Below are 72,089 nucleotides of genomic sequence, written 5' to 3' on the forward strand. Positions count from 1 at the left end.
GGGTTAGGGGGAGTTAGTGTTAGGGTTTGGGTTAGGGGGAGTTAGTGTTAGGGTTAGGGTTGGGGGAGTTAGTGTTAGGGTTAGGGTTAGGGGGGGAGTTAGTGTTAGGGTTAGGGGGAGTTAGGGTTTGTGTTAGGGTTAGGGTTAGGGGGAAGTTAGGGTTAGTGTTAGGGTTTGGGTTAGGGGGAGTTAGGGTTAGTGTTAGGGTTTGGGTTAGGGGGAGTTAGGGTTTATGTTAGGGTTAGGGTTAGGGGAAGTTAGTGTTAGGGTTAGGGGAAGTTAGGGTTTGTGTTAGGGTTTGGGTTAGGGGGAGTTAGTGTTAGGGTTAGGGTTAGGGTTGGGGGAAGTTAGGGTTAGTGTTAGGGTTAGGGTTAGGGGGAGTTAGGGTTAGTGTTAGGGTTTGGGGGAGTTAGTGTTAGGGTTAGGGTTAGGGTTGGGGGAAGTTAGGGTTAGTGTTAGGGTTTGGGTTAGGGGAAGTTAGGGTTAGGGTTAGGGGGAGTTAGGGTTTGTGTTAGGGTTTGGGTTAGGGAGAGTTAGTGTTAGTGTTAGGGGGAGTTAGTGTTAGGGTTAGGGGGAGTTAGGGTTTGTGTTAGGGTTGGGGTTAGGGGGAGTTAGTGTTAGTGTTAGGGGGAGTTAGTGTTAGGGTTAGGGTTAGGGGGAGTTAGGGTTTGTGTTAGGGTTGGGGTTAGGGGGAGTTAGGGTTTGGGTTAGGGTTAGGGGAAGTTAGGATTAGTGGTAGGGTTAGGGTTAGGGGAAGTTAGGGTTAGTGTTAGGGTTAGGGTTAGGGGAAGTTAGGGTTTGTGTTAGGGTTTGGGTTAGGGGGAGTTAGTGTTAGGGTTAGGGTTAGGGGGAGTTAGGGTTTGTGTTAGGGTTGGGGTTAGGGGGAGTTAGGGTTTGGGTTAGGGTTAGGGTTAGGGGGGAGTTAGGGTTAGTGGTAGGGTTAGGGTTAGGGGGAGTTAGGGTTTGTGTTAGGGGGAGTTAGTGTTAGGGTTAGGGTTACTATCATACTATCTGTATGATGAAATAGTGGTATTTTTTTTTTTTTAATGAAGTACCGTCCTATCCAAAACTATTGGAACAGCAAGGCCGAGTCATTATTATGTGCTCTGCACCAAAGACATTTGAGTTTGCGATCAGAAGATGGAGATGAGACGAGAGTTTAGGTTTAGATTCCAGCTTTTATTTCTTGGTATTTACATCTAGACGTGTTAAACAACATAAAACATAGAAGCTTTCGTATCAGACTGTCCAATTTTTAGGCGAGCAAAAGTATAGGAACAGATAAGTCTTGAAGTAAATGAAAGTAAATAACACTTTATATTTGGACACGTATCTCTTACTTGCAATAACTGCATCAATCCTGCGACGATGGATGACTTCATGACTTCACCAAACTGTTGGTTTTCTTCTTTTGTGAAGCTTTTCCAGGTTTTTCCCGCAGCCGCTTTCGGTTGTTGTTTGTTTCAGGGGGGTTTCTCCCTTCAGTCTCCTCTTCAGGAGATGTTCTACATTCTTTAACACGTCTACATATAGATACCAGGACATAAAAGCTGAACTCTCTTCTTCTTCTCCTTCATCTTTTGACCTCAAACTCAAACGTCGTCCGTCTACAACAAAAACAAACGAATTGGCCTCGCCGTTCCGATATTTTCGGAGGGGACTCTATAAAAAGTGGCAGAAGTAGGCATAGACCTCTGAAATGCCCAGGATTTTCAAATTATCTGGATAATTTAACATAAACGTCAGGATTATTCTATAGAGTCGTCTCTCTTTTAAGATATGAAGTTAATTATTCTATAACGTTGAATATTAGCTCTATTAAGGTTTAAAATAAATTTAAAAAATAATAAAAAAAAGATTTCCAGGTTAATCTAGATAATGTAATATAAAAGTCAGGATTATAGTGTGGCTTTTCTGAGTTATTCGGATAATTCAAGGATTATTCTGCAGGGCTGTTTGTTCGCTCGTTAAAGTGAAACTTTACGAAAGAAAGCAGGGTTGCTCAGTTATCCAGATCACGTCAGATCAATCGTGTAAGAGTTATTCCGTTCGAGTTGTTTGCAAACGGTTTCTCGGTTAGTCCGAGAGTTTAAGATAAAAGTCCAGATGTGTGAAAGACAGCAGGGTTTCTCCAGTTCACCAGATCATTTAAGAAGATAAACAAAGTCATCGTTATTCCACCGAGTTGTCCATTAGTGCCACTAAAAGTCATTTGGGAACGATGTGTAATTTAAGCTTGTATTATTCTACAGAGGGCTTCTCAGTTCGCCAGAGCGTTTATAAGTTTAAAAAGATCATTTTTCGAGGGTCATCTCCGATTTTGTAAAACATTTCTCAGATCATTTAAACTCAATGCCGGGATTATTCTATACAGGTGTCTCTTACCTGACTTGTAAAGGAAGAATAAAAGAAAGAAAGAAAGAAAGCTCAGCGTTATTTTACAGGGTTCAGCTCGTCTCGCGACAGCAGGATTCTCAGGTATCCGGATCATTCAAGCTGAAATTCTGGACTATTCTATATAGAGTTGCCTCTTAGTTCTACTAAGTGCCAAAATAAAAAATATCTGAGAGCTATCCGGATCATTTAATTCGGGATTATTCTGCAGGGTCGTCTCTTTGCTCTACTGAACTTAAAAGATTAACGTAAAAGATTTCCCAGTTATCCGGATCGTCTAAGATAAAAGTCAGGATTATTCCTGCGTTGTCTGTTAACTCGTCGAGACTTCGGGAAAGACGGCAGGATTCTGCGTTTTCTGGATCATTTAATCCAAAAGTCAGGATTGTTCTATAAAGTTCTCTTCTTCACACACATCATACATGCAGTTAAATCCGAGGAATAACCCGATTACGATATCGGAACATCTTATAACCTGCAAATTCAACTTTAATTACAGAAGAAAAAAGGAAATAAATTGCTAGGTATATTCTCGAGTCGGATATTTTCTCCTCAGGGTATCTGTGTTCAAACCGTTCACGGGAATATCGATCATTCTCTGTCTTTACACGTCGCTCAGGGAGAGGAGAGTACCAACACGCTAAAAATATTCACATTCATTCGACCGAAGACAAATCTGGATCGGGATATGAAATCATTTCGAACCTGATGGAGAACACTGGGGCGGTCTGTCCTGGCTAGCGGAGACGGAGATGAACAGAGACATCAGGGACTGTGGATTTAGACGTCATTTAAAAGCCAGGCATCATCATCAAGGCCATTTTTAATTATTCTACAGACACGTGTCTCTGAGCGGTGTTTCCCGGAGCGGTGTTTGTGAGTTAGCGGGATGGTTTTAATCAGGATTATCGCACAGGGAGTGTCGCTGACTCTCATCTTTAAGTCCTCATGATGTCTGTTTAGGGCGTGTGTTTCAGACAAAACCTGCTCCGATGCCGAGGCGTGTTAAAGTCTTCTTAATTAAAAGGGCGGTGTGCTTTCACACAGCCACGAGGGGAGCAGATGGAGTGTGTGACACTGTGTGTGTGTGTGTGTGTGTGTGTGTGTGTGTGTGTGTGTGTAAGGGGGAGCTGAAAAATAATTACTGGACAATCATCATCATACACACAATAAGGAGCTGTGTATCCCGACTGGGAGCTCCGTAAACAAACACGATTCCTCAATAAAGCATAAGGAACAGAGGATCTCATAGAGAAGGGGTGTGTGTGTGTGTGTGTGTGTGTGTGTGTGTGTGTGTGTGTGTTTTAGTCATCACTTTTTCTCTGGCTTCAATCCCATGTTCACACACAAAGTCTCATTTTCTGATCATTAGCTTAAAAACAGTGGCAGGTGCGAAGCCTTTTCAGGTTAAATAATTGGAGAAAAGTAAACAATATATATATATAGACAAACAAACAAACAAACAAATAAATAATTGAGAATTTTATGCAGATGAACCACATGAACAGTGATTTCCATTCAGTACCAAATAGATTTTAAAAGATCCGGTTAAGTCTCATTTATTTACTTCCTGTTTAAGCACCTGTAAACTCAAGACTTCCTGTTAGTAACTGTTTAGTAACTAACGATCCCTGGCTTCCTGTTTTAATAGCACATTACAACTTCCTGTTTTACTTCCTGGCAATTCAAGACTTCCTGGTTCAATGTCTTGTTAGTCATTACATTTCCTGTTTCAGGACTTCCTATTCTTAAAAACTGATTATATAAGACTTCCTGTTTCAGCGACTGTCTCTCCGAGACTTCCTGTTTCAGCATCTGTCTCTCCGAGACTTCCCGATTCAGCGACTGCCTCTCCAAAACTTCCTCTTTCAGTGTCTGTCTTTCCGAGACTTCCTGTTTCAGCGTCTCTCTTTCCAACACTTCCTGTTTCAGCGTCAGTCTCTCCAAGACTTCCTGATTCAGTGTCTGTCTCTCCAAGACTTCCTGTTTCAGCGACTGTCTCTCCGAGACTTCCTGATTCAGTGTCTGTCTCTCCGAGACTTCCTGTTTCAGCGACTGTCTCTCCGAGACTTCCTGTTTCAGCGACTGTCTTTCCGAGACTTCCTGTTTCAGCGACAGTCTCTCCAACACTTCCTGCATTGATGTCTCATTACATATTAAACTTCCTGTTTCAAAACCAGGAAACATCACATACTTCCTGTTTCCACACCTTTAATTCCAGGACTTCCTGTTTCACTGTCTCATTACATATTACATTTCCTGTTTCAGCACCTGGCATTATGGGTGTTCTGTACCTTTTAGTGTGCATCACTTGAAATCTAATCATATGCAGTGCATTGTGGGATATCATGGAGAACCTCAGATACTCTTCAAGACTTCCTGTTGCAATGCTTCACACACACACACACACACACACACACACAGACACTACTTAACATTTCACTCCGAAACATCTGCACAGACATCTGTACAGAGCTCATTAGCAGCATTCAGCACTCCGCTGCACGCTAAACACTTCTCTCTTCCGTGATTTCGCACACTTGCCCGTTTTCGGTCCGAGTCACCGAGTGCACTGGAGAACACGCAGGTCCTCGCTCTCGCTCTCGCTCCTTTGGCCCTGAGCTTTGTTCGAAAGCATCCATTTCCTCCCTGGTTCGAAACGCAGGGACGTATTTACTTCAACACTGCCCCCAAGTGGCCGAAATCCTGTCTGCCCTCGCTAATTAAATATTCAGAGCAGATTTCGAGGGCGTAAAAAACAATGATGAGGGAGGAACCGTGGAGGAGAAGCATGAGGGAGAAACCGCTAAACTCTAATCTGTGATATTAAGAGTCAGAGTGCAGGAGAAACATACAGATATGAGTTTTGTGTGTGTGTGTGTGTGTGTGTGTGAGAGAGAGAGAGAGAGAGACATAAAGAAGCAAAACCTCAGGAGTAATAACACAGGAGGTATTTCCATCATGTGCTAGCAGTTAGCTGCTAACCTCGACCCCGGAGTCAGAGATAAGAGCTTGTTATTCCAGACTGCGCCGGGTCTCACCCACCGAGGATTTACACCGTTTCTGTTATGTGTCCTCCTCTCTCTCTCTCTCTCTCTCTCTCTCTCTCCCTCTCTATCACTCTCTCTCTCTCTATCACTCTCTCTCTCTCTCTCGATCACTCTCTCTCTCTCGATCACTCTCTCTCTCTATCACTCTCTCTCTCTCTCTCGATCACTCTCTCTCTCTCTCTCTCCCTCTCTATCACTCTCTCTCCCTCTCTATCACTCTCTCTCTCTCTCTATCACTCTCTCTCTCTCTCTCTCTCTCGATCACTCTCTCTCTATCACTCTCTCTCTCTCTATCGATCACTCTCTCTCTCTCTCTCGATCACTCTCTCTCTCTCTCTCTCTCTCGATCACTCTCTCTCTATCACTCTCTCTCTCTCTATCGATCACTCTCTCTCTCTCTATCACTCTCTCTCTCTCTCTCGATCACTCTCTCTCTCTCTCTCTCTCGATCACTCTCTCTCTATCACTCTCTCTCTCTCTATCGATCACTCTCTCTCTCTCTATCACTCTCTCTCTCTCTCTCGATCACTCTCTCTCTCTCTCTCTCTCTCTATCGATCACTCTCTCTCTCTCTATCACTCTCTCTCTCTCTCTCGATCACTCTCTCTCTCTCTCTCTCTCTATCGATCACTCTCTCTCTCTCTATCACTCTCTCTCTCTCTCTCTCTCTCGATCACTCTCTCTCTATCACTCTCTCTCTCTCTATCGATCACTCTCTCTCTCTCTATCACTCTCTCTCTCTCTCTCTATCACTCTCTCTCTCTCTCTCTCTCTCTCGATCACTCTCTCTCTCTCTATCACTCTCTCTCTCTCTATCGATCACTCTCTCTCTCTCTATCACTCTCTCTCTCTCTCTCGATCACTCTCTCTCTCTCTCTCTCTCTCTCGATCACTCTCTCTCTCTCTCTATCACTCTCTCTCTCTCTCTCTCTCTCGATCACTCTCTCTCTCTCTCTATCACTCTCTCTCTCTCTCTATCACTCTCTCTCTCTCTCTCTCTCTCAATCACTCTCTCTCTATCACTCTCTCTCTCTCTCTCGATCACTCTCTCTCTCTCTCTTGATCACTCTCTCTCTCTCTCTCTCTATCACTCTCTCACTCTCTCTCTCCCTCTCTATCACTCTCTCTCTCTCTCTCTCTCTCTCTCACACACATACACACTGCAAGCAAATACTTCGTTAATGTGCGTTTATCACTAATAATAAAATACAGTGTGACGGTTAATAACACGAGGATTAACACTAGTTTACGTTACGTTTCGCGACACGCAGCGGATTCTTTTCCAAAAGCGTTTCGTTCCTCTTTTCCCACCACTGCAAAAAAATGAATAAATTACATCCATCCATTTTCTGTACCGCTTATCCTACTGGCTCGCGGGGAACCTGGAGTCTATCCCAGGGAGCGTGGGGCACAAGGCAGAGTACACGCTGGACGGGGTGCCAATACATTACAGGGCACAATCACATACACTCACACACCCATTCATACACTACAGACACTACAGACATGCTAATCAGACTACCATGCATGTCTGTGGACTCTCCCTCTCTATCACTCTCTCTCTCGCTCTCTCTCTCTTTCTCCCTCTCTCTCTCTCTCTCTCTCTCTCTGTGTCTCTAACTATCGCTCTCTCCCTCTCTCTCTCTCTCTCTCTTCCTCTCTATCACTCTCTCTCTCCCTTCCTCTCTCTCTCCCTCTCTATCACTCTCCACCTCTCCCTTCCTCTCTCTCTCCCCCTTCCTATCACTCTCTCTCTCCCTCCCTCTCTTTCACTCTCTCTCTCTCTCTCTCTCTCTCTCTCTCTCTCTGTGTGTGTGTGTGTGTGTGTGTGTGTGTGTCTCTAACTATCGCTCTCTCCCTCTCTCTTTCTTTCTCCCTCTCTATCACTCTCCACCACTCTCTCCCTCTCACTCCCTCTCTCCCTTCCTCTCTCTCTCCCCCTTCCTATCACTCTCTCTCTCCCTCTGTCTCTATCACTCTCTCTCTCTCTCTTCCTCCCTCCCTTCCTCTCTCTCTCCCTTCCTCACACACACAGGGCAGCGGCGGGAATCGAACCCTGGAGGCGTGAGGCGAACGTGCTAACCACTAAGCCCCCGTGCGCCCGTAAAGAATTACATTATACTTTTTATCCATTTCTAGCTACACGGGTAATTGTTAAAGCATGATATCTAAAAAAATAAAATAAATTAAAGTAAGTTTGCGCTGGATGGTGTTATTCTGTGTGCTGCTGAATAATGGGAGCGGAATTAAATTAAACCTGGGATTAAGGTCATAATCACACCCAGGACTAATCCGTCTGTGCAGGAGTTCATGGAGGGTTTTGTGATTTTTGCTGCCAAAAATGCTTGATTTTTAGTTTGTTTGTTTGGTTTTTTTTTTCCTTCAAATCTTAGAGAAGCAGTTTGCGGAGTATTTTCTGCTTTTTGCGGAAAACTAGTCGAATTAGCAAAATCACAATCGCACAAAATAGCTTTGTTCGTCTTTTACAGTGAGGTTTGTTTGTAAATGAGACCTTTTAACTGTGTGTAGTGGGTGATGAGGCAGAGTGTGTGTGTGTGTGTGTGTGTGTGTGTGTGTGTGTGTGTGTGTGTGTGTAAGTGGCAGCACTGGGTGGTCGGTGTGGTGCAGTGACATGCCAGGCTCTGATGGGCCGCTGCAGCCTGTGCGAGACTTTAATAATTCAGCAGGTGCAATATGTTCAGGCTCAGAACCTTCTCTGAAAAGCAGCCTCTGTGTGTGTGTGTGTGTGTGTGTGTGTGTGTGTGTGTGTTAAATGTAGGCAGAAACGTGGACACACTTCCTCCACTTTCTCCTCATCCACATCTCGACCCCATGCAGTGACTGAGTGCTGGGGGTTTTTTTTTACTCCTCCCTCTCCCAGAGTTCAGGGGACGTTTTATTATATTTTTCTTTTCCTTTGGGCTCCTCAGCGAGGCCCTGTCACCATGGCAACAGAGTGCGACATCGTGCTGCTTTTTCACCTTTGCTGTCTCGCCTCACGCAGCGTTTTCCTCCCTCACAGAACCAACGCAGGACCGAGCACAGACGCGTACGAAATACAGATGTCTGGTTTCACACGGCTGAGGAAGTGACCTTGATGTAGAGAGAGAGAGAGAGAGAGAGAGACAGACAGACAGACAGACAGACAGACAGACAGACAGACAGAGAGACAGAGAAGAGGGAGAGAAAGAGAGACAGACAGAGAGAGAGAGAGAGAGAAAAGAGGAGGGAGAGAGAGAGGCAGAGAGAGAGAGAGAGGGAGGGAGGGAGGGAGGGAGAGAGATAGGAAGAGACAGAGAGAGAGAAAAGAGGAAGGAGAGTGAGAGGGGGAAAGAGAGAGAGAAAGTAAGAGAGGAAGGGAGGGAGAGAGTGATAGGAAGAGACCGAGAGACGGACAGAGAGAGAGAAAAGAGGAAGGAGAGTGAGAGGGGGAAAGAGAGAGAGAAAGTAAGAGAGGAAGGGAGGGAGAGAGTGATAGGAAGAGACCGAGAGACGGACAGAGAGAGAGAAAAGAGGAAGGAGAGTGAGAGGGGGAAAGAGAGAGAGAAAGTAAGAGAGGAAGGGAGGGAGAGAGTGATAGGAAGAGACCGAGAGACGGACAGAGAGAGAGAAAAGAGGAAGGAGAGCGAGAGGGGGAAAGAGAGAGAGAAAGTAAGAGAGGAAGGGAGGGAGAGAGTGATAGGAAGAGACCGAGAGACGGACAGAGAGAGAGAAAAGAGGAGGGAGAGCGAGAGGGGGAAAGAGAGAGGGAACGTAAGAGTGAAAGGGAGGGAGAGAGTGATAGGAAGAGACCGAGAGACAGACAGAGAGAGAGAGAGAAAAGAGGAGGGAGAGCGAGAGGGGGAAAGAGAGAGGGAACGTAAGAGTGAAAGGGAGGGAGAGAGTGATAGGAAGAGACCGAGAGACGGACAGAGAGAGAGAAAAAGGGAGAGAGGGAGAGAGAGAGAGATAAAGGGCGGGAGAGAGAGGGAGAGAGTGATAGGAAGAGACAGAGAGAGACAGAGAGTGAGATCTCAGTACAATGACTGACTAATAATAAACATTTAATATTGTTATCATGGCTTACTATTTCTCTCACTCTATCTATCTACTCATCCATCCACCTATAAATGGATGGGTCTCTCTGTGGAGGACCTATGGAAGTTTTCCATCCATCCATCCATCCTTCTATCTATCTTAGTTACAGTTATATTGCGCTTTTCTAGACACTCAAAGCACTTTACATTGTATTGGGGGGGGGGGGTTGGGGGGAGGGATCTCCTCAACCCCCACTAGTGTGTATCCTCCCCCAGGATGATGTGACGGCAGCCATAGTGCTCCAGAACTCCCACCACACACCAGCTGTTAGTGGAGAGGAGAAGGTGATGTAGCCCATTCAGAGATGGAGATTATTAGGGGAAGATAGAGAATGGTCAATGAGGGAATTTCACCAGGACCCCGGGGTTACACCCCTACTCTTTACCATAAGTGTCCGGGGAATTTTAACGACCACAGAGAGTCAGGACCTCGGTTTAACGTCTCATCCGAAAGACAGTGCTGTTTTTACAGTATAGTGTCCCCGGCACTGTACTGGGGCATTAGAACTCCACACAGAACACAGGGTGAGCGCCCCCTGCTGGTCTCACTAATACCACCTCCAGCAGCAACTTTAGATTTCCCCAAGAGGTCTCCCATCCATGCACTGACCAGGCTCAACCCTGCACAGCATCAGTGGGAAACCAGGCGAGAACTGCAGGCTCTGATCCAGCAATAGATCCATTAATAGCTCCATCAATACATCCACCTACCTATCCATTCATCCCTCTATCCACACATCAATCTATCGAACACATTTCATCCAGAACATAAAACATAGATTGAACACTAAATAAATAAAGAAGTGAGAGTTTTGTGCTGAAGCGACTGAACTCCAGCACTGGTGTGTAGAAGTGTGTGACATGTAGCAGAGGTGTGTGTGTAACAGAGCTGTGTGTGTGTGTGTGTGTGTGTGTGTGTACGAGTGTGTGGAGCTGCAGGGGGTCAAATATCACAACTGACAGGATGTGGAAGCTGTTCAGAGGAAATGAACGAGGTGTAAAGGCCGGACGTGGACACGCAGGTTGTCGTGTAAGGAATAACACTCTGTGTGTTGAGCTGCTGTTGTGAAATAATCAGCAGTGGAGTGGAGTGATGGAGCGGAGTGATTCGTTTCCTCAAAGAAGCGTCTGTCCTGAAGATGCTGGTCCGGAAAGCTTAAAGCGTTACCTCTGACTGTTACCGAGCGTGTTGCGTTAAATACGTTTCTTCTTTCTTGTTTAATCTCTGAGCGAGCTGTTGCTATAGAAACGATAACGCATCACTAGCTATAGAACGAGCGCATTAATATAAAGCTGCGCTACAGTCGGGGCTGCTGTTATAGAAAACTAATCAACGCCTTCTGACCAATCAGAATCCAGAACTCGACAGTTATCGCATTTAGAAAAGGAGATGCAAACTGATATCACAGACATGTTAAATGCCGTCTTCTCTTTGTTGCGAGGGTGTACAAACTTTTGCTCTACCCATCCATCGCCGATCGGTTTTTCTTCTTCTTCTTCTCGTCTCTGCTCTGTATCCATTTGCTTTTTTTATTTGCTCTCAATTTCGGCACTTTCCCGTGTTCAGCTGTTGGAAAATTGCAATTTATGAAAGCGTCCACATGTCCGCGCCTTTTCAGACGCCTTCCCCTCGTGAATTTAGCTCCGAACAGAAACTTTCGTGGCGCTCGTCTGAATCGGCTGAGGTTCCTGCAGATGCTATCACTCCCCCGTCATTCCGGATTGATGGACGCGGATGAAAAATGCCCTCTGGAGACAAACGGGTTGGGCTCGGCTTTCGGCGCAGAGGCATATCATCCCACCCGCGTCAATCCTCGAGACGACGACTTCAGCGCCGCGTGTCACCATTGATCATCCCATAAGTCACCTGCGCTAAAGAGACTGAATAGAGAGACGAGGGGAAGTGGGCCATCAAACGTCCCGTTAATCCAGCCGGGCCATGGCAATCCCACAACCGCCGAAAAGTGATGGACAAGTTTATTATACCGGCAGGGAGACGCAGGGAGACGCGGGTCCTCAGAGGGGTGCGCTGTGAAGTCGCATGGAAGCGTAGGGAACGAAGGAAAGAAGGGAGAACGCAGTGACACGGTTGACATCGATTGTTCGAGGTTGGTTTAGCAAAAAGGAGAAAAATCACGAAGCTGAAAAGAATGACAGGGACTCCGAGGGGTTATAAAGCCTTCTGGCTCCTGAGTAATGGAGTGTGTTTGTAAAATGTGAAACAGTGTTACACACAGACGTCAAGTTTAACTGCCCTTGAAGCTGCAAATAATAACAGCCATCATAAAATACCATAAAGGAACATTATTAATAATTACAGTAGTAGTATAGTTGCTGCTGTTATTATTATTATTATTATTATTATTATTAATAGTATTGCGTATATAAATAAACTCACCATGTCTAGAATGTTCATGTTTATACGAGCTGATTTTCAGAACTTCCTACATAGGTTCATCAGAAGGTCCATCGTTAGAGGAGCTTCATCGTATAATCCAGCAAACGCTGTCAGAAAGGTCTGTTACAGAATCCAGCCCGGAGTTTATCGGGATAAAGTTGGACAATAAACTTGTTTTAATATTCAAATATGCGTAATTAAGCGCCAGTATTAATGGCCTTGGGACTGCGATTACCACATGCAGTTCTACACTCAGGTCTCCTTTAGTGAACAGTGGACTAGTTCAACATACAGACTTCATATTAAACCTTAATGAACTTTCCTTTACTTTCACACTATCCGTCGTTCCCCAGATGAGGACGGGTTCCCTTCTGAGTCCGGTTCCTCTCGAGGTTTCTTCCTCGTATCATCTCAGGGAGTTTTTCCTCACCACCGTCACCACCGGCTCGCTCAACAGAGATAAATTCACACCCTTAAAATCTCCATCCTGTGTTTATATGTTTCTGTAAAGCTGCTCTGAGACGACGTCCGCTGTTAAACGCGCTACACGAATAAAACTGAACTGAATTGAATTGAATTATTAAGGCAGATTAAAAGCTGTGAGACGAGTTAGTTAAAAGAAAAAAGATTTTAAATGGGACGTGAACTTAAAGTGAAAGAGTGCTGAAGATCTGCCCTGAGACTTTCATTAGACGTGAGTTTGGAGTTAATGGGATTCTGTCATTTTCTCGGAACAGAGGAAACGTGTTGAGATTTTTATCTGCAACACACACACACACACACACACACACACACACAGTTACAGATATAAGAAAAAAATCCACAGAAATCCTTTAATCATCATTGTGACCACGCTTATTATTATTATATTATCGCTCTGTAATTGTAGCACAAACAGTTATGAAACATTCACTCCTAACAAAACACCCCGAACTGTCACCTCGCAGCCGGGGATCGGCGCTAATCTGGGTTTAATCGTCACTGCACTACTTTAACACACTTTACCCGGGTGTATCGGTGTCCTAGAGACGTCTTCCCGTCTTCATCGCTATGCTAAGCGTATACGCGCAACGCTGACGCGCCATAATTCAGCCCGAAGTCCCATTTTGGGTCTGCGTTTTGTAGGAATACATTTCTGTCAGCCGGGATGAAGCGAGCGCCGCTGTTAGCATTCATTAAAGCTCACGGCCCCTGCGGACTAGCGCTGGATGTGCGCTCTGGCATGGAGCCCGTCGATCTGACAGGTCATTATGGCGTCTCAAGCTGGGAGAGACTGTAGGAGAGGCTGCTAGCGCTCCACGCTCTCCCTCTCACCCCTCACTTCCAGACAGCTGTGAGGAGCTTCATCGACTCCGTCACACCTGGAGGAAAGACGTCTGCACCTCCTACAACACCTTCACCGTCTCCGTCTCCAACGACGACGCCTGCTCTCAATAATGAGCTCGGGTACTTCTTAATAAACACGGAGTGCGGTGGAGTTTAAGCAAAGACAGCCAGCGGGATAAGCAAACTGCTTCTGAAGCTAAAGGATCAAGAATATAGATTATACAGATACTACAATAACTCCGTCTTTAGCAGCACTGTAGTAGCTGAGCTTTTTTTTAAAAAGGAATGTCGATTTTCCAGTCACGAGCTGCATTTTATTTGAAAATATCCAGCGTGTACGGTGTACGTGTCGCGCTACACGGCTACTTTCTCCCGTTTCACATTAATCGAACAAAAACGTAAACCGCCGTATCCGTCTGGAAACGAGTTCAGCACTTCTAATCCGTGTAGATCACGCGCAGGACAGACTGTTGAAAGTCCACGGCCATGCTCCTAAACGATTAGAACTGGGAAAGACTCACACAGCAACGTATACATGGTGTTTATTTTTTTCTTAACTATGAAAAATAATTTACGATTGTCGCATTGATTTATTTTAAATAACAGACGCGTCCATCCAGATAGTCAGGTCGTTACGCCAAGGTTTGTGACGTAACAAAGCAAAGATGACACGCATTATTATTATTATTATTATTATTATTATTATTATTATTATTATTATTCATATAGCAGCAAACAGCTAAATAAACTGAATCGAGAGAAGTGGAATGAGCGCTCTCCGTATCTGTTTTTTTTTTTTTTTTAACAATTGTTGTTATATATTTAAGTCGTATCTTAAATACAAAGAGTAGGGGATTCGGGAAAAGCAGTATATCTTCATTAGGGCTAACGCCGCACTAATCATGAACGTTTTTTTTAGCCGCTCAATAAAAAGGAAACATTGTAGTTGCTTTTGTTTCAGTGAAAATAAACGCAGCTTCAGTACAGCTAGCTAGCACTTCTTAGTAGCTTAGTAGACGCCCGTTTCTGCCTCGGAGGGGAAAAAAGATTAAACGTTTATCTCGCAATTCTGATCTTCTTTTTCCTCGCAATTTAGTCATCCGCATGACGCAGTATCTGAAATGCGCGCGCTAGTGTCTGGTTTTCCTTGTCTTGACTAGCTGATGGGTGTTGTTCTTTCCGTATATCGCCTATCCGTAGCGAACGATTGATGATTTGTCGGTGCATTCTGTGTAACTCAATCAACGTCAAGCGGACGTCTAAATTATTGGGGGGGGGGCCCTGAATTGTGAGATTTAAACTCGTAATTAAGAGAAATAAAGTCAGAATTGTGCGGTATGAGCTCACAGTTGTGAGAAGAAGAAAAAAACGTGTCAGAATCGCGAGATGTTACCTCAAAATTGCGGGAAATAAAGTCGCAATTACCATTTTAAAGCGGGAACAGGCTTCCGTAGTAGCTATAGCTAGCTATAGCCAAACGGTAGCTTGGCGGTACCTGAGCTATTTTTAAATCATAAGCAGCTTGTAGCTCGAAACGTTACGACCGTAACGTAGCTTCCCTGATCGCCGACCTCCTGATGATGAACGCTGCGACACGCGGCTGATCGATCGTTTTATTCCTTGCTTCATTTACATGCTTAATTGCGTGCTCTTACTTTATTGTGTTATTTATTTTACGAGGTAGTGTTTATAGTGTTTCTCATTCTGGAGTTAACCTCGGGGTTCTGCTTGAAATATTCGTGCCTTTTTTACTATAGAACGAGCTAATGTTCTTCTATACTAAATGGTATTTAAAAATGCTATACTGTGTGTACGTACAGGACCCCCCCCCCACACCCCCACACCCCCACACCCCACCTCCCCATAAAGATATTTTAGAAGGTTATATATTTGTGCACTGATGTTGAAACATTTTGCATATACATATATACACACATTATATATATATACACATACATATACACATACACACATTATATATATATACACATACATATACACATACACACATTATATATATATATATATATATATATATATATATATATATACATACATATACACATACACACATTATATATTATATATATATATATATATATATATATATATATATATATATATACACACATACATATACATATACACACATTATATATATATATATATATATATATATATATATATATATATATATACATATACATATACACATACATTATATATACACATACATTATATATATATATATATATATATATATATATATATATATATATATAAAGATGGTATTGATTTGTTGTGGTGTTTAAACAATGCTCGCTAATGCAACTCCAAGTGTAACCGATGACGAAGGAAAAGCTATTATTTCTCAATATCTCAAAACAAATTGTAATTACACTTGGGAAGGACGAGGGGGCACCAGGTGGAGCCGTTCAAATTGATCAGCGGTGTTTCGCTTGACCCTTCATAAACAGCTGAGATTATTACGAGATTATTATTATTATATGAGCGTGTGGGGGTTGGGTGGGGGTTGGGTGGGGGGAGGGGGGCAGGGAGTTTGATTGGCAGAGCTTGTCGAAATGGGTTTCGGCTCTCCAGAAAATGAAAAGCGAGCTTAACCCCAAGCTGCCTTTAAAGTGGGACACACAGCCGGCCGGACTTTAATAATAAAACAGCGAGGACTGGGATTTATGAGCACGCTCTGGCAAGACAATACTGAAAGCGGGGATTAGTCATGACCTGACTGGCACTGGATAAAATGAACAGCTCACATCCGGCGCTAATTAGACGCCATGAGTCGCCTGCCAATCAGTTGGATGTATAAAAGGCCATTAAAGCAGCTCGGACGTGATAAAGCTACGCCGCGCACAAAGGGTCGAGATTTAAATGTCCACCGAGCGTAATATCGCAGCTTTACACGTCAGAACAGATCAGTGGTGTTTAACGTCATGTTTCGAGCATGTGAGTATAAACTCAAACGGTACTAATTGTTTACGTTTATAGGATTTCACCCTCCCGGCGTTGGCCCAGTGGTGTTGAGGGTAAAGTATTGATTTGCTGGTCAGCACAGGGAAATCCCACCATGCCTCTAAATAAACCTTCCGATAAGCAGAGCAGAGGCTGAACTTGTAAAGTCCCTGTAATGCCTCAGACACAAAACTCTCCAATTTTACAGTCGTTTAGGCCATTTTAGCGATATGGACAAATCGATGCCCCTACAGAAACTCCAAACCAGGGCGCACGGGTCGTGTTCAGAGCACTCTGGCGTGGAATATTAAACTCCAGAGAACCAGCGTGATGAATTTTAGACTCTTTCACGTCGATAAAAATTTCATCATAATTACTGACTGGCCGTCAGCCGTGTCGAGCGTCGGAGATCGCTACGAAGAGACGCGACGTGTCAAATCGATCTGCTTTTCGATTCACGTGTCAGCATTCAGCCCCGTCACAATTACCACATCAGCGGATCATGATTACCCGGGATTCATGTGTGGGGAAAGTTACAGAAGAATTCCATTTAAACGAAAGTGCAGGGTTTTAAAAACACAGACACAGCTGATAAGACAAACTCGTTTGATTAAGGTGAGTACTTTAACTGAAAGTGAAGAGATTTTTCGTTTTTCAGCATGGTCTCAGTGTAAGGTAATGGTTAAGGGGCGGAGTTAACTTTCACTCACTACTTACTTTAACAAGAGCCCAGGTGATGTTTTCCCAATCTTCATCTGTCCAGTTTGAGTGAAATTGCGTCCGCTCGATAGCCTCGGAATCCTGCTCTTGGCTGACGGGCGTGGAACCCCGCGTGATCTTCTGCTCTTCTAACCCATTCTCGGATGCTTTTCTGCTCACCACGGTTGTAAAGACCGATTATACGAGTCACTATACAGTATCCTTCCTGGCAGCTCGAACCAATCCGGCCATTTTCCTCCGATCTCTCTGATCAACGAGGCGTTTCCACCCACAGAACTGTCGCTCTGGCGATGTTTTTTGTTTTTCGCACCATTCTGTATAAACCCGAGAGACCGTCGTGTGTGAAGATCCCATGAGCTCGGCAGTTTCTGAAATACTCAAACAATCACCACCAACCGTCCGTCCACTGTCAACGTCACTGAGATGTTTCCTCATTCTGATGTTCCTCAATCTGTAGATTAACTGAAACCCTTGACCTGTATCTGGACGATTGCATGCCTTGTGCTGCTGCCACATGATTGGCTGATTGGATAACTGCATAAATGAGCAGGAGTACAGTCGCTCTGATTGAAGTGGCTGGTGCACAGTGAGCGTCGCTTGGGTCTGCTCGTATGGCAACTCTGGATAATTTAACAAGAAATAGCTAGGGCTTGATTCCTCAACATCTTTACCTCTTTTGACCCTTTACAGACCGAGCATCCAAATCTACGAAGAGCGTCGGACGACGTCTACTGTTAAGAGCGCCGCACAAATACATTTTAAAATGAAAACCACCCAGACGGCCCCACCGAGCCGAGCCGAGCCGTAACATCAACATTTATTGAATGCAGACCTACACTAGGAAAAGCTCCATGAGTTGCAATTCATACGGCATCACTGCTGCAGAATGCACACACACACACACACACACACACACACACACACACACACACACACTCAGGCCCCCTACACTCAGCATGTTGGATTGTCTAAAATGTCGGCACCCTCTTTATTACAGCGATGCTCCAGCGCCCTCCTGATGTTTCAGAAGTGAAACCGCTCCAGGCTTAAGCACCTGTTTGAGATGCAGCGCAGGATAAAAAAAGGCGTATTAGAAGCAAAGCAGCTCAGTGGGAGACGTTTCTTACACATTCTGCTCAGCGTGCAAACCCGCGGCCCTGAGAGATCCAAGCGGCGGATTTATATATTTCCCTTAGATCGCTTCCGACGCTTTTCTGCCCCCATAAATTGTGCACAGCAACACAAATACCACTGTGGGGAATAAGCAAGGTTACTGGATGTACGCTAGGGCCGAGATTTAGCTGGAGATCCTGACAGCACACCGAGAGGAATGAGACGCAGAGCACGGTGGCCGTCCTCCATCTCGTCTCGGCTAGAGTAAATCCGAAGCGGAAATGAAGCACGGGAGTCTTTTGTCCCCATTTGACTCGTCCCACAATAGTAAATCTATTCGGAAAAGAGCCTGCTAATAGAGGTAGATGAGCACGGTTTACAGGAACGTCCTAAAAGAAGCTGCCAATGGTTTTGTGTTTCTATCCCACTGCTCTACGGTACACTACAGTTCGATATAAGAAGAGAGACGTTAGCAGAAAGGCCGCAGGTAAACACACCTACTATACTGTATGTAGAATATATTCAACGACTTCACTTTTACCAAAACACGTCTGGTTCAGTGAGACGTCCAGAAGCTGCCGTGTTAGTTCATTAATCCTGCTTTACTTCTGTTTGGGGTTCTCAAGATCAAACCGCTTGCCATGACCAAACGGATTTATACAATACTGGTGTATATATAACATTAGTGTCCTAGATTACACCGCTGAATGATTTTAATAACCCTACTGCATCTATTCTGTTTGAGCTCTTTGAGATGACACAACCTCTCTATTGCATAACTTTACGCTAGTATTCTGGATAATATTACATTACTGCCCTGAATAACGTTATATTAATATCCTGAACAGTTTTACATTACTATCATGGATAACTTAATATAACTATCCTGGGTAACCTTATATCACTACCCCGAATAATCTTTACTATTCTGGGTAATCTTACGAGGATTAACGGTGGTTAGGGGTTAGAATGTTTGCCTCGCACCTCCAGAGTTGGGGACTCAAATCTAGCCTCCACCCTGTGTGGGCGGGGCTTGCATGTTCTCCCCCTGCTTTGGCGGTTTCCTCAGGGAACTCTGGTTTCCTCCCCCAGCCCAAAGACACGTGCTGTAGGCTGAGCAGCATTTCCAAATTGTCCATAGTCTAAATTGTGAGCGTGTGCGCGATTGTGCCCTGCAATGGATTGGCACACCGTCCGGGGCGCCCCCTGCCTCGTGTCCCGAGTCCCCTGGGACTCCAGACCCCATGTGTGGGATTAGCGGTACGGAAATCTAATGGATGAATGGATGGGTAATGTTACGTTACAATACTGAATCCATTTACATTTCTATACTCTGGATAACTTTACATTGCTGTAGGATTTTATCAACCCTACTATTTTGTTTTGAGGTTCAAGGTCACCCAGCTGATTTACCGAGTAAAACGTTACTATCCTGGACAACATTACATTCATGATCTCCCGGATGACGTCACATTACTGTCCTGATGATGAGAACATTTATTTCCTGGATAATTTTACCCAGAAGAAAATGTGAAGGGAAAGAATAACCTCATTTTTAAAATGTATTTGATTCCCCCCCCCTTTTTCAGAATTAGATACAGCATCTTAAACAATGGGGTGCCAGGCAATGACAAAGCAAACGCAATCTAAACAGAACGCTGCGATCAAACAGCTTGTGCTACACGTGGTAACAAGAAAACGGGCTAAAATGGCCGATTATCTGTTTATCCAGTACGAGCACGTTCGGGCAGCAGGAAAAGCTCATTACCCCGGTCGGAGCACCGAGCACGACCCACCCGCCAACTCTTATCAAAGACATTAAACATCAATTATTCAAATGAATGACTTCACTTCGCCTCTAAAATGTTATTCATTTGGACAACTTCATGAAAGTTGCAGGATTTGTACACATGAAATATGCATGGGAAAGCCATCAGGTGCTCCATAATGAATAAGCACACCTTGTTATTGACATGTTGACTCAGGAAGTGATTATACATGGTAGAACTCTTCAACAGGTCACTGGATGACTTTCATTAGCTACACTAAGTTTAAGGTGATACGAACATTTTTAATCTTCAGGAGAAAAGTAAGAACACGTTTGGGTAGAGGTGTATAGCCAATCATATTTCATCTAAACATGAAACGTTTACAGACGTTTTTATGTCCTAAGGGGGATTTATTGTTACTATGTAACTCATGTAAAGGATGTAAATTTACATTATATTACCATATAATGAATAACTTTACATAGTATCATGTATAACTTTACAATATCATTGTTTATAACTGTGATGTATACAATTACGGTATTGAATATAGCATGCTAATTTTACAGAGTAGTAGCATCAGTGGGTCGTTTGATCCTAGTCAGGGTTGTATCTGTCCAAACTTTAGACCTGGATTGTGGTTAAATAATCGTACAGCCATTTTGAGATAAAGGCCTATTTCTTGAAAGACAAATGATCCAGTGATGCTGATGCTCATGAATTTACTGCCAAAACAAAAAGTTTAAGCAGAAGAAAATATTCCTTTGAAATGCTCCCTAATTAGTCATTTTCAATTAGAACAGAGGAAAAGCAGCCAACGAGTTCCCAGCATGCGAGGGCTGTTAGTAAAGCAGCCCAGGCTCCTCATGAAGCTGCTGAGGGACACAAAACTTCAAGACTACTTTGAAGAATCTAAAGATATAATGTGGACAAATATGAAATGTCCCGAATGGCCAATTATTCAAAATAGATAAGTAATGAAAGCTTTTGGAATCTAGTTAAACACTGTGCAGAGTGCATGTCTGAATCATCATCATCATCACCACCACCAGAATCATCACCACCACCACCATCATCATCACCACCAGCATCATCATCATCACCACCAGAATCATGACCACCTGCACCACCATCATCATCACCACCATCATCATCATTATCACCATCATCACCACCATCATCCATCATCATCATCATCACCAACGTCATCATCATCATCACCATCAACGTCATCATCATCAACGTCATCATCATCATCACCATCATCATCATCATCACTACCATCATCATCACCATCATCACCACCAGAATCATGACCACCTGCACCACCATCATCACCACCGTCATCAACATCATTATCACCATCATCACCACCATCATCACCATCATCATCACCACCATCATCATCACCATAATCACCACCATCATCATCAACATCATCATCATCACTACCATCATCATCACCATCATCATCATCATCACCACCAGAATCATGACCACCTGCACCACCATCATCACCACCGTCATCATCATCATCACCATCATCACCACCATCATCATCATCATCCATCATCATCATCACCAACGTCATCATCACCATCAACGTCATCATCATCACCACCATCATCACCACCATCATCATCATCATCATCACCACCAGAATCATTACGACCACCTGCACCTCTATCATCACCATCATCATCATCATCATCACCACCATCATCATCATCATCCATCATCATCATCACCAACGTCATCATCACCATCAACGTCATCATCATCACCACCATCATCATCATCACCACCAGAATCATTACGACCACCTGCACCTCTATCATCATCACCATCATCATCATCATCACCAGAATCATGACCACCTGCACCTCCATCACCACCACCACCATCATCACCACCATCATCACCACCAGAATCATTACGACCACCTGCACCTCCATCATCACCATCATCATCACCATAATCATCACCACCAGAATCATTACGACCACCTGCACCTCCATCATCACCATCATCATCACCATAATCATCACCACCAGAATCATTACGACCACCTGCACCTCCATCACCACCACCACCATCATCATCACCACCATCATCACCACCAGAATCATGACCACCTGCACCTCCATCATCATCACCATCATCACCACCATCATTATCATCACCACCAGAATCATTACGACCACCTGCACCTCCATCATCATCACCATCATCATCACCATAATCATCACAACCACCTGCACCATCATTATCATCACCACCATCTCAGCCATCAACACCTTCACCACCAAAGAAAAAACCAACTGAACAGAAAATACATTTAAAAATCAACAAAATATATTATTTGCCCAGGGCGCCAAAACTTTTGCTTATTTTTGGTGTATTTGTGGCGACACCCTGAGAGAATCCAGATGGACATGGTGAGAGCATGCACAGAAACTCCACACAGACAGTAAGTGGTAAATCTTTTTTTTTTAAGTTAATAGATATTTACTGGTTGCTACAAGAAAAATATTTCTGAGTGTCCAAAAAATATATATATATAAAAATTCCAAGCTTTCCATGATGGCTGTCGGAAATTTGTTAATAGAGCGGAATGTAGTGAAATTGGATGCGGAATCATTTATTCATGATATGTTAAAGGTTACAATATCCAGAAAATTCCCAATAAAACGTCGTGTCTTAATCTCACCATTTAATTCAGTAATTATTATCGTTTCCAGAGTGTGTGCTTTAACTGGTTTGTTATTATGTAATTGTTAGCTGTTTACAACAACATTAATGCTAACGTTAAGAACCCTGGAGTGTTCAGGAAACCACTCTGTGTTGATGTTATGGAGTCTCTTGGGCCATATGTGCTTACAGGTGTGTACGTGGACACCCAAGCCACGCCCATATCCATTAGCCAGGTCATGTAGCCTATGACTCTCCGACGAACGTTCCATTTCTTCAGCGCTGGGTCACGGAGAGCGACCGGCCGGCGGTTTCACACCTGCGGAAACGTTCATACAGTGAAGCAAACCTATTTACGCCTCTGTCCGATGACATTCCCGACCGCCGATTTGTCATTGTTGCTGAAATTATAGCTGATAAATGTCAGGGTAATTCTCAATATTTCCGCCGCCGCTGGTGCATTCGTCATCGTTGAAGTCGGCGGAGGAATAGGGCACAGATGGGAACTCCTCTCGGGTGGCAGTGAAGTATGAGCCGCGGGTCGAGAGCCGGTCCTCCACTGTGTCTGACGCACACGTGTGATGGATGACGACGTCTGCGCAGATCTTCACATGCAGGGAGAAAAACATGAGATAGGATTCATTTCCATAACGACGTGATGAGACCTTCGCTTTCCCAGACAGACAGACAGACAGACAGACAGATTGATTTCTGGTCACAGACAGACAGACAGACAGGTAGATTAGAAAGATATACAGGCAGACAAGCAGGTGGACAGGTAGATAGGCAGACAGATCTACAGACAGGTAATTTATACACAGACAGACAGGTAGATTAGACAGAGACAGAAAGGCAGATTGGATTAACAGACAGACGGGTAGATTAGATAGATATACAGAGAGAAGCAGATGGACAGGTAGCTAGACAGACAGATCTACAGACAGGAAGTTTATACACAGACAGACAGACAGGCAGACAAACTGACAGATTAGACAGGTAGATTAGACAGAAAGGCAGATTGGATGAACAGACAGACAGGTAGATTAGAAATATAGACAGACAGATCTACAAACAGGAAGTTTATACACAGACAGACAGACAGGCAGACAAACTGACAGATAGATAGATTAGACAGAAAGGCAGATTGGATGAACAGACAGACAGGTAGATTAGAAACATAGACAGACAGGTATTGTCAATGGACAGACAGAGACAGACACAGATTAGATGGATGGATGGACAGACAGACCGGTAGATCAGATGAACAGACAGACATGTATATTAAACAGACCGACAGGTCATTTAGATGGACATACAAAGCAGACATTAGACAGTAAGACAAAGACTGACATGTAGGCAGACAGATAGATTAGATGGATAGACAGACAGACAGGTAGATTGGATGGACAGAGACAGATTATATGGTCAGACAAACAGATTAGATGGATTGACAGACAGGGACATTAGATGAACAGACAAACTGGTAGATTAGAAGGATGGACAAACAGGTAGACTAAATGGATAGACAGACAGGTAGGCTATACAGACAGATGGCTAGATTAGACAGATTAGAAGAATAGACAGAGAGGTAGGTTACAGAGACCGACAGATTAGACAGATGGGTAAATTACAGGTAATGAACAGACAAACAGTTAGATTAGACAGACAGACATGCAGATTAGACAGGTAGGCATTGAAGTAAATTGGAAGAATAGACAGAGGGGTAGGTTATACGGATAGCCAGACAGGTAGATTAGATTGTTTTGTGTATGACATACATGTGATTGATGATGACGATGCTTCGCTACTGTTCCCACGGCAGTACACACGATGACGCACAACACACACACACACACACACACACACACACACACACACACACCGTCAGAACAATGAAGTGAGCAACGTGAGGAACAGCTCGTTTTTCCAGACAGCTCGTTTTCCTGAATGACTGTGACACCAGCGTTTAAGTGTTTTGTACCTTGACGTGGTTGCATCTGCTGATCACTTCCCCGAGTTCCTGTTCTGTCCCAGATCTGGAGCACAGCCAATAGCTGACAGGACTGGATGCTTTGGAAACCACAATCTGCTCGCTGGGAGGAGAAATCTGGTGGAGGAGAGCAATTATGTCTGTCAGGATGAGGGGCTAAAAATTCCCAGCTGACAATTAATAAATGATTTGTTGGAATTAAACTTTCCACCGTTCTCACAAGCTAATAAACGCTGAGGTTTAGCTACTCCTTGTTTTATAGCTATTACAGGCTAATTGCGTCCCGTTTAGGTCTAGCACTTACTAGTTTTGCTATAGAGGTCATGCAGAGGTCAAACCAAAGACACACAAAAACCCAACAGGAAAGCCAGTTCACTGAAGGGGAAAGGACGTGAAAAACACATTTGCTTCTGCTAGCACATCAGACTTCTAAGTGTGGACTGTGATCGGACCTGCCCAGGGTCACAGTATTTACGTCAGATTGGACTAGATTAGGAACAAGCTCTCAGGTGTAGGCATAGTGGCAAATAATAAAATAACCAGAATTAATAACAAATTTCCACAAATACAGGCTATAATAATAAAGAAAAGTCCTAGGGGTTACACTGATATATTACACAGATAAACAAACACAGACAGACGGACAGACAGATTAGATGGACAGGCACAAAGGTAGATCAGACAGGTAGATTAGACAGACAGACGTATATATTACACAGACAGAAAAGGTAGATTGTTAGATGGACAGAAATGAAGATTAGAGAGAAAGATTAGATTAGATTGGGAGACAGACTGGTAGATTGGACAGACATGTAGATTAAAATGTACAGACAAGGATTAGACTGACAGGTAAATTAGATAGACAGATGTGCCAATTAGAAGGACAGACAGGTGGATTAGACAGACAGACAGTTATGGCAAACAAAGAGTGGTGGATTACATGGGCAGGTAGATTAGACTGACAGACAGATGGGTAGATTAGATGGATAGAGTTAGATTGGACCAACAGACACGTATATTAAATGGACAGAAACATGGATTAGAGTGACAGGGAAATAAGGCAGACAGACTCACTTATATTAGATGGACAGTTAGATTGGACAGACAGGTAGATTAGATGGACAGTTAGATTGGACAGACAGGTAGATTAGATGGACAGACAAATTAAAAGGACAGGTAGATTAGATGGACAGAAAGATAAAACAGACATCAAACAGAGAGTTAGATTACATGGGCAGACAGAAGGACAGGTAGATTAGATACCTTGTGTATGACAAGGTTTATCAGAAATAAAATGTAATATTTTGTTCCACAAACACTGCGGCTTGGCTGGAAGACATTTTCTTTTAGCCTCTGTGATGGTGAGATCTGAGGTATGAACTGTGTAAAGGATAGCAGTGTTTATGAAGTACGCTCACGAACACAGCATGTTTTTATTCCTCCGAAAACCCTTCACACCAGACGGAGGGCCTTTCTCACCTCTCTGAGCTGGAGAAGCAGCAAGGGGTCCAAGCACCAACGAACCATGACCTCCCACAGAGGTGCAGCAGGGTCTCCTCAAGTCCAGATACTCTGCATGGCACTTTCTCTCTCTCTCTCTCTCTCTCTCTCTCTCTCTCTGTGTGTGTGTGTGTGTGTGTGTGTGTGTGTACACCATCTGTTGCAGAGTTGTTGAAAGCTGAAATGGCTGCCGAAAAGCTCACTTTCTAAATTTAGTCCCCATTAAAAACTCATCTCCATCAGTCCACGATCACAGACACAGAGAGAGAGAGAGAGAGAGAGAGAGCGAGAGAGAGAGAGAGAGAGAGAGAGAGAGAGAGACACACATCAGCATCACACCCCACATGCAATCTGACTCTCTACTATCAGATCCAAAGGAAACACAGTGTAAAATAATTCCGATGGGATTGATGGATGGATGAACAGACAGATAGCTAAACAAATAGAGAGAAAGGTAGATGGACCGACCGACAGACAGACAGAAAAGTAGATATGATGGACTGACCAGCAGATTAGGTTAAGCAGACAGACAGGTAGACAGCAAGGTAGATCAGATGGAAGGATAGAATGAACCAACACACAAAAGGTAGATTTGTTGAACTGACATTAGACAAACCAGGACAGATAAAAGTAGACAGACAGACCGCGGTAGATTAGACAGACGGGTAAAGACAGGCCAAAATTATGTAATAAATGTAAATAAAGATCGATAGGTAGATAAAAAGAATGGAAGATTTGATGAACAAACAGGCAGGTACACAGTGAAGCAGACAAGCAGATTAGACTGGCAGACAGAGAGACAGGTAGATTAGACAAAAATGCATGAACAATGTAAAGAATAGGCAGATTACACAAACATACAGAATGCAGATAGAGACCAGCAAAAACACTGATGGAGAGAGGCAGATAGAGATGCACAGACTGGTAGATTAGATAAACAGGCAGGCAGATTAGACATACATATGGGTAGATCAGACAGAGACAGGCAGGCAGATTAGACATACAGATGGGTAGATCAGACAGAGACAGGCAGGCAGATTAGACATACAGATGGGTAGAACAGACCGAGAGAGACAAGCAGGCAGATTAGACATACAGATAGATAGATCAGACAGAGACAGGCAGGCAGATGAGACATACAGATGGGTAGATCAGACAGAGACAGGCAGATGAGACATACAGATGGGTAGATCAGACAGAGACAGGCAGGCAGATTAGACATACAGATGGGTAGATCAGACAGAGACAGGCAGGCAGATAAGACATACAGATGGGTAGATTAGACATACAGGTGGTTTATACAGAGACAAAAAAACCCCAGACCAAGACAGAGGGTGACAGATTAGAATCTGTCTGTCGCTATCCAAATGAATTTAAAAACTGAATACTAAAACAGATGTAAATAAGATTGTAATTGTTACTAAAATACTTACAATATCTACAACATGCTGAAAAATGTACTGTGACATAACACAGTACTGCAGTATCGATATCGTCCAACCCCAACCTCACCCCAGCCCCTCCCCTATCTGAGTGTGTGTGTGTGAAAATCAAACACGATGTGACCCACAGCACCGTTGTGAAATACTTTCTTTATTTTCATCACGGTACACTAATGAAACAGTAATAACGACTGTACTGTGGCATGGACTCCGAGAGAGTGATGAACTTCTCGTGAGGATGCTGATGAGGTTCTTCACCTGGGAGCTGAAATCACAAGTGAGAGAGCGTGGAGCTCAAAACAACAAGGAACTTTCATCACTATCGCTAAATCATAACATTATATAATAACAATAACAACAATATTAATGTTTGAAGTCAGTCTGTGAAAGGATATGCAGGATTAAGGATACACACACTGTGCTGCAGAGCTGCGACTGACACGTCTTAACGTCACTTCAACATCTTCAACAAGGACAAACACGGATTTAACTCTCGGTTTATAAACACAACACTTCTATACATTCTGTTCAACTCATGACCTCGGTTTATTTAAATAAAAAAAAAAAAAAAAAAAAAGGTAAATTATTGGTCGTGTGTTCAAAAGATTCTGATCAGAGTAAAATTTTTGGGGTCACATGGAGGAAAAGCTTCCGGAAGTTTCCTGCTCTCTGCAGCTTTTGAGTTGGCCCCACCCTTTTTAAGCTCTCTCTACTTGGCCCCACCCATTTAACACTGCACCTGTCTCCATAGCCACACCCCACATCTCTCTGCAGACATTCATTTGGCAACACCCAATCAGTTATGTAGCTTTCCACTTGACTCGATTCCTACAATAGGCCTTACCCATCAGCTGTCTCTAGCAGACCACTTGGCCACACCCACTCACCTCTCTCTACGTGTCCACTTGGTCCCACCCCTTAGCCTCACGTAGCCAACTGCTTACCCCGACCCTCTCAGCTTACTGTAGCTATCCATCTGGCCCCACGTCTCAACTTTCTGTAGGTGTCCTCTTGGCCACGCTCCTTAAATTTCTGTAGGTGTCCTCTTGGCCTCTAGTTAACCCCACCCCCCCTCAGTTTTCTTTAAGTGTCCACTCAGCCTGACCTCTCATCTTTTCTAACTGTCCACTTGACTCCAACTGGCCACGCCTACTCAGCTCTCTACACCATTCACTTGGCCCCGCCTCCTGATTGTACATGTGCACCTACACAAGTATTAGCATTAATTTTTTTTACTGGACATATATTATTACTGGTATTACTTACCCGCTTAGTGTTTTTTGGATCCAGTCTTCGAAACCACCGTGTCCTGTTTAGGTTTCGCCGATCGAGCAAATTGCTGGAGTGTTTTAAGTTAAGTCTAAAACACAGAGCATGAACTCGTCCCTTCGATCAAAGAGCAAAATCTTACTGATTAAAATTTACTCCGCATGAAGACACGAGTGACATTCAATCCCCCCGCACACATTCCTTTAAAACACAACAAACTGCACCAGGCTTCAGAAAAATCACACGGTGCTGATCGACTGACATTTTCATCGCATGGAGAAAGTGGAAGTGAGCGACGTGATGTGAAGCGAGCGAGTGAAGGATACAACCACTAGGGGCTTGTCGTGTAGGACGTATCCGTTCGTGTCCCTCAAGGCCTTCTCTGCACTTTTCTCACTGGGGAGCCCGATGAAGGCTTGACCTTTCATTCTTCCCTCCTTCATTAAAACAATATCAAACCTACACACACACACACACACACACACACACACACACACACACACACAGTACAATGCAGCATTCATACATCAAAGTCTGACTTTCCAGAGCTGTGTTTATTAAAAATAATACAATATTTTACTCATTTAATCCCCATTACTCCAGAATACAATACACACGTGAGAAATCTACATCTCCCACCACTAGCTTGCTAGTACTTGTAGCAAAGCCTATGAACTAATGAAAACTATCTGTGAGAATGGATGGGACCGGTCGAGCCGTCTCTGGTACCGAGAGGGACCGGTCAAAGCCGTCTCTGGTACCGAGAGGGACCGGTCAAAGCCGTCTCTGGTACCGAGAAGGACCGGTCAAGCCGTCTCTGGTACCGAGAGGGACCGGTCAAAGCCGTCTCTGGTACCGAGAGGGACCGGTCAAAGCCGTCTCTGGTACCGAGAGGGACCGGTCAAGCGTCTCTGGTACCGAGAGGGACCGGTCAAGCCTCTCTGGTACTGAGAGGGACCGGTCAAAGCCGTCTCTGGTACCGAGAGGGACCGGTCAAGCCGTCTCTGGTACCGAGAGGGACCGGTCAAGCGTCTCTGGTACTGAGAGGGACCGGTCAAGTGTCTCTGGTACTGAGAGGGATTGGTAAAGTTTAGGGATGCACCGAACGTTTGGCAACCGAAATTATTTGGCCGAATAAGTGAAAAGGCAGAATAAATTTTATCGAACAATGATATTTTTGATGACGCGATCAAATAGCAGTGTAGAGTGACAGTCGGGACTGTACTTGATCCACGATATAAAGATCGTTACTTGGATGTGGGGGGAAAGCAGCACTCATGAGAAACGATCCAGGCCGAGTTGGATTTTGGAAAGCCGCTCGGTGATGGAGACGGTCAGGGGACGCATATCGCAGGACATGGGGGAGACGGAGCAAAGAGAAAAGGGGCCAGTACTACTCGCACAGCCTCCAAGAGAATAACCCAAATGCAAGACAGAGGACAAGCTCAATCGCCCAACAGTTAGATGTTATCTCTCAGAGGTCCCCATCCCCAGGAGAATTCAAGGCTGCTTTCCCCACCTGGCACGGATGGCACGCAGGTGGGCTACTTGTGGGGATGGGAAAGGAATTCATATTTACACCTTATAATAAGTTTCCATTTGTTAACATTAGTTAACTAAACTGATTACAGGCTATTCAAGAAGACGGCCAAATAAGAATATTTTTATTTTACTAATTTATTTATTTTAAGTTATATTATGCTTTGTTGCTATAATGTCTGCTGGAATGTTTTTTTTTTTTAAATCATTGTTAAATATATATTTTTAAAAATTGCAATTCTGGAATTGATTTTCTCTTTGAAAAGCAAGATAAAATAATAAAAAGTACATTTTGACTATTTAATTGATGCAATGGTGAAAAAAAATAGCAAAATAAATGGAAAAAAATGTGAAAAACTGTGTTCGGTATTCGGCCTTCGACCAAGTGTTTAAATATATTCAGTTTCAGCTTACAATTTTCATTCCGGTGCATCTCCAGTAACAGTTGTCTCTGGTAGTGAGAGGGACTGGTCAAGCGGTCTGTGGGAGTGGACGGGATCGGTCACGCGGTCTGTGGGAGTGGACGGGATCGGTCACGCGGTCTGTGGGAGTGGACGGGATCGGTCAAGCTGTCTGTGGGAGTGGACGGGATCGGTCAAGCTGTCTGTGGGAGTGGACGGGATCGGTCAAGCTGTCTGTGGGAGTGGACGGGATCGGTCAAGCTGTCTGTGGGAGTGGACGGGATCGGTCACGCGGTCTGTGGGAGTGGACGGGATCGGTCACGCGGTCTGTGGGAGTGGACGGGATCGGTCACGCGGTCTGTGGGAGTGGACGGGATCGGTCACGCGGTCTGTGGGAGTGGACGGGATCGGTCACGCGGTCTGTGGGAGTGGACGGGATCGGTCACGCGGTCTGTGGGAGTGGACGGGATCGGTCACGCGGTCTGTGGGAGTGGACGGGATTGGTCACGCGGTCTGTGGGAGTGGACGGGATTGGTAATGCGGTCTGTGGGAGTGGACGGGATTGGTCACGCGGTCTGTGGGAGTGGACAGGATTGGTCACGCGGTCTGTGGGAGCTCACCTGTTTCTCTCGTCCTCTGATGAGGTGTCGACGTACCTGCTGTAGATATACTTCAGGTCCTGAGGAAGAGAGAGAGAGAGAGAGAGAGAGAGAGAGAGAGAGAGAGAGAGAGGAAACACTCCAATGCTGTATTACTGATGATAATCAGATCATCGAAATAAACATCTCCTTACAGAAAACGTGACCACGTCAGAAATTACACACCTCGTTTAATCCGTTTGTGTGGAGCGCGTTAATACAAACCTGTGATTGGCTGTTACAGAAAACTGATCAACAATTCTGACCAATCAGAGTCCAGAATTCCTCAGCACAATGGTATAAATGTATAGCGGTGTTCTGCTTCCTACAGCGACGCGCACGCTACTCACTTTTTCTTCCACTTGTTTGGCGATGTTCTTCACATAAAGCCTACACGTCGGTTCTCCGGGTTCATAGTTCTTAAACACGGACATCCTTTTCATCTCTGACAAACACACACACACACACACACACACACACACACAAGATCACACAACAGCATATGTGTGTGAAAACAGAGCTCTATTCACACGTAAGGAGAGATTCCCTGCCAGGACAGGTTATTATGATTTATATCAAACGATTAATTTCCGCTTTATTAACATCATTAACATGGGTATTGTGAATGCCTCATAACGACACTTTACGTGTGTGATGTTGGCGTACCATCTCTGGAGAGTCGGCCTCTCTCCAGCTCTCTCCTGGAGATGAACTCAGAGGGGATTTCATCCTCTTCCTCTCCGCTTTCCTCCTCTCTGCAGCTCTGTGTGCTGGGATACAGCTTCCCGAATCCCGAGCCTCCCGTTTCCTGCGCCGCTGAGTCTGTGTGAGTGAGAGAGTGAGAGAGAGAAGCAATTATGACTCAAACCAGAAATACAGTATCTGCTCCTAAATGCCAATTACACCTGGTATTAGAGGTAAAAATCAGATGGCTGACAAAAACCACTCCTTCAATGGCACCAAGGCACAGAGGCCACACCTCCTTCACTGAGACAGGCATAGAGGCCACGCCTCCTTCACTGAGACAGGCACAGAGGCCACGCCTCATTCACTGAGACAGGCACAGAGGCCACACCTCCTTCACCTCCCAGATAAAAATATACTAATAAACCGCATTAATAAAAGAGTGGAGCGGTGTGGAATCAGACTTCACACACACACAGACCTGTACAGATACGCAGTGCTCTCTCAGTGTGTGTGTGTGTGTGTGTGTGTGTGTGTGTGTGTGCAGTCACATCGTAAATATTCACACCCGTATGGCAGCGTGAGCTGATGAATATTTACACCGTTATCCTAAAGGTCTGAGAAACAACGAGCCAAGAAGACAGGCCAGTAAAACAAGCGGCTTCCACTCCAGTTAAAACTCTTTACAAGTGTGTGTGCGCGTGAGTGTGAGACAGAGACGGAGAGAAAGACACAGAGATAGACAGGGAGAGAGAGACAGGGAGAGAGAGAGAGAGAGAGAGACAGGGAGAGAGAGAGAGAGACAGGGAGAGAGAGACAGGGAGAGAGAGAGAGAGACAGGGAGAGAGAGACAGGGAGAGAGAGAGAGAGACAGGGAGAGAGAGACAGGGAGAGAGAGAGAGAGACAGGGAGAGAGAGGTCGTGCTGTGTGATGTGTGCTGTCACATGCTCTAAGCAAATAAAAAAAAGACGATGAGAAATTATGAAGAGCAGCGGCCCGGTACAAATCCCCGAGAAACTTGTCATACAGATCTACTCTCTCCCTCTGTGTGTGTGCGCGTGTGCGTGTGTGTGTTGGAGCAGAAAGCCAAAGTCTGCGGTGATACATTCCTCCTCAGAGAATTGTATGTAACGTCTCTCTCTCTCTCTAAATTATCCCGAGCCTTATCCTCTTCTACTCAAACGCTGCTGTTTATCTGTCCAAAACAAGAACGGAAACAACTCCCCGACTGGCTTTATCCCCCGTACACCATCAGGAAAGCTTGTTTTGTGGGGTTTTTAAACACATGCACTTGAAAAAAATGTTTTTTTAAACATCACATTAGACTACAAATTATAAACCTGCAATTTCGCTACAAAAATAAAACTAAAAATCAAAAAGATTAATGAAAAATAAAACCGAGAACTTTAAAACAAATACAGAACCAGTTTTGGGGAAAAAAGTCATTTGTAAAAAATGTATGTATTTGTTCTTAATATTTCACGGTCATTAACTACAAACAAATTACATTAAATAAAAGTTTATTACATTTATCATTATTTAAATAAGCAACGTGAAATATTTTACAATTAAAAAAAATCATAAATAAGATCCAGGATGGAATAAAAGTGGGAAACCTATATTGTATGAAAAACATTTGTTTAAATAATATATATAATGAAATAAAACAAATATTTAAAAAAAAAAAAAAGGCTAAAAAAAATATATACTAATAGCAACATATTTAAAAAATATATATATATATATTATAAAGATTAAGATTCTGCAGTCACTTAAACGCTTGGAAAAATAATGCAAAGAAGCAACAAATAAAATTTATATTTATATTTAATATAATATAAAACCAATCAACAAAAGAATTTTTTTTTTTAATAAATTAATTACCAAAAAACTACAGTTTGAAAAAAAACTGTGAGAAGAATTTGTAACGAAAATATTAATCTAAAAAAATAAGTAATAAAAAAAAAACAGTAGAAAATGATTTTAGATATAGAATTTTTTTTTAAATATTGTAGGATAAGGTGAAGTTTCTAAAAATTGAAAGACGATACGGATAAAGTCATTTAAATAGAGCAGAATATGATTTCTTTAAGGGCGGAGCTACCTACACGAAGAGCAGAATACAATCTGAACTGCATTAATTACAACTATAACGTCCTGGGAAGTGAGCTGTTCATCACCTGCTGCTTCTCCTGTCTCTTCCTCCTCCTCCTCCTCCTCGTCCTCCTCCTGCGCTCTCACACTCGTCTCAGCAGGGATGTGGAACTCGATCTTCTTGGGTCCGAGATGGAGCGGCTGCTCGAACACGTCAGAGGGCCTCAGGGTGGGACCTGGAGCGCTAACGCAGAATACATTACACGTTTATTTTTACATTTCAAGTAATTGAACAGCTGTCTCGGGTGATGCTTTATCCCCGGGGTGTGCACCAGGTGAGAGTTTACACACTGCATCGAGTTATGGGTTCTAGGTTATCAAATCCTGCTCTACATGGCCTTGCGGAAGTATTCACCCCCCTCGATCTTCACCACACTTCGTAGTGTTACGACCTGGAACTGAAACGGATCTGACTGGGACTGAACTTCAGGAATACACAAAACATCCCATAATATTAAAGTGGGAGGAAATTGATATAGTTCACTAAATTATTTACAAATAAATAATATTACAGATGTGCATAAATATTCACCCCTGTTGATGTGAAACCCTTAAATTAGTTGTGGTGGAACTATCAGAAGTCACCTAATTAGCTGAATGGAGCAAACGTGAAGCATGGCAGTGGGAGTATCATGCTGTGTAGACAGCCATATCCAGTTTTAGTAACGACGCACCATTAGTAATCGTGGCAGAGTTGCGTATTTTTTTAATAATTGAGACTTTAGTGATAACTGTGCTGTTCAGGTTTGGGGGGCGTGTGGTACCTGTGCGGTTCAGGTTTGGAGGGGCGTGTGGTACCTGTGCGGATCAGGTTTGGGGGGGCGTGTGGTACGTGTGCGGATCAGGTTTGGAGGGGCGTGTGGTACCTGTGCGGATCAGGTTTGGGGGGGCGTGTGGTACCTGTGCGGATCAGGTTTGGGGGGGCGTGTGGTACCTGTGCGGATCAGGTTTGGGGGGGCGTGTGGTACCTGTGCGGATCAGGTTTGGGGGGGCGTGTGGTACCTGTGCGGATCAGGTTTGGGGGGGCGTGTGGTACCTGTGCGGATCAGGTTTGGGGGGCGTGTGGTACCTGTGCGGATCAGGTTTGGGGGGCGTGTGGTACCTGTGCGGATCAGGTTTGGGGGGCGTGTGGTACGTGTGCGGATCAGGTTTGGGGGGCGTGTGGTACCTGTGCGGATCAGGTTTGGGGGGGGCGTGTGGTACCTGTGCGGATCAGGTTTGGGGGGGGGCGTGTGGTACCTGTGCGGATCAGGTTTGGGGGGGGGCGTGTGGTACCTGTGCGGATCAGGTTTGGGGGGGCGTGTGGTACCTGTGCGGATCAGGTTTGGGGGGCGTGTGGTACCTGTGCGGATCAGGTTTGGGGGGGCGTGTGGTACCTGTGCGGATCAGGTTTGGGGGGGCGTGTGGTACCTGTGCGGATCAGGTTTGGGGGGGCGTGTGGTACCTGTGCGGATCAGGTTTGGGGGGGCGTGTGGTACCTGTGCGGATCAGGTTTGGGGGGGCGTGTGGTACCTGTGCGGATCAGGTTTGGGGGGCGTGTGGTACCTGTGCGGATCAGGTTTGGGGGGCGTGTGGTACGTGTGCGGATCAGGTTTGGGGGGCGTGTGGTACGTGTGCGGATCAGGTTTGGGGGGCGTGTGGTACGTGTGCGGATCAGGTTTGGGGGGGGGCGTGTGGTACCTGTGCGGATCAGGTTTGGGGGGGGCGTGTGGTACCTGTGCGGATCAGGTTTGGGGGGCGTGTGGTACCTGTGCGGATCAGGTTTGGGGGGGGGCGTGTGGTACCTGTGCGGATCAGGTTTGGGGGGGGCGTGTGGTACCTGTGCGGATCAGGTTTGGGGGGGGCGTGTGGTACCTGTGCGGATCAGGTTTGGGGGGGCGTGTGGTACCTGTGCGGATCAGGTTTGGGGGGCGTGTGGTACGTGTGCGGATCAGGTTTGGGGGGCGTGTGGTACCTGTGCGGTTCAGGTTTGGGGGGCGTGTGGTACCTGTGCGGATCAGGTTTGGGGGGCGTGTGGTACCTGTGCGGATCAGGTTTGGGGGGCGTGTGGTACCTGTGCGGATCAGGTTTGGGGGGGCGTGTGGTACGTGTGCGGATCAGGTTTGGGGGGCGTGTGGTACCTGTGCGGATCAGGTTTGGGGGGCGTGTGGTACCTGTGCGGATCAGGTTTGGGGGGGCGTGTGGTACGTGTGCGGATCAGGTTTGGGGGGCGTGTGGTACCTGTGCGGATCAGGTTTGGGGGGCGTGTGGTACCTGTGCGGATCAGGTTTGGGGGGCGTGTGGTACCTGTGCGGATCAGGTTTGGGGGGCGTGTGGTACCTGTGCGGATCAGGTTTGGGGGGGCGTGTGGTACCTGTGCGGATCAGGTTTGGGGGGCGTGTGGTACCTGTGCGGATCAGGTTTGGGGGGGCGTGTGGTACCTGTGCGGATCAGGTTTGGGGGCGTGTGGTACCTGTGCGGATCAGGTTTGGGGGGGCGTGTGGTACCTGTGCGGATCAGGTTTGGGGGCGTGTGGTACCTGTGTGGATCAGGTTTGGGGGTAAACAGCAGGTCCTTCAGTTTGGGTTTCTTCCTCGTGGTGGCCATCTTTGTTCTTAGAGGTCGTTTGCATGGCTGGTTAACGAGCCCCATCAGCCTGATCATCCTGTAGAGACAGCACGCATCAAATACCAAAGTCACATACATATACGAATGCTAACCTTACACACACACACTTAGTTAAAGTTCTACATAATATAAAGGAAAAAAATTATGTGATAAAATGCTGCTCAAACACTAGCTGAATTCACGATTGGGCGTAGCTCAATATTCTAATGAGCATGATTGACTGACAGCCCGCTGTCTGAGACACTGCCTGGACTGTTCAACTACCTACATAGCAACAACTCACTCAGAGCTTTACACATTAGCTACACTCACTAAGTTACCACTGACTCGCTAGGTTAGCTTTCAACTGATAGCTTAGCTCTTTTGTTTTGATAAAAAAAAAAGCTGCGTGGGAGGGGCGAGTGACCTGAGCTGTGTGATTAGTAATGTAAGAAAAGATTTACCCACAGCTAGCCCCGCCCACTTTACACAGTCACACTACATAACTAGCTGTCTATTTTACATCAGAGTTTTATAATGTTTAAATCAGAATGTTCCTCCAGTAGGGCCATTTGCCAGACCTCTCTTTATCTTCATCATCTCCGCTCTCGTACTCCGACTCTTCATCGCTGGTGCCCTCAGGCAGCGGGGGGTTCTCCGGGGGTAATGCAGGGGGTGGGGGCACCATTGGGAGAAATGGGCCATGAGCCATTGTGTACTGAAATAACAGCACAGCGTCAGACATTTTATCCCTCTCTGATATTAACTGATCATCAGGCTGGAAACGCTGCACACGTGCGGAGGTTACAACGTCTGTGTTGGGCTTTAGTAGGTTTTTAATAAACAACATGAATCATAATCTGACAGGGATTATTTCAGAGTACTGTGATTATTTCACTTGATTTACATTATTAATCTGACAGGGATTATTTGAGATCGTTGGGTTTACGTCACCATATAGATTATCTAATCTGACTCGGATTATTTCAGACGATCTAGATTATTTAATCTGACAGATTATTTCAGAGTATTAGGATTGTTTCACGTGATTTAAATTATTTAATCTGAGATTATTTCTGACTATTGGGATTATTTCACATGAGCTAGATTATCTAATCTGACAGATTACTTCAGAGTATTGGGATTATTTGCCCTGTTTGAGGTTATTTCAAATGATTATAATAATTCCATCTGACTGGGAATAATTGATCCGACAGGGATTATTTTCTCCTGATTGGGACTGTTTGAACACCACTGGGGTTATCTGAACTGATAGGGATGACTTCAAATGAACAGGATTATTTCAGACAGTTGGGAATTATTTACTGCGGCTGGGATTATTTCATATATTTGGAATTATCCGAGTTGAGTGGGTTTGTTTAATCTGACTGGGAGTATTCAAATTGACGGGGATTATTTTTCCTCAGTACTTGAGCTAACTGGAAGTATTCTGGATGATTTGATCTGATTTAGATTATCATAATTGATTGTGATTAATTGAGTTTACTGGGATTATTTCATATTTGAATTATTTCATTTCACCTGATTATTTCAGATGACCTGGGTTATTCCATCTGACTGGGATTACTCAACAAATTGGAGATTATTTGATCTGACTGGGATTATTATGTTAACCAATATAGGCTTTTTAAAAATCTGATTATCTGGGATTATTATGATCTGGGATTATTTCATAAAAATAAAAATGTTTGACCAGAACGTGCAAGTACAGCTACAGCATGTGGGTGGTTTTTTTTCCTAGTATAGCACTGTGATAATGTTAAATTATCATGATATAATAAAGTCAGGTTCTGAAGTGTACAGGCTATTAGTTAAAAGTCTTCAGCTGTATATAAGGCGCGTGTCCGCGAGCTCACCGCTGGAGGAGGGGTAGTTACAGGTCCGAACGGACACGGCAGGTTCATCTTATTCATCAGGTGGAGAACCTGCAGAGAAACAAGTTCAAAGTATCATCCTGAGCAAAAGAGCAGGAGACAAACTCGGTGTGTGTGTTGTAATCTGCCTTCATACACCTGCTGTTACGCGTCTCACAGACAATAATTGGGACCCGAGCTCCATATGCAGCCAAGATTGCTGTGTGCGATTGGTTTTCCCAGCATGTCTCAGAGCTCAGAAGTGCAACAGCATCACCATGAGGACAGACGGGGAACTGCACAACTATTACTGAGCACAATTTACTTCTTCACACTGTAACACCCATTCATTTTTCACTTTCACCCCAAGAACTCCCGAAGTTCAAAAGATTCTCCCGAGAATTCAATTTTAGCCGCTGATTTAATGCAAGCTAGATAGAACTAGCAAAGCTGATGAAGAAAATGTGCTCAGCAGAGCAACGTTACTAAACTCATCGGGGTTAAGTTACTAAACATCTTTGAAAGAGGAACGTTACTAAACATGCCCACTAGTAGAATGCTATTAAACTCTTTCACCAGGGCAAAGTTAGTAAACCCGCTCACCATAGCAGAACTGCTCAACATGCTCAGCAGGGCAACGTTACTAAAGACCCTTGCCAGAGTAACATTACCAAAACACACTCAGCAGGGTTACTAATCCCCTTCGACAGAGGAACATCACTAAAAACACTTTCACTAGAATAAAATTACTAAACTCGTTCGCCAGGATAACGTTATTCAACGCACTCAGCTCAGAGTAAAGTAAACTAAGCACACCTGGCCGAGTATTCAGCAGAGTAACGTAGCTAAACCCGGTCCCCGAGAGTAACGTAGCTAAACCCGGTCCCCCAGAGTAACGTCGCTGAACCCGGTCCCCCAGAGTAACGTCGCTGAACCCGGTCCCCCAGAGTAACGTCGCTGAACCCGGTCCCCCAGAGTAACGTCGCTGAACCCGGTCCCCCAGAGTAACGTCGCTGAACCCGGTCCCCCAGAGTAACGTCGCTGAACCCGGTCCCCCAGAGTAACGTCGCTGAACCCGGTCCCCCAGAGTAACGTCGCTGAACCCGGTCCCCCAGAGTAACGTCGCTAAACCCGGTCCCGCAGAGTAACGTAGCTAAACCCGGTCCCGCAGAGTAACGTAGCTAAACCCGGTCCCCCAGAGTAACGTCGCTAAACCCGGTCCCCCAGAGTAACGTCGCTAAACCCGGTCCCCCAGAGTAACGTAGCTAAACCCGGTCCCGCAGAGTAACGTAGCTAAACCCGGTCCCCCAGAGTAACGTAGCTGAACCCGGTCCCCCAGAGTAACGTAGCTGAACCCGGTCCCCCAGAGTAACGTAGCTGAACCCGGTCCCCCAGAGTAACGTAGCTGAACCCGGTCCCCCAGAGTAACGTAGCTAAACCCGGTCCCCCAGAGTAACGTCGCTAAACCCGGTCCCCCAGAGTAACGTAGCTGAACCCGGTCCCCCAGAGTAACGTAGCTGAACCCGGTCCCCCAGAGTAACGTCGCTAAACCCGGTCCCCCAGAGTAACGTCGCTAAACCCGGTCCCCCAGAGTAACGTCGCTAAACCCGGTCCCCCAGAGTAACGTAGCTGAACCCGGTCCCCCAGAGTAACGTAGCTGAACCCGGTCCCGCAGAGTAACGTCGCTAAACCCGGTCCCCCAGAGTAACGTCGCTGAACCCGGTCCCCCAGAGTAACGTAGCTAAACCCGGTCCCCCAGAGTAACGTAGCTGAACCCGGTCCCCCAGAGTAACGTAGCTAAACCCGGTCCCCCAGAGTAACGTCGCTAAACCCGGTCCCCCAGAGTAACGTCGCTGAACCCGGTCCCCCAGAGTAACGTAGCTAAACCCGGTCCCCCAGAGTAACGTAGCTGAACCCGGTCCCCCAGAGTAACGTAGCTGAACCCGGTCCCCCAGAGTAACGTAGCTAAACCCGGTCCCCCAGAGTAACGTCGCTAAACCCGGTCCCCCAGAGTAACGTCGCTAAACCCGGTCCCCCAGAGTAACGTCGCTAAACCCGGTCCCCCAGAGTAACGTCGCTAAACCCGGTCCCCCAGAGTAACGTAGCTAAACCCGGTCCCCCAGAGTAACGTAGCTAAACCCGGTCCCCCAGAGTAATGTTACAGGAAATTTGAACATGAGAAATTAAAGCAATTGCATTCTGGAAGTTCAGAAAGTTATTGTGGATTATATATATATATATTTTTTTTTTTTAGTGGAAAGCTTTCCACTAACTTGTATATATTTCCCCAACTAAATCTATTATACATTTTTATCAAAAAAAACAACTAAAAAGCCGTATGTGGTGAAAAGTGTGTGTACACACACACTTAATATACACATACACAGCAGGATCAGCGCACACAAACCTGAACGTAGAACCTGGGCACGCTCAGTAGGGTATGTGTGATGTTCGTCAGGATGGCACTCGAAGGAGGGGGGTATAAATATTTCAGTGTCGGATTTGCTTGGAATTTTAACCTGCAGAAGTGAGAGGTACGATCAGTGAGAGTCGCTGCCAGACAGGAAGAAAGAGAGAAACCGATAGAAAGGTCTGGAATACATCCTAATATATAACCGTAGTATTACATACAATTTATTTATAAATATATATATATATATATATATAAAATCACACACACACACACACAGACAAATAGGACTCTTTCACTCCCTCTTTCCTCGATTTCTTATTATTTTTCTCATTTTTTAGCTTTTCTCCTTTTCTCTCTCTCTTCTGTCCTCTTTCTTCCTCCATTCTTTTCTTTCTTCATTTCTTCTCCCACGTACCTTTATCTCAGATTCTTTCAGTCACATTTAATAATTTTATTTATGTTTCTCCCTTTCGTAATCAGCTTCTCATTCTTCTCTTGTCTCTCTAATTTTTCTCCTTCTCTTTCTGCTTTTCCCTCCCCCTTCCCCCCATCCCTCTCTCACTCTACCCCTCTCTCCCTCCCTCCCTTCCCATCTCTCACCCACCCGAGACTGGGCGCGATGCCGGTATCGATGAGAGGAACGTTCCGCTGCTGACTCTCCTTCTTCTCCTTTTCCTCCCGATCATCAGCGAACCTGAAACAGGAGTTCCAGACAGTTTGAATTTCACACACACTTTACATGTGAATACTCAATTCAGATTCCATCATCCTACTGAAACCGGTGAAATGTCAGTGTGTAATTTAATTATTTTAGGAGTGTGGATTTTTGAAAAAGCAAATAAAAAGACAAGACACTAAACACATGACTCACGCTGTATTATCTTAAGAATACGACAGTGGGTTCTTGTGTGAATTTTTTTACCATGAATATGCCTAAAAAATCATCTCACGATACACTACTTTAAAACTTAATATGAAGATATGTCCTAATATCTTGACTTGATAAGGGGTTTTCCTATATTTATTTTAAAAAAGGGATTTCTCTTATACTTTCAACGCCAGTTAGGGATGTAGACCACAGGATTCTGTACAAAATTCGATTCATTGACGATACCACTGAATCTGATACAATTCAATTCATACGTAAACGATTCAATATTTGACGATACCACTGAATGATTCAATACGATTCAGTTCATAAGGAAACGATTCGATATTTGAAGACACCACTGAATGATTCAATACGACTGATTCATACAGAAACGATTCGATATTTGACGATACCACTGAATGATTCAAAACGATTGATTCATATGTAAACAATTCAATATTTGACAATACCGCTGAATGATTCAATACGATTCGATTCACAAGGAAACGATTCGATATTTGAAGACACCACTGAATCTAATGCAATACTATTCGACTCAAAAGGAAACTTTTTCACACTAACTGTTGTTACCCAGATGAGGACAGGTTCCCTTCTGAGTCGGGTTCCTCTCAAGGTTTCTTCCTCTTAAAACATCTTAGGGAGTTTTTCCTTGCCACCGTCGCCACTCAGTGGCTTGCTCAGTTGGGATAAATTCACACCTTTAATATCTGTATACCATGTTGATATTTGTGTAAAGCTGATTTGAGACAATGTCTATTGTAAAAAGCACTATACAAATAAAATTGAATTGAAACGATGCAATATTTGACGATACCACTGAATGATTCAATACGACTGATTCATACGGAAACGATTTGATATTTGACGATACCACTGAATGATTTAATACGATTGATTCATAAGGAAACGATTTCATATTTGATGATACCACTGAATCTAATACAATACGATTCGACTCAAAAGGAAACGATTCGATATTTGGCGATACCACTGACTAATATAATACTATTTGATCCTGAATTTAATATGATTTTAAAACCTTTACCGAGGGTGCCAATAATTCTGTAGCTAACACATACATATACACACACACTAATTACATATACATATATATATATATAAAAAATTGTGACGTTAAATAAAAAGACATCACAGAACAGACATCGAGTCGTCCTTCCAGACTCGACCAGGTGTTTTGGTCTGCGTACCTGTCGGAAACTTTCGGACTCTTCAACACCACGAAATTGTCTTGATCTTTCGCATACTCCACGACCAGCGTGTGACCCAGAATCCTCAGCTGATGGAGTCTCCACAGAGCCTGTGATAAGGTGGGGGGATGTTATCCTGGATTCGTTATGAGGAACACGTCTGTATCCATACGTCTCTCTGAGATGATCTTACCTTCGAGGCTGAAGTCTCGCTGGAGAACGACGCAAAAGCAGTGTGTTTCTAAAAACAGAGTCGAAATCATTTAACAAACAAGCACATGAAACAGAGGTGTAGTATCTGTGCGGTGTTAGATGATGAAGCGATGATGACGTGTTGTCATGGAGACGTACTAAAGGGCCTTTATCGGAGAGCACGCGCACGGACGAGGCGCCGAAATACACCAGCAGGTCCTCCTTCTCCTCTCGGCTCAGGTCTGCAGGCAGGTGTCTCACGATCAGAGTCTTACTGCGCTTAATGTGGGCGCTGTCCTCGTCCTGCTCCGCCATGACTCACACCTACACACGTTCATTAACTGGGAGGAATTAACAGACCAAACATACAAAGATTAAGATTTTAAACTGATGTTCAAGTGGCAGTGATGTCACTAGAACAGTTAAGCTTGTGATTAAGTGACCCTGTCAAATCAAATGAGGGGGCGGGGCTAAGCACAAAAACAACATGATACTCATAACAAGCAGGGCAGAAAAAAAAAAAGAAATCAGGATTTTGTTAGGAGAACACAAAAAATTCTTGGTGACTATTTTATTCCACTTTCGCAACTAACAACCAATCAGAGACCGTCTGCGCTCTTCCCGATGACCAATCACAGATCATTTCTTAATGACCAGTCACTAATCACTCTTCCACCAATCACAAATCCCCTCTTGTTCCCGACGACCAATCACAGATCATCGTTGTTTTCTAAGGACCAATAGCTCCTAACATCATTCTAGGAGCTTTCATAAAATCTTCCTTGATTTTAATATACAAATTATCATGATAAATCAATGAATATGCAAATTGATATCTATGGCGTCACCTGGCGACTTTTGGAACACACACACACACACACACATCACCAACTTTCGCCTGAAAACAGTCGGGTTTTAAAGTATTAAAAAAAAAAAAAAAGCGCAAACACACTCTACTGCTACATGCTAATTATCATGATAAAGTTACCTAAACTAATCCGGCTAAACTAAGCTAACTAGCTTTATCCTGTCTCGGTGCATCCTTTTGTTTTACTTTTAATTTAATTTCTCATCATCTACCTACTGCGTGTCACCGGGCTGTTTCAGCTTTTAAATAATTTAGCGAAACAAACGAATAAGTAAATATAAATAAAACCAGCTTGTAGTAAACGTGCCTAGTAAAGTTAACGTTATGTTATTTAGCTTAGCAAGCTAGCACCTTTAGCACGCTAACCTAATCAGAACACGGTGTTAGTGAAAAGTGTGTGAATTAACACAAAACGACTCAAACCACAAACACTTTCTCGTTTTAAAAAAAGCACCACAATTATTATATAATATATTATTTAAAATAATAACAAACAAATAATGTCTCGCACACCTACCTGGTTGAAATTGCCTCCACAACCAGCGGCCGTATCTCACACCGCACTAGTACTAGAGCCCTATGCACTACATACGATACTGGAAGCCATTACGTCACACCCTACTTAGGAGATTCATGTAGGGAGCAGACCGCCATTTTGAGATACATCCCTGTTTTCGGAAGGAGGGTTTAATCCAGGAAGACCGCAGGAGTTCTGATCGCTGATTAGTTGACCTACGTGACGTTTCTGTTTTGTGATTGGTTAAGATCGTGACGTTGCGTGTATTTATAATTTGATTGGTGCGCAGAGATGTCAGTCATTAAACCGTCCAGCCCATACATTTAACCGAGAAGAAGAAATGTCCTCTTTTAGCCAACAGATGTCAGTATTGCCAACAAGTTGAAATCGAAGGGAACAGTGGGTGGGCCTGGGTTAAACGGGGTGGGCACGGGGTTTGAGAAAGAAAACTCAAATGCCAGAACTCACAGAACTTGATGATGATTGCAGAAAATGGATAATGAGTTGAAAGGCTATGACTCAAGCGGTTTGTGCCAGTTCAGTAAGCCTACTAGTCACACACACGCACACACACACACACACACACACACACACACACACACACACAGCTACAGCAAATAAAAACTTAAAACAAGCGCAACAAAAGGGCTGTCTGAGGTAAACGTTAAATTCCAAGGACAAAATATTGTTTCAAAAGAAACCAACAATTCACTCAAACTGTTTACCTTCTAAATCTATTAAGAGAATCATTATAATGTGATGCTGAGAGGAGGATCATGGGTAAATGTGGTTCACAGAGACACAGAGAAGGGGATCATGGGTAAACGTGGCTCACAGAGACACAGAGAAGGGGATCATGGGTAAACGTGGTTCACAGAGACACAGAGAAGGGGATCACGGGTAAACGTGGCATGCAGAGACACTGAGAGGAGGATCATGGGTAAACGTGGTTCACAGAGACACAGAGAAGGGGATCATGGGTAAACGTGGTTCACAGAGACACAGAGAAGGGGATCACGGGTAAACGTGGCACGCAGAGACACTGAGAGGAGGATCATGGGTAAACGTGGTTCACAGAGACACAGAGAAGGGGATCATGGGTAAACGTGGTTCAGAGAGACACAGAGAAGGGGATCATGGGTAAACGTGGCTCACAGAGACACAGAGAAGGGGATCACGGGTAAACGTGGCATGCAGAGACACTGAGGGGAGGATCATGGGTAAATGTGGCATGCAGAGACACAGAGAAGGGGATCATGGGTAAACGTGGCTCACAGAGACACAGAGAAGGGGATCATGGGTAAACGTGGCACACAGAGACACAGAGAAGGGGATCATGGGTAAATGTGGCATGCAGAGACACTGAGAGGAGGATCATGGGTAAACGTGGCATGCAGAGACACTGAAGGGGGATCATGGGTAAACGTGGCATGCAGAGACACTGAGGGGGGATCATGGGTAAATGTGGCACGCAGAGACACAGAGAAGGGGATCATGGGTAAACGTGGCTCACAGAGACACAGAGAAGGGGATCATGGGTAAACGTGGCACACAGAGACACAGAGAAGGGGATCATGGGTAAATGTGGCACGCAGAGACACAGAGAAGGGGATCATGGGTAAATGTGGCACACAGTATAAAAAGTATATAAAAAAAAAGATCTTATGTGATCTTAAAATAAAACCTGTTTGTTAATGTGATTATAGGAGAATAGCAAAATATTAATTTGATCATTTTCCAATAATAATAATAATAATAATAATAATAATAATAATAATAATAATAGCAGTGTTTTTTTTTCTCTTATTCCGTAGAAATTCACCAACAATTAATTTTTTAACTGTTATATATTGTAATATTGTAGTTATATTTTTTCTGTCGTTCCTTCCCCAGCCGCTCTTTATACTCTCTCTTAAAAAATTAATAAGACAAAAAACACAACATATCGTGTTACCGAGAAACCAGAACTTGTAAAACCTGAAAACTCCTCTGCTTTGAAGATGTCAGAAAACTTAAAGTTACAGCTTCACCTCTGACTTATATGCTATTTTTAAACAGCTAATCGTGTGGACTTCTGGAGCGCTGAAATTCTTCCTTTTCGCCACCGGATGTCAGTGTAGTCAATAAAATAAACCATTTTGAACCTCATTTCTAGTCACACATGTAACAGATTCTGTTTGTGAAAGTGAAAATGGTGACAAACTGACTGGGATTAAGAGAACAATTCCCAGATATTAAATCCTTTATGACTCCTGCATGTTTGTACACAGTCGAGTTTGTTTTGTCTTGTACAGATCCTCAGTAGCTCTGAGAGCATCATCTCTGTTCATTTACCTTCAGTTACCTTTAATTGTCATTAAACACCTGACAGATTTACTTTATATGCTAAATGATTGGTTGTGAAGTGAGTGGAGTCAGGAGAGACTGTGTGTTTGTCTGTCTGTCTGAGCACATGGAGGCGTTTATTTATTTATTTGTTTTGAGACTCCAGATCTACAATTTACCTGTTTAATATTTAATGTACAGTTACTTTTCTGTTTTATAAAACGTTATGAAATTAGCGCCTGTCATTATCCTGATGTTAACAAGCAAAATAATTAACCACAAACAAGATTTGTACAAATACAGATGTCAACAGAGCTGTGTGTAATGTTTTAGAGGAAACGGGGCGGAGCTTAGCTGCTTTGTTCCGCATGAGAGCGGAGTTTATTTCTGGGCCAGAAACAAAGTAAACTGAAGTAGCGAGATCTACTACATGAGAATATCACAAATCAATTTTAATAGGTGTGTTTAAAAAAAAACAATTGTTACTGCATCAAGTCTAGAGTGAAAAAGAAATGCTTAAATATTACAAACTGCACCTTTAAGGCTGATCCACAGTGGTTCAGTGGTTACATGAATCACATGAGCTAGCGTGTTTCACCTGATGTTAGCGACATTAGTGAGTGTTAATCCGGCTAAAAACAGAGAACACATATGAATTTAGTCTGTGTTATGTTAACAGTATGAACAGAGCGCTCCATACTGTAAGCTATGTTGTATTAGCACATAAAGCCAACTGACTCACATGAATATAAAATTTGAGGCTAGTGTTATTTCTCGGTAGCTGAACTCAATTTGCGTATATAATGCTCTAATAGTTAAGTTATGTCAAATTTTCTTATGCAGATAATTTCTAATGTTAGATTTGAAATATTTTCTTCCATAAATCATTTTGTAAAGTAAATATGGAACGTTTTTGTTAAGTAGGATTTAAGTACGGTTTTCTTACATAAATAACTTCATGAATATTACATCTTATGTAAAGCCATTTATTACCTGAATATTTCCTCAAGTAAAGATTTTCTTAAGTAAAGATTTCCTATGTAACATTTTAAATATTCTCTTACATAAATCATTTTGTAAAGTAAATATGGAACGTTTTTGTTAAGTAGGATTTAAGTAAGGTTTTCTTACATAAATAACTTATGCTTGTGCTTATGCTTATAATTATGCTTAGTGATATGGGTAGGGATAGGGTTCCACTATGTCTATAGCTTGGCTAGATTTAGGGTTTTGTTAGGTTTAGGGATGGACGAGGGTTAGGGATAGTCTATGGTTAGGGTAGGATTAAGGTTATGTAAAGCCATTTATTACCTGAATATTTCCTCAAGTAAAGATTTTCTATGTAACATTTTAAATATTCTCTTACATAAATCATTTTGTAAAGTTTTTTAAAGTAAATACCTTTTTTTTTTGTAAAGGTTTTGTAAAGTAAATACATTTTTGTTAAGTAGTTTTAAGTAAGGTTTTCTTACGATACATCATTTATGTAAAGAAGTTTTATATACATATTTTTTTATGTAAAGATTTTCTTACATAAATAACTTCATAAATATTACATAAATATTTCTTATGTAAAGCCTTTTATTATGGAAATATTTCCTTAAGTAAAGATTTCTTACGTAAAATAATTTCTTGCCAAAATATTTTGTTAAGTAAGTACTTTCTTAGGCAATGGATTTTCTTATGTAATAAGATTTTCTTCATACATTTCATATGTAAAGATTTTCTCATGTAAAGATTTTCTTAGAAAGGTTTTTCCCAATCTAAAACATTGCTAAACTACATGAGCTAATGTGTTACACACGATGTTAGTGACATTAGCCATAGTTAATTGGTTCAGAAAACATACTGCAGGTATGTACGATGATCTAGGTTGCTAGTTAAACACATTAATACAGATTAGTTTATTAGCTAGTGATGTTTACAGGTAAACATACGAGCAATTAACGAGTTACAGCTACAACACTGTGCAGCATCACAGCTCCAAGAAATATACGAACCGACCTGAGTGTCTTGTCAAAAGACAAATCAAATGTATATATATTTCATGATGGATTTCATGATCCAGATGCTAGCCATTTGTCCACATTATATTTATTTACAGCACACATGCTAATTTAATACCTGCTAATTCTGAACAGCAGAAGTAGAAGACTTTCAAACTAAAGAATGTTTCTTTTGACGCAATCTGTTTTATATAAATATGAAATTAGCATTTTATCTGAACCACATGAACCGAGAGATTGATCATAAACTGTATTTTCAGACTCGACCCAGTGCTTGGAGTCGTTCCTCCAAAAATGTTGTCAGCGAGCCTCTAAATTCCTGTGCAAATGAACTCTTTTCTTCGCCGGTAACTCGGACATTCCTTCCAGCTGGGACACAAAGCCGCCTTTCAGCCTCCGAGACGTCCCAGGTGAAGGAGGAGCACCGGACACTCGAGCCGCAGAACCGAGGAGAGAACAGAGACGGGTTGCGTCCCTCATCCGAGACGTATCCGAGAGAGAGAAACGGACTAACTGGGACAGAGACACACCGTTGAGCTACGAGTTATCTAGCTCACTAACATTTTTAATGACACAATATAATAGTTTCTAATGTTAGCTAGCTGGATAACAGTTTTACTTACACAAAATAACAGCTAGCTCAAACAAACTGCTCCTCAGCTGACGTATTTAAATTAGCTAAACTTTGTCTAGTAACTTCTGGTTTTAAAAACCTTCAATCTGTAAGTTTTTCTGGGGGTTTAAAAGGATTTTTACATAATGTTCAGACTCTAACAGACATTAATGAGGATTTCTGAGTAATGGAAGCAGAACGCTATCAAATAAAAAATTCTTATGTAAAGATTTCTCATGTGAAGATTTTGCCAAGTAGATTTCTTAAGTAAAGATTTTCTCACATTAAGGTTTCTTAAAGATTTGTTATATAAAGATTGTCTCAAGTAATGATTTCTTCAGTAAAGATATATTATGTACTGTAACTATTTTCATTTTTGAGAAAAATCCAATTTTTCATTTCTGGTATGGATTTTCTCACATAAAGACTTCTTAAGTAAAGCTTTTGTCATGTAAAGATTTCTTATGTAAAGATTTTCTCATGTAAAGATTTCTTATGTAAAGATTTTCTCATGTAAAGATTTCTTATCTAAAGATTTCTTATGTAAAGATTTCTCATGTAAAGATTTCTTATGTAAAGATTTCTCATGTAAATATTTCTCATGTAAAGATTTCCTCATGTAAAGATTTCTTATGTAAAGATTTCTTATGTAAAGATTTCTTATGTAAAGATTTCTCATGTAAATATTTCTCATGTAAAGATTTCCTCATGTAAAGATTTCTTATGTAAAGATTTTCTCATGTAAAGATTTCTTATGTAAAGATTTCTCATGTAAAGATTTCTCATGTAAAGATTTCTTACGTAAAGATTTTCTCATGTAAAGATTTCTTATGTAAAGATTTCTTATGTAAAGATTTCTCATGTAAAGATTTCTTATGTAAAGATTTTCTCATGTAAAGATTTCTTATGTAAAGATTTCTTATGTAAAGATTTCTCATGTAAAGATTTCTTATGTAAAGATTTTCTCATGTAAAGATTTCTTATCTAAAGATTTCTTATGTAAAGATTTCTCATGTAAAGATTTCTTATGTAAAGATTTCTTATGTAAAGATTTCTCATGTAAATATTTCTCATGTAAAGATTTCCTCATGTAAAGATTTCTTATGTAAAGATTTTCTCATGTAAAGATTTCTTATGTAAAGATTTTCTCATGTAAACATTTCTTATGTAAAGATTTCTCATGTAAAGATTTCTCATGTAAAGATTTCTCATGTAAAGATTTTCTCATGTAAAGATTTCTTATGTAAAGATTTCTTTTGTAAAGATTTTCTCATGTAAAGATTTTCTCATGTAAAGATTTCTTATGTAAAGATTTCTTATGTAAAGATTTTCTCATGTAAAGATTTCTTATGTAAAGATTTCTTTTGTAAAGATTTTCTCATGTAAAGATTTTCTCATGTAAAGATTTCTTATGTAAAGATTTTCTCATGTAAAGATTTCTCATGTAAAGATTTCTTATGTAAAGATTTGCTCATGTAAAGATTTCTCATGTGAAGATTTTGTCAAGTAAATATTTCTCATAGATTTTACATAAACATTTTTCTTAAGTAAAGATTTCTTGCTTGATAATATGTTATCATTTGTATTAAAAGCTCATTTACAGGAATTTCCGTATGAAAGTGTTTCCTTAACATTTATGGTTTCAGCGCTTTGCAACAGTCAGAGCTGTATCTTTATGTCTTCTGACATCTTCAGGACAGAGGAGTTTACGTTTACCTTCTCGGCAAAGAAAAGAGAGGGCTGGTGAGGGAACGACTGTTTATAGCTGCTATAACATAAGTGAGAACAGGAACTAACTCCACAACGTAACATTAAACGGATAAGATGTAAGGTATGTTGTAATTTAAATAGTCGAATAATTGTAATTGTTGTCTAATCACTGTTGTACAGTATCAGAGGAGTAAAACACTGGAGCTGCTGAAGACACTGACTGTAAAATATCGCAATTGTGAGTGTAGTGAATGAACCGGAAACTCAGGAGAAGATCTAAAAGGAGCTCAGAAGTGTTTAGGCAAAGAGCTTATTAATTTTTTACGTATTAATTAGGCCACGCCTCCTAGCTGAATCAGATTCTGGTGTGGAGTGACACCAAATCACGACTGCTTTTATCTCTGTGACGTTGTGGTTGTGTCCATGTTTATAGAAAACGGTGTGTGAGAATCTGATTACTGATAACTGATTAAATGATGAGGCTTTGTCTTTCGTTAGCTTTTTCTAAGGCATGGAACACATATGTATGAGAGTCAGATCGGATCAGATCAGATTCCACAGCAATGTGTGCTGCAGATGTGTGCGTTCAGGCTGAGGAACACGCTCCAGGCTCGGGCTGTCAGGAAAGCAGATCAGATCCGGAGGCTTATCGCATCACGCTCTGAGGAAAAGCGAGAAAAACTCATTCTGACATTTTTTTTTTCACTTCAATAAATGACGATTACTTCCAAACTGCAAAACATGTCGCTCAACGACTCGAACACTTGGAAGAAATCAGACACGCTAATTTCACCATTTTGCTGACAGTGTACTGTATATTTATTGCTTAATGGTTTTGTTTTTTAAATCTGCTGAAACAGCAGATCACATAAAAAAATAGAGAATTCATTTTGAGTCGCTGTAACGTGTACACAAATCAACTTTCCTCAATGAATTTAAATCTCTGAATCACTGTTTTATGTACTGCACACTACGGAATCCCATTTCCACCACAGAGAAAAAAATTAAAAAGGTAATTGTGACTTTATATCTCACAATTCTGACTTTTTTCCCTTTACAATTACGAGTTTATATCGCACAATTCAGACTTTTTTTCTCACAATTTTGAGGTAACGTCACAATTCTGACATTTTTTCTCACAATTGCGAGTTCACATAACACAATTTGGACTTTTTTCCTCACAATTATGCGTTTAACTCTCACAATTCTGACTTTTTTCCTCACAATTTAGACGTCCACTTGACATTTAGTAAGTTACAAAGAATGCACAGACAAAACATCGATTATTCACTATAAATAGGCGATATACATTAAGAACAACACTCATCAGCTAGTCAAGACATGGAAAGCCAGACGCTAGCGCGCGGTCATTACCTGAAGATTCAGCTCACACTTCAGGTACTGCGTGAAGTGGGCGAGAAGAAAAAAAGTCCGAATTGTGAGATGTAAAGTCGTAATTACGAGAAATAAAGTCAAAATTGTGCGATGTGAGAAACTTAACTGTGAGAAAAAATGTGAGTATTGCGAGATGTTAACTCAAAATTGTGATAAAAAAAAAAGTCAGTATTGTGCGAAATACTTTTTTAATTTTTTTTCTCCGTGGTGGAAATAGGATTCCAGAGTATACAGTCAATTTTGTACATTTCAGAGCTAATCAAGCTAGCTATCAAACTGACCGACCATAAAGAGTGAAAAACAAAAATATATATATATATAAAAAAAATTATGCCATCTAATTCATTCTCCTGAAAGAGAACAGCATGACACTGAGCTAGCTAACACAGCATACCTTCAGACCAAAGCTAACAGGGACATTCTCAGAACTTTGGCTAATGTTCTGACAAGGTTCTAGCAAACAAACTGTCTTTCAGTAAGGTTAATAGAACAGTTCAAAGTTATCTAGTCTTTAAAAACGTTCTCCAAACGTTAGAATGAAAATGTTAGTTATACATCATTCACGGAACGTTTTCTTTCTGGACCGTTTTAGTTGGACGTTCGTCTAACATTTTTTAAACGTTATTATGTGGTTGTCTGATCATTACGATACGTCATGAGATAATTCATAGCATGACGTCACAAGACACATGTATAAGGATCAAATAACCAAGAAAAAAACGTTCGTAAAACGTTTTTAAAAAAAAACTGGACAGAATAACATTTTCATAACTTTATGGGAACGTTAGCAAAACGTTCTTAGAAGATATTTTCGTTAGAATTAGTTTCCTTTGTAATTTTTCACATTTCCGACAGTTTTTAGTGTACTCCTAAACAAAATTCAGCACCATTCTCTTAGGTTTGATGTTTTGATGTGTTAGCCAAACAGCTAATTCCTGCTTTATCTCATATTAGCACACTGCTAACACCCAGTTCATTAAAATGACTCAAAGTTACACCCTTTCAAAAGTGACACATTTTCAAATCAGGGCTTAATTTCAGTCATAACAAGTTTATATAGACTGGCGGTTGTAGTCATTTAGAAAGAATAGCTTCTCAGCATTATGGCCATGAAGCTATATAAAGGTTCCATAAGAGGCACTTTGTGGCTCTCTGTGGGGGGAAAAAAAGTCCAAAACCGTCTGCAAAAAAAAAAAAAGAGAAAAAACCCTCTGTACAGAACCAAATCCAGATGACTGGTGCAGCAGCCAAATCCTCTCACAAATGCCTGTGTGTTGTCCTGTATTTTAAGCTGGATAAACACCTCAAAAATAACAGTGTGTGTGTGTGTGTGTGTGTGTGTGTGTTAACCTTCCTAAAAATACAGAAAATACAGTCTCTCAGGTAAATGAGAAAAGAGTGACACACGTTAATCATAGAGAAATTTGGAAAGGCGAAAATGGCGGTAATTAGACCAAGTTTGAGTTCAGTAGGTCAGTATCTACTGACCTCAGATGGCTCCGCCTCTTCCACCATAAATATCAGACTGCGACCGTCAGCAGAAAAAAGTGTACTTTAAAAAGAGTTTAGTGCATCATCTTCATCTAGCATCTACACCTCCACCTGCTCTGTCCTTTCCTGCTCCTCCACCATGTGCTTCTTCACTTGCTCTATTATGATAGGGTTTTTATTCTCTTCAAACACCTGCTCTTCCACCTGCTCTTCCACCTGCTCTTCCACCTGCTCTGCCTTGTCCTGGTCCTTCACCACCTCCACTTGCTCTGTGGTCTAGTCCTGCTTCTCCACCATCTGCTCCTGGTCCTGACCTGGTCCTTCATCTGATTCTTCACTTGCTCTGGTATGATAGTGTATTTGTCCTCCATCATCTTCACCTTCATTTGTTCTGCCATGGTCTTGACCTGGTCCTTCACCATCTGCTTCTTCACTTGCACATGACAGCGTCTTCCTCCTCCAGTACCTGCTCGTTTATCTGCTCTGCCATGGTCCAATTCTGGTCCTTCATCCTGTGCATATCCACCTGCTTTGGCATGGCCTAGTCTTGCATCTCCACCAACTTTTCCTCCACCGACTTTCCTGGTTCTCCACCATCTGCAGCTACACCTGATCTGCCATGTTCCAGTCCTGTTCCTTCACCGTCTACTTCAATTCTTTATGATGGCACTTGCTATTCCACCTGCTCTGCCATCATTTAGTCCTGTACCTCCACCAGCTACACCTCCACCTGCTCTGCCACGGTCCTGTCTAGTCCTGCAGCTCCACCATCTTCACCTTGACCAGATCTGACATGGACGTGTCCTGCTCCTCCACTACCTGCTTTTGGTTGCCATGACCCCTGACATTTGGAGTTTCCAAAATCCTCATATGGACAACCTTCCAAGTCCAAAAACTTCATAAAAACATTACATTAATGATGTCAGCTTTCATCATATCTGTGTGAAGATCAATATTTCAGAATAATAAAACTGTAGGTATCACATCACTTCAAATAGCACTAACACATGGTCATTCAATGCAACTACAAGAATATATCTGTTATATCTGTGAACGTATCATTGAAGTGGCCATTCCCCATATCCATTTCCGTAACATCCAGTCATTTTTACATTTATTTTAAGTGTCCCAAAATGATGAAAATCTTAAATCTATAAACTATCATTATGGTAAACAGGCTAACACGGTTATTAGCATTAAAAAAGACTCGCTAATTCATGAACTAGCATTATAGGAAACAAGATAACCCATAAACTAATATCATAGTATAGAATAACCCACGAACTAGCATTATACAGTAGTAATCAGTCTAACACTTAAACTAGCATTATAGTAACTAGCATAACTCATGAACTAGCATTATAGTAAAAAGAACAACACATAAAATAGCTTTATAGTAAAATAACTTCCACATAAACTAGCATTATAGTACACAGACTAACACATAAACTAGCATTATAGTACACAGACTAGCACATAAACTAGCATTATAGTACACAGACTAGCACATAAACTAGCATTATAGTACACAGACTAGCACATCAACTAGCATTATAGTACACAGACTAGCACATCAACTAGCATTATAGTACACAGACTAGCACATAAACTAGCATTATAGTACACAGACTAACACATAAACTAGCATTATAGTACACAGACTAGCACATAAACTAGCATTATAGTACACAGACTAGCACATAAACTAGCATTATAGTACACAGACTAGCACATAAACTAGCATTATAGTAACTAGCATAACTCATGAACTAGCATTATAGTACACAGACTAGCACATAAACTAGCATTATAGTAACTAGCATAACTCATGAACTAGCATTATAGTAAAAAGAACAACACATAAAATAGCTTTATAGCAAAATAACTTCCACATAAACTAGCATTATAGTACACAGACTAACACATAAACTAGCATTATAGTACACAGACTAACACATAAACTAGCATTATAGTACACAGACTAGCACATAAACTAGCATTATAGTACACAGACTAACACATAAACTAGCATTATAGTACACAGACTAGCACATAAACTAGCATTACAGTACACAGACTAGCACATCAACTAGCATTATAGTACACAGACTAGCACATAAACTAGCATTATAGTAACTAGCATAACTCATGAACTAGCATTACAGTACACAGACTAACACATAAACTAGCATTATAGTACACAGACTAGCACATAAACTAGCATTATAGTACACAGACTAGCACATAAACTAGCATTAAATACACAGACTAACACATAAACTAGCATTACAGTACACAGACTAGCACATAAACTAGCATTATAGTACACAGACTAGCACATAAACTAGCATTATAGTACACAGACTAGCACATCAACTAGCATTAAATACACAGACTAACACATAAACTAGCATTATAGTACACAGACTAACACATAAACTAGCATTACAGTACACAGACTAGCACATAAACTAGCATTATAGTACACAGACTAGCACATAAACTAGCATTATAGTACACAGACTAGCACATAAACTAGCATTGTAGCAAGAAAAATAACCCTAAACTAGAATGAAAGTAAATAGGATAACCTATAACCCGGCAGATTAGTAAACAGGCTATCAGATGGACTAGCGTTAGATGGAGTAACTAAATTAGCTGGCTGGATAAATATAATCGAAGGTGATATGCTAATCATACTGAACTCTTACTCTTTTTAATTGTTTTTATAACTTAGATTGCGAGTGAACATTTTATACTAACTCCTACATAATCCTGTGGGAAATGTTGCATATAGGATTTGGTACGGTCCGTTCAATGGGCGACTGAGTGAAGGAATGCTTGTATTCCCTCAAGCTGGGGTCGGGCTTTCTTAAACAGCACAAAAATCCAGCATGTCAGCTCATATCTCAGGGCGAGGGAGGTGCTGCTGCGTTTTATCCTGAACCGTAAAATGAGCTCCGTCAGCTAAACCGTTAAATGTTCCCTTAAATAAACGGGAGCTGAGTTTTTTCCCCCAGCTGGAATAAAAACTGGAAACGCAAAGCGAAGCCGGATGCCGTCGCTGCGTAACAGGTGATCTCTACACGCGGACTAATCCCCGGGTTTAAACCACTTGTGGGTGGCTGTACAGCATGTTCACATGTCCTCCAATCTATTTTGGCTCAACTTTTCTTTTGATGCTCAACGTCTCGCCCCGATCCTCCTCTTTTTTTTTTTTTTAACTTTTCCTGCTTATAATTGCAACCTCGGCTTTAGCGGAGGAAAATTAATACCTGTGTAGAGACATTAATATCACATTACTTCCAACATGACCACTTTCAAAATGGCATGACGGCATACCTGACCTAATAAACTTCTTTTTTCCCCTCCCCTCATTATTATTATTATTATTATTATCATTATTATTATTATTATTATTATTATTATTATAGTACGTTTTAAGTTTATATCTGAACGGTGCCAATATTTCTGAAGTTGACTATTTCGCTTTCCACTTGATTCGTATTTAGTCACGTGACATTTTACTATTCAGACGACCTAACAACCTGAAGGTCTTGACAGGTGGATTGCCTCTAATTGTGTCGTCATGGTTACTGAACCCCTCCATTACACCGTATATGTTAAACGTAATCAGGATGTACACGTGGACAGGGACGGACGGATGATAAATTTGACTCAACGCTAATTACAGCTTTTGGGGACAAAAGCGTTCATTATACACGGTCACACACTCGCTCATCCTGCCAGGGAACTGTAGAACATCTGTGTTCAGGGTTTTTTATAGCACACTGTCCAACATGTGCTCGGGAAAAGAAAAAAAAAACAACAAAAAAACCCCGTCGCAGTGTGTTAGAGTGCTTCGTGTGTAAACTAGAGGGCAAGAGCATGTTTTAGTCATTTTATAGTCTAACGTGACAAGAGCATGACTTCACTGGTTGCACACTGAATTTATGAGTAAGTAATGTAAGTTAATGTTGTTCACTAAGCACTTTTAAATCAATAAGAGCGTAGTTAGGATATACACTGAGGGTCCAGAAGTTATGTTAATATTTCCATGGGGAACGTTCCTCGTGTTCAGAGTCGGGTTACACACCTGCTTGAGTTACAGGGGTGGAAAGAATCAAAGTTTATTATATTTAGGGGTCCAAGCACCAAAGTCAACTCAGACATCATGTCTTCCATCAGTGGAAAGTTTAGGAATAGAACGCTCTCTGGCTTTATTAGAAAAACAAACAAAACAAAATTACATAATGTTCATGAAATAAATCCATATTGAGTGAGTCTGTGGCATTTATTTTACAGTTAAAGGGGTCTGTGACTCCTAAAAGTTTGAGAACCACTGGTTTAGACCGCTGAACACTTATTCACCTTTAAACATGGAGAAAAAAATAGGAATAGAAAATGTGGACTGAAGAAGGAAATGCTTTTCTTCTTTGCTAATATGATGCAACATAAATAAAAGAGACAGTTTTAGGGACCACATTATTAATCCATCCATCCATCCATCTTCAACCGCTTACTCATTTTCAGGGTCATGGGGAACCTGGAGTCTATCCCAGGGAGCATGGGGCACAAGGCGGGGTACACCCTGGACAGGGTGCCAGTCCATCGCAGGGCACAATCACATACACACTCACACACCCATTCATACACTACGGACACTTTAGACACTTTAGCCTACCATGCATGTCTTTGGACTGGGGGAGGAAACCGGAGTACCCGGAGGAAACCCCCGCAGCACAGGGAGAACATGCAAACTCCACACACACACACACACAGGGCCACGGTGGGAATCGAACCCCCGACCCTGGAGGTGTGAGGCGAATGTGCTAACCACTAAGCCACCATGCACCATGCGTAGTTGAAAAAACTACTCGAATGGGCAAAATGATAAATAATTTCGCGCTGTCTTTCACAGCGATGTTTGTTGGTAAATGAGACCGTCAAGCTGTACTCATGTTCGACGCACGTGAATCGGAGAGGGCTTTGGCTGAACGAGCGTCCTCATGACGTCACATCTGCGGAAAATCTGCTGTAATTTAGAAAAAATGCAAGCTCCTCCGAATATTGCAGAGTTTGCGTTAATTCTTCGATCGGAAAGCGGAAAAACTTGGAAGGACTGATATTATATCAGCCTGGAACGGCATTCCGTAGTGTGTGAGTGTATTTACAGCCAAAATAAAAAAAAACGTACACTGAACTGTAAGAAAGTTGGGCTGGACTCGTGAATAATTGAGACATGCCTCTGCTCTAATTGAAACTCCGCCCCATGTGTGTAGCTCTTACTGTATATATAAGCCCTGAATAGAGATGTGTGAAGTTTCGGTATTAAATCCTCTCTGTGTGCTGATACGTTTATTAGCTACGAATATCCTGTACCTTTCCTGGAGTTTGGAGGTTAAATATCAGGAAGAGTACATCGATCTTGGTCGATCTCGAAGTCCCAATTTCCTAAACTGGAATTTATATCAATTTTCTTCTTGGTGAATTTCCATCAGTTTTGACCCACGATCATTCCCACGCCTGTATAAATATATGAAGGGAAAAAAGAGTCAAAGAGTGTGAAGTTAAGCTCATCTTTACATCGCTACATCTTTTTGTACCTAACAAAAATTACGTAACCCTTTTATGCTACTTTCCTGCATGTGAACTTGTCTAGTGTCTAGAACAGACGAGTGTCAGGATCCCCCCCCCCCCCCATGCACCTGGTGGTTACTGTGAAACCCCATAAACACTACAGGTTCTACTTTAGACGCGTGATCACACACTTAAGAAAGGACTATAGCAAAAAAAATCGCATTGTTTTATGTTAAAGTAGGAAAAAGGATTATAAATCTCCAGAAAAGGGAATAGACTCGATTTTATCCACGTCAGGCCCGACGTGAGCTTTTTTCCCCGCAGTTTACTGTCATGATATAATCTAACACTATCACTTAAAACAATGTTTTCATTCAAACCTAAATATACGCTCTGGAGCATAGTATTTATGGCATTCAGAGTGTGGGGGAGAAGCTTCTAGAAACATCTCTGCAGTTTACGGCTGAGGCACGGACAAGCCGAGACTCGCTGCTCCTCACATATCTGTTTGAGGGAAGGGCTTCATCGTCCTCAGCCCTTAAACTAGCTTCTTTTTTTTCCTTTAGTGTCGAGGGCGTCAGAAAGTGCTGTTTATTCGGCAAGGAAACTCCCCCTGCATTTGAAAAGGCTCTGGAACGTTATGATTAAACGGAGCAGAGAGATGAGGTGTGTGTGGGTTTTACAATCGTCTCAGTACAACCATAACTATCAGTCTTCATAAGACCATTCCCACCTCCGCAAATGAGCAGGGGGAAGACGGATCAGGGTAATCTGGAGGGTTTTACAGCACTATCGGCCCACAAGCACCACAGCACAGGGGATAAAAATAAAATTATTCTTTAAATGATGCTAATAGATGAAAATAAAAAATGATTTTAAAAATAGATGAAAATCAAGTGCATAATGTGTTGTTTCAGTTGTAGTATTTTTACCAGTAAAGGTACTAAATGGTACTTTTCATTGTCACTGGGGTGGTACTACGAGGAAAAGCATGATCAGAAACAGGAAACAAGGCACAGAACTTAATAAGATGAATAAGAGACAAACAACAGGGTATAAACAACCGAACTAATTAATGAGGAACAGGTGAACACAATCAGGTAACAACAACAACAACAACACCAAAACCAATGACGGGACAGAAACTAAAACAAAGGCACAGGGTCAAAACAAAACAAAACAAACGAGAGCAAAGACAAATGAACAAATCACACACTTAGAGGTAGAAATCATGACAAATCTTTATCCGTGATGTTTCTCTCTCTCTCTCTCTCTCTCTCTCTCTATCTATCTGTCTATCTATCTGTCTGTCTGTCTGTCTGTCTGTCTATCTATCTATCTATCTATCTATCTCTATCGATCTATCTATCTGTATGTCTATCTATCTATCTGTCTGTCTGTCTGTCTGTCTGTCTATCTATCTATCTATCTATCTCTCTCTATCTATCTGTCTGTCTATCTATCTATCTATCTATCTATCTATCTCTATCTATCTATCTATCTATCTCTCTCTATCTATCTATCTGTCTGTCTGTCTGTCTGTCTATCTATCTATCTATCTCTCTCTATCTATCTGTCTGTCTATCTATCTATCTATCTATCTATCTATCTCTATCTATCTATCTATCTATCTCTCTCTATCTATCTATCTGTCTGTCTGTCTGTCTGTCTATCTATCTATCTATCTCTCTCTATCTATCTGTCTGTCTATCTATCTATCTATCTATCTATCTATCTATCTATCTATCTCTCTCTATCTATCTGTCTGTCTATCTATCTATCTATCTATCTATCTATCTATCTCTATCTATCTATCTATCTATCTCTCTCTATCTATCTATCTGTCTGTCTGTCTGTCTGTCTATCTATCTATCTATCTCTCTCTATCTATCTGTCTGTCTATCTATCTATCTATCTGTCTGTCTATCTATCTATCTATCTATCTCTCTCTATCTATCTGTCTGTCTATCTATCTATCTATCTATCTATCTCTATCTATCTATCTGTCTGTCTGTCTATCTGTCTATCTATCTATATATCTATCTATCTATCTATCTATCTGTATGTCTATCTATCTATCTATCTATCTATCTATCTATCTATCTGTCTGTCTGTCTATCTGTCTATCTATCTATCTGTCTGTCTGTCTATCTGTCTATCTATCTATCTATCTGTCTCTCTCACTATCTATCTATCTATCTATCTATCTATCTATCTGTCTGTCTCTCTCACTATCTATCTATCTATCTATCTGTCTGTCTGTCTGTCTCTCTCACTATCTATCTATCTATCTATCTATCTATCTATCTATCTATCTATCTGTCTGTCTCTCTCACTATCTATCTATCTATCTATCTGTCTGTCTCTCTCACTATCTATCTATCTATCTATCTATCTATCTGTCTGTCTCTCTCACTATCTATCTATCTATCTATCTGTCTGTCTCTCTCACTATCTATCTATCTATCTATGAGAGATGAAACACGCCTCACCCTTGAGAATGGGAAATCGTTACGATCCCTATAAAATTTAGTAAAAATTTTTAAAAGCTAAACTCTCCTCATTTCTTTACGCACAGTAACGTACAAGACATTAAATGAAAACCTCTGTGTAAGCAATAATGACTGGGTACGTCAGATCTTTACACACTCTGCTGTACTGAGAATTAATAAAGCATCACCTCAATTCTGTCTGTCCGGTCCTTTGCCATTGGCGGACAAGGTAGATGGGGTGCCAATACTTTGTGCAGCACAAGAGATGGGTTACATCTAGCAATACTGCTGCTATAAAATGACCCATGTGGTGATGCTACAATGGCCGACACACGTATAATAATCCTTATTTTAATACCACGCTGTCTATAGCGCACCTATATATCATTACTCCTGTATTTTATTTAACGTCTTTCAAATAAAAGCCCAAGCTGAAGTAAAAAGAGGTGAAGTAAAAAAAGTGTACAGGAATAGCTCATCTCCCTCACACTGGCACGCTGTGCCGCTTTCGCTGCTGGATAATAGCCGGTTGCTTTCATGAGGAACCTCATATTTAGGCTGGATGTGTAGATGGCACTTAGTGGTGAGGAAAAACTCTTGATCAGCGCCATATAGTGAAGAAAAAATAAAAATGTGCTGAAGATTACAGTCACGTCCCAAACGTCTGAGAGAACGAACAGGAACTGGCTTTATTTGATTTCTTATTAATCACACCAGGCTTCGTTTATCAATCTTTTAGTAAAATTGTGTGTAGATGTTTGTGTTACGAACCGAACGAAACGTTTCAGAAACGCTGATTTCCTCCGTCCTCGTGTGTGTATGTCGATCGCCTGTAAAGTCCAACGCATTTAATGATGCACACAAGGAGCTGGGAGCACGAAACGATCAGGGTAAAGGCTGAAAAACAGACCTGGAAGTTATTTTGACTCACGTCTATGCCAATAAAAATCCAGAATAACGATAAGCGAGCGCTTAGCGATGTCACGTAAAGCTGAGTGGAGGCAGATGCAAGTGCAGGTAGTGCAGGGATTTTATTAAAAGGCAGGCTGACAAAATCCAAAAACAGGCGTAGGTCAGGCGATCAGCAAACAGAGTGAACACAGCAAAGTAAAAAAAAACCAAAACCGAGAAACAAAGCAGAGTCAAGAAAGCAGGACAGCAAACACAGGCTAGGTAAGGATCAGACGGCAAAACAGTGGAGCTCAGTACTTCGCAGCGCAACGATAAAACACGAGCGTATAAATACTCAAGCTAATCAAAGATGGGGACAGAACCAGCTGTGGATAATGATGACACGTGAGGGAAACAACCAATCACAAAAAAAGTCACGTCAAACCGGCAGCGCGCTGCTGTGCTAGAGGCAGCTGAAGCTTAAAACCTGACATCCACCAGCTGAGGCGTTTGTTTACGGCTAGATTTTCATGAAAATCAAATGTAAACGCTCTTACAAACAATTCAGATCTGTTCATATCCAGCTTGAAAAAGAGACTCAAAGAGAGGAACATCCTACACTGCGAATAATATACGGAAATATATATATATATATTCATACACTTAAAACCACCACTGACAGGTGACGTGAATAACGTTGATTATCTCGTTACAGCGGCACCTGTCGGGGGTGGGGGGGGGTGTATTTATTAGGCAGCAAGTAAACAGTCAGATCTCAAAGTCGACGTGTTGGAAGCATGAAAAATGGGCGAGGGTAAGGATCCGAGTGACTTTGACGAGGCCAGATTGTGATGGTTAGACGACTGGGTCACAAAACAGCTGGTCTTGTGGGGTGTTCCCGGTTTGCAGGGGTTAGTACCTAGCAAAGTGGTCCAAGGAAGGAGAACCGGTGATTTGGAGACAGGTTCGTGGGCTCCCAAGGCTCATTAATGTCGGCTAGTCCGATCCCACAGAAGAGCTCCTGTAGCACAAACTGCTGAAAAGGTTAAAGCTGGATCTGACAGAAAGGAGTCAGAACACACAGAGCATCACATCTCGCTGCGTATGGAGCTGCGTAGCTGCAGAGCGGTCAGAGCGCCCATGCTGACCCCCTGTACACCACCGAAACACTACGATGGGCATCAGGACTGGACCATGGAGCAATGCAAGAAGGTGACCTGGTTAAACATGTTTTCTTTTACATCACATGGACGGCCGCGTGTGTGTGTGTGTGTGTGTGTGTGTGTGTGTGTGTGTGTGTGTGTCGCTTACCTGGGGAAGAGGTAGCACCAGGATGCACTATGGGAAGAAAGCAAGCTGGTGGAGGCAGTGTGATGCTCTGCGCAATGTTCTTCTGAGAAATCTTGTGTCCTGGCGTTCACGTTATTTTGACACGTACCGCCTACCTGAACATTGTTGCAGACCAAGTACACCCCTTCATGGCCTCTTTCAGCCCTGCTATCCATAAACATCTCCTTACAGAACTGTTCCTCAGACCAACAATGTGTTTTTTAATGGGTTTGTGTGGAGTGTCTGGTGTACAAGTCTCTCTGAACGAGCTGTTACTATAGAAACATTACAGAACGAGAGCTTTAATAGAAACCTGCGATGTGCAGCTGCACTACCGTCAGAGCTGCTGTTCTAGAACATGAATCAATCCAGAATTCAACACCATGTTCATGTATATCTAAGAAATCGCAGCACTGAGTTTTGGAGAATCTGCATTATTTTGGTGGAGGAGGAAGGACGAGACGGATGAGAGTAACACAATGCTAGCTGACGACACCAGCACTCTGAGAAGAGCCACAGCAGCTAGACTGGGTATAATTACAGAAATGGTGCAGTGTGCAATCTGAGAGCGGGCGTCGGTGCGTTTAAATCCCGGTGGCTGCGGAACCCGACTATCAGTGTGTGAGATTCGGTTTTATTTTAGTATCTGGTGGAGGAGAGATGTATGATTAGCCTGCAGGCGTCTGCACCCTTCCATCACGCTCCACGAGCGCGGGCGGCGCGGCGCATCCCGACGACGTTCGACGTTTCTTTCCCCTCCATCTGCACTGTCATCATCCAAATTGATGCTTCTTTTACTCTCAAATATGAGCTGCCGTGTTGTTTGCCAGACGCCGGAGAGAAGATTTCCCGTATTATGACTCAGGGTGAAGATGCCATGTCAGTCTAAAGATCCTGAGCTGAACACGACTTTCATTTCCAGCCTGGCAGCTGTGAGGCGATTCATTTCCACCTGTAATCTTTCTGCTGGAGCTTTTCACTGCATTCCTGCAGAACAAACTCACTCACACGGAGAGAAGGAGACGGATCAGGACACGCGCTCCTATATATATATATATATATATATATATATATATATATATATATCCTATATATATTTCTGACTCGGGCTTAAAAACCCGAATGAACCCGAATCGTTTGATGATGTTCAGAGCCATTTTAAACTTTTTTTTTTTTTAGATGGTATGTTCCAGTCAATTTCCTTGACACACAGCTTTCACACGTGATTATATGAGTATTATGTCATAAATATGTATGTAAAGCAAGCAGGAGGAAATAAAATACGTGATTATATGAATAATACGCAGTCACGTGTGGACGGTGCTGTACGTGTGAACACGTCGTGCGTGTGACATCATGTGAACAGTATGTGATCATACGTGAAAATTACTTAACAAAGTGAGACACTCACATCTGTATATATATATATATATATATATCATGTGAAGATATATATATATAAATTTTTAAAAAACATCCAGTGTAGAAAAATAAATACATATGCTTTAAATCACATCTGAAAATGAATTCATCTCTTCTTCTTTTTTTAAATCACGTGTGAAAATAAATAAATAGAGTGTACACTTTTAAAATCCAGTGTAAAAAATATTCCTTAAAAAAATCACGGGAAAATAAATTTATACTTTTTTAAAAATGAAATTAAAATTTAAAAAATTTAAAAAATTTAGTGTAAAAAACATTTTTTTTTTTTTTAAATAAATGAAGCATTTGGAAAGAAACTTGTGTGAAAATGAATGGATATTTAAAAATTGTGCAAAAATAAATGAACAATTTGCGAAAAAATGTGATTATTGAATCGTGTAAACAAAACACACACACACACACACACACACACACACACACACACACACACACACACCTAAAAATAAATGAAAATAAATTAAATATCATACAAACACATGTGAACTGTACAAAATCCTGTGTTTAAAATGAAACAAATGAGTAATCTAAAAAAAAAAAATCAAGGTTTAAATAAAAGTATCGTATGAAAATGAAATGCGAATGCAACATGCATTAATCCGTTTTTACATTTCAAACCATGTGACCTTAACGTAAGGGTTTGTGTCAACTAATTAAACCGTAATAAACTGAATAACTAAAACCATAACCTTAATAAATAAACAAATGACTGAATAAATAAACAGTAAATAAAATCACAGTGACCCTGATCTGTCATGAATATCCCAGAGGCTAGTCTGGACTACAACTCCCAGCAGCCACTGCACTACATCACTACATAATGCACACAATTTTACATTTATATATATATATATATATCGCCACAGTTTGCACTGCACTTTAGTCTTGCTTTAATCGTCTCACTTTGCTGTTGGTTCTGTTCTGGTCCTTGTTTCATGTTTATTCCTCGCGTGTCGTGTTTTTTCCACGTGTTCATGGTTTCTTTTGTGTTTTAGATTTTTATGAAACCTTTAGCACTTGCATCCGTCTCCGCCTCTTAATGGTGACCGATCAGTATAAAGTGTAAAAATCACTGGCTCCTGCGGTGCACACGTCTGTTTTAGACTTCATCTTTATAAAGCCTGATGTTTGTAAACGTGAGACGAGCACACTCCCACTTCTCCAGCTGTGGAGGCTCAGTTACGGTATCATGTTGTGAGTGTGCAGGACTGAAATGTTTCAAATGTCCGATTCTTTTACACGATAGATTTCAACCAGCATTCGACCGAACATTCACGCACCAACCACGTCGCAACTTCAGAACGTTACAGTCCCAGGGTGTAGCTCATGCATTCAGTTCCGGTTCTGTGTAAAAACTCCTCAGATACCACCACACCATGTATCTACATTCTACTGAAAAGCCTGACAAGAGTGACTAACTAACTGACTAAAACTTTTTTTACCAAAATAAGCTAGAATTGATCAATTATGTAGCAAATAACAGACTGTGTGTTGTGCTACTACAGGAAAATAATCAATGATAGGGTGGTGTGATGAAGTGGAGTCACGGTTACCTCCCTGAAGTTTATTATTTTGATTGATTGATTGATTTCACTTTCTTGTCCACCAATGTGGAAATTCTTCAATCAATCAATCAATCAATCAATCAATCAAATAATCTAGCTCCTCCACAAAACATTAAATAGGTCCAGCCCCTCTCCAACCCTTAAATAGGATTAGCTCCTCCCCAACCCTTAAATAGGATTAGCTCCTCCCCAACCCTTAAATAGGATTAGCTCCTCCCCCAACCCTTAAATAGGATTAGCTCCTCCCCCAACCCTTAAATAGGATTAGCTCCTCCCCAACCCTTAAATAGGATTAGCTCCTCCCCAACCCTTAAATAGGATTAGCTCCTCCCCAACCCTTAAATAGGATTAGCTCCTCCCCAACCCTTAAATAGGATTAGCTCCTCCCCAACCCTTAAATAGGCCTAACTCCTCCCCCAAATCAACTTATCATATCAAATACATCCTTGCTCCTCTTAGTAACGCAGGCTTTGTCTATTATCTACCACAATCCCCATCCATCCTGTTCTGTGGTGCATGATGGGAAAGGATCGCACAAAACTTTTCATAGTTTTCCATCTAATACCAGCTCCATGTAGGTCAGTAGGAGCTGTGACGGGTCAGAACGGATCGTGCGGTCGTGTGTGTTTTCATGTACCAGCACGTCCCTGAGGTGTTTTATTCCTCTTATACCACTGCATTTTTCATTGACACCGTGTGTATGTAATTTACAGTTACATTTATACTACAGAATCCTTGTCATGTTGCTGAGAAACCGCAAAGAAGTCAAAACTCAAAGCTACAAACTCAAAGCTTTGTAACGGCTCTGACTGCACCAACGCACTGGCAGTGGAGACGCCGTCCGGAAAAGTTACATAAACGCATTTTACACAGATACGGAGGAATGTATAGATTCTGTCCCGTGCTATTAATATTAACTACGTGCTCTTTGTAATGTCTTCATTTGACATCCTGGGATGTTAAGGAGACTTTATACACTTACTTAATGTAGTAATAGAGATGATAGTCATCGAGATCAGAATGTAAAGCGAGTTTAACCCAGATCTTTAGGTCTTTAGGGGGGGTGGGTGTTATTCCCTGCTAACAGTGAGTAACGGTGATTAAATGACCTGCGGTGACCCCGTTTATCCCCTTCACTGCAGGTTTGTTAAACATAAATCACGGCTCATTTCGTTGCAGGTTCGTGGGCCACAGGAAGTCGTCCTGGCAAGAGTTTCCTCGCACTTCCTGCTGGATGTGTTTCACTCCAAACCGCTTCTAAACTCAGCAGGACAAATTCCATCCTGAAGCAAAAAGATGCATGTTGCATAAATATACAGTACAGTGACACACACTGCATACAGTTGCCGTCGGACGTTTACATACACTCATCATGGACATAAATGTCATGGCAATGTTGGGCTTTCAATCATTTCTGTAAACTTTTCTTTTGTCTGGGGCAGAATGATTGTACAACATACGTCTTTAATAAAAAACAAAAGATGTTGCTTCACAAGTTTTAATTCATTTGGGGTTTTCTGTAGTCAACACAAGGTCACAATTATGCATACAGGGTCGGAAATATACACACTGCACACCTAATGTTCAGTTGAATGTCCCTTAGCAAGTTTCACATCGAGCAGACGCTTTTGGTAGCCATCCAGCAGCTTCTGGCAGAATCCTGGGTGGATTTTTGACCACTCTTCTTGGCAGAATTGGTAAAGTTCAATGACGTTAGTTGGTTTCCTGGCCCTGACCCGACTTTTAAGGACAGTCCACAAATTTTTGACAGGGTTGAGAGCAGGATTTGAGAAGGCCAGTCCGAAAGCTTAATGTTAGCCGGCTTTATCCCTTCCACACCCAGCTTTGATGTGTGTTTGGGGTCATTGTCCTGTTGGAACACCCAATTGTGTCCAAGTTTCAAGCGTCTGGCTGATGGTTTGAGATTATGCTGAATAATTCAAAGCTAATCCTCCTTCTTCATTATTCCATCCACTTTGTGCAACGCACCAGTTCCACTTGCAGCAAAACAGCCTCAGAGCATAACGCTACCTCCACCATGATTAACAGTTGGTACAGTGTATGCCTCGCCCTTACTCCTCCAAACACACCTCTGGTCATTGTGGCCAAACAACTCAATCTTCGTCTCATCTGACCATCAAACATTCCTCCAGAAGGCTTTTTCTTTGTTCACGTGGTCAGCCTCAGACTTTACACGGGCTTGAAGGTGTCGATTTTGGAGCAGGGGATTCTTTCTTGGACGGAAGCCTTTCAGTCCATGTCGATGTAAAACCAGCTTGACTGTAGACAGTGACACTGATGTTCCAGCAGCTTCCAGTTCATGACAGGCATGTTCCTTGGTGGTTCCTGGGTTTTTCCTGACCATCCGAACCAATTTCCTCTCAGCTGAGGGTGACACTTTGGGTCTTCTTCCAGACCTTGTCAAAGTGGCTACACTTCTCAATAACTTGTACTTACCTACAATTGTTTGAACTGATGATCTTGGAATCTGTTTAGAAATGGCTCCAAGAGACATTCCTGGTGTAAATCCACCATCCTCTTTTTCAGATCTGCATTGCGCTCCCTGGACTTTCCCATAGCACTGTGTGTTGCTCAAGCTAATGAGTGCTGTCAAACAAACCCTTCTTATGTTGGCACAGAGAAGCTGCCATCTGTAGCCAATCACTAACAGGAAATGAAGAGGCCTTGGTCTTGGCAAATTAAAGGACATTTTGGAACTTTCAGCACCACTGAATTAATAATCTAAGTATATTTTTGACCCTGTATGTGTATAATATTGACCTCGTTTTTACAACAGAAAACCCCAAATGAATTCAAACTTGTGAAGCAAATTCTTGTTTTTTATTTTTTTTATTAAAGATGTATGTTGTACAATACATACATCTCAATCAGAAATAATTGAAAGCCCGATATTGCTATGACCTTCACGTCCATGATGAGTGTATGTAAACTTCCGACGGCAACTGTACATGGGGTTCAATACCACAGGATTTTTTGTTTTCTAACATGTTTCATTATTCTGCATTTTCATTCCCAAAAATGTGTAAATTCTTCTTCATTGTGCAAGCATTGATGTGAGTGTATTCAAGGAAAGATAATAAAATGACCTCTGAATCATTTGTTTGTTTGTTTGTTTGTTTGTATATTTTTACATTTAAAGTAACAATATTTTTAAATGACTACCAACAGTGCACTATATACAGTACTAACCCCAAGACGTTGTGTTATCTCACTATAGCCTCTTTTCCACCGAAATTACCCGGAACAATTCATCCCAGGAACTTTTTTCAAGGGACCATTTGGTTCTGAATCTTGTCGTCGGTCCATCGGTCATATTTTTAAAGAAACTCCATTGTGTTGATTCGAATCGCAATATATAACTGTTACTGTACGCACCGCGACAGAATTTTAAAAACGGTGGTGGAAAAAAAAATGCTGCGTGCACTCAACCAATCAGCATGATCAATGCCCAAGTCCCACCCCCAAAGTTCCTGGCTTTTGAAAAAGTACCACCTCCCGAGTAGGGACTTTGCGAGGTGTAAATATTTTACCCGGACCTTAATTTAAACCCGGGTCCCTGCGGTGGAAACACACCTAGTACCCCCAAAACTCCCTAGTTCCTGTGAAAGTTCCTGTAGTGGAAAGGCGGTATATGGTGACTGTTCACATGTTTCCATCTCCTGTGAGGACAATATCAGTGTGGCAGTAGAATCATTAACAGCAATAATCAATAACCGACTCTTTAAATACTATATGAATATTAAATATAAATATAATATCATCGTAATATCTGCACTACAGCATGTTTTATTGACTTCCAATACACAGTCATGGGAAAAAGAAAGTACACCCTCCTTCAATTCGACGTATTTATTTATTTATTTCTGCCTAAATAACAACAGTGCGGTCCTCAACAACCCTTGATTTATTCTTCTACATTTCATTTACACCTCTCTAAAATACGCATCACCGTCGTTACACTCGTCCGCCATGTCTGCAGGTCGAATACGGCAAAGCAAACCACCACAAAACTCCTCCTCCCTCCTCCCTCCCTCCATTGCACACGGACTTGTGGGTAATATTAGCTGAAAAATTGTCCACGGATCCACACTTTGAAAATCTACTGTAAATACGAGACCATCCGGGTCCCTCTGGGGTACTCTTTTCAGCAATACCATCAGGGACACGCTCATGCTAATCTCGGGTTCTGTTTAGGACGGAAAGTAGAATTGCGAACTGGGACGCAGCAAGGGAGCGCTATTCGGCTGAACTAACACTTCCTCACGGTGTAACTATAGAAGATCCTTATGGCTTGGTGTCGTAAAAGTGACACTGGAGACTCCTTAAATAAATGTTTAAAAAAAAAAACCCGTCTTGTTTGTGCGCTCAGGAATTACAGCTCTATTGTGAAATCTTTGTTGTGTCTGTATCGACTTTATTCACACGAGCTAGCTTTAGAAATAAACTCGTGGGATTTGATAGCTTTAGGAAACGGACGCTAATCACCTTGAGGTCTTGTGCTAATTAGGTCCAAAAACAGCGGCACTGATGGAAACTTCCTGAAATCACAGAAGTAA

At 42.2% G+C, this 72,089-nt stretch overlaps 2 protein-coding genes across 4 annotated transcripts; both read right to left on the reverse strand.

Moving 5' to 3' along the window:
* Positions 1–22,419: 22,419 nt before the first annotated feature.
* Positions 22,420–26,480, reverse strand: LOC128607468 (alpha-amylase-like). Its single transcript, XM_053624377.1, has 3 exons — positions 25,977–26,480; positions 24,489–24,614; positions 22,420–23,112 (listed from the first exon to the last, which is right to left on the reverse strand). Exons 1-3 carry the CDS (start codon positions 26,022–26,024, stop codon positions 22,915–22,917), a joined length of 372 nt encoding a protein of 123 aa, XP_053480352.1. The 5' UTR covers positions 26,025–26,480; the 3' UTR covers positions 22,420–22,914.
* Positions 26,481–27,571: 1,091 nt separating this feature from the next.
* Positions 27,572–44,792, reverse strand: rnpc3 (RNA-binding region (RNP1, RRM) containing 3). 3 transcript variants are annotated; one of them, XR_008385656.1, is made up of 17 exons: positions 44,676–44,792; positions 43,450–43,631; positions 43,292–43,339; positions 43,099–43,208; positions 41,603–41,692; positions 40,993–41,104; positions 38,589–38,657; positions 37,293–37,429; positions 36,644–36,769; positions 34,152–34,309; positions 31,953–32,108; positions 31,637–31,731; positions 31,269–31,327; positions 29,035–29,167; positions 28,706–28,778; positions 27,855–27,902; positions 27,572–27,704 (listed from the first exon to the last, which is right to left on the reverse strand). XR_008385656.1 is itself a non-coding variant. In XM_053622280.1 (16 exons), exons 2-15 carry the CDS (start codon positions 43,603–43,605, stop codon positions 28,710–28,712), a joined length of 1,518 nt encoding a protein of 505 aa, XP_053478255.1. In that variant the 5' UTR covers positions 43,606–43,631; positions 44,676–44,792; the 3' UTR covers positions 27,572–27,704; positions 28,706–28,709. The 3 variants fall into 3 exon arrangements, 2 of the variants coding, with proteins under 2 accessions (XP_053478255.1, XP_053478212.1); XM_053622280.1 differs by lacking the exon at positions 27,855–27,902; XM_053622237.1 differs by having other exon boundaries at positions 27,572–27,902.
* Positions 44,793–72,089: the final 27,297 nt, after the last annotated feature.

Source organism: Ictalurus furcatus, chromosome 1, assembly GCF_023375685.1.
Source record: "Ictalurus furcatus strain D&B chromosome 1, Billie_1.0, whole genome shotgun sequence".
NCBI lineage: Eukaryota > Metazoa > Chordata > Actinopteri > Siluriformes > Ictaluridae > Ictalurus > Ictalurus furcatus.

Coding starts and splice junctions, on each gene's coding strand:
- rnpc3 (XM_053622280.1), bottom strand. CDS start 43,605: ATGGCGGAGCAGGACGAGGACAGCGCCCACATTAAGCGCAGTAAGACT. Junction 32,109..34,151: donor AGAGACAGGAGAAGCAGCAG/GTGATGAACAGC, acceptor TCACTCACACAG/ACTCAGCGGCGCAGGAAACG. Junction 29,168..31,268: donor TCAGAGGACGAGAGAAACAG/GTGAGCTCCCAC, acceptor GTGTGTGTGTAG/GTTTGATATTGTTTTAATGA.
- LOC128607468 (XM_053624377.1), bottom strand. CDS start 26,024: ATGGTTCGTTGGTGCTTGGACCCCTTGCTGCTTCTCCAGCTCAGAGAG. Junction 24,615..25,976: donor TGCTTCTCCAGCTCAGAGAG/GTGAGAAAGGCC, acceptor CTCCTCCACCAG/ATTTCTCCTCCCAGCGAGCA. Junction 23,113..24,488: donor GCAGATGCAACCACGTCAAG/GTACAAAACACT, acceptor CTGCATGTGAAG/ATCTGCGCAGACGTCGTCAT.